Source organism: Canis aureus, unplaced genomic scaffold, assembly GCF_053574225.1.
Source record: "Canis aureus isolate CA01 unplaced genomic scaffold, VMU_Caureus_v.1.0 NW_027326424.1_RagTag, whole genome shotgun sequence".
NCBI classification, from domain to species: domain Eukaryota; kingdom Metazoa; phylum Chordata; class Mammalia; order Carnivora; family Canidae; genus Canis; species Canis aureus.
The window spans coordinates 367,612-439,511 of record NW_027554415.1 but is presented as its reverse complement, the minus strand read 5'-3'; the positions used below and the strand labels follow the sequence as shown (position 1 = coordinate 439,511).

Here is a 71,900-nt window from a genome sequence, read left to right as displayed (position 1 = left end):
CTATTAACTTTGCAACCTAAAGGCGTCTTTGTGTGAAGAAATCGGAACTCCTTCATTCCCATGCCAAGGCAAGGACAAGATGCGCTGAATGAGGGTGGAATTGTAGCCCCTACGCCCACTCTCTGCCACGTGCCTTTATGCAATCCAGTAGTACAACCCCACACCATGATCAGTCTACACTGTGGGATCACTGTGTATAATAGAGGAGTTACTACTTGTAAAACACTTAGAACCATCCTTAGCACATAGTCCGCCCTCAGTAAGTATAGCTGTTCTCTTACCTAGTGCTTCTCACAGTTTATTTCTGAGCCTGGCTTTGCCAGTACTACTGATGACAGCACCATTTTAAAACCCAAAGACAGGGGATCCCTGGGTGGCTCAGCGGTTTAGCGCTGCCTTCAGCCCAGGTTGTCCCAGGATCGAGTCCCACATCAGGCTCCCTACATGGAACCTGCTTCTCCCTCTGCCTGTGTCTCTGCCCCTCTCTGTCTGTGTCTCTCATGAATAAATAAATGAAATCTTAAAAAAATAAATAAAAAAATAAAACCCAAAGACAAGTAGAGAGCTTTTTTTAAATACCTCTCTTTTGGTAATCACCACTTATTTTATTTTTAAAAAAAGCTTTTATTTATTTGAGAGAGAGCATGCGTGAGCGGAGCAGGGTGGGGGAGAGAGGCAGAGAGAGAGGGAGAAGCAGACTCCCTGCCGAACAGAGAGCCCCACGGGGGGATCGATCCTAGGACCCTGGGATCATGACCTGAGCCAAAAGCAGACATTTAGCCAACTGAACCACCCAGGTATCCCAGTCACTATTTTAATTATTTGCAAGGCTATTTATATCACATATAATCCAAATAACTTAATTAAATTCTCTAGGTGTGTGTGCCAATGCACACGTGCACACACACACACACACACACACACTTTTTTGTTGGGGAGGGGGGCAAATTTGAATTGGCCTAATCACTGATCTTAAAACATCTGCTGAATTCCCAGTTTGTCTTCACACCTGGGCCTGGGTAAAGCACTTCCAATGCAAAGTTGAATGGGACACAGAATCAGATCTCTTTCAAGAGAAATAAAATCGGTGGTTACAGTTCAGTGCAATGCATGTTAGGCTCAGAGTGGAAAGGGAGCACAGAGTGGGGGCTGATTAGGAAGCACGTCAGGAAAAGATTTCTGTAAGATGTGATCCTGGGTTTGTTCAAAAAAGTTAGGAAAAAAAAACAAACAAAGGGAAGTTCAGGCCAGTAAAGGCATAGAGATGATAACCAATTCCATTTCACTGGGCCAGAGGCTTTGGTAGTTTTGAGGGGAGTTTTTTCTTCTTTTATTTGAGAATAGTAGACACACCATGCTACATTTGTTTCAGGTGTACAACATCATGATTCAAATCCTCTATCCATGCTATGCTTACACAAGTGTAGCTGCCATCTGTCACCACACGTGCCCTTACAGTATCACTGACTGATTCCTAGCTGTGCTTTATTCTCCTCACTTCTTCATTCCACAACTGGAAGCCTCTGTCTCCCTTTTACCCATTTTGTTCATCCCCCACTGCCTCCCCTCTGGCAACCTCAGTTTGTTTTCTGTGCTTATAGGTCTGATTCTGCTTTTTTGTTTGTTTATTTGAGTATAGAGGAAGATTATTTGAGAAAGGAAGTTAAAGGAGAGTGATCGAAGCCACATTTGACTGAGTATTGAAGGAAGCCAGAGTAAATACTTAGAAGTTGATCCTAGAAGTAAGAGAGGGTCATTTAAATAATTTTTGCTGAGAATTTATCTATCTAAAACTGCATTTGGGGGTATAATTTTATGGCTGAGTTGCACAGGCTCAGTTGGAGCAGAGAAACGATGGCAATGGGCCACTCAAGATATCAGGAACCTGAAGTGAGAGATATTATGAAGGAGGAAGTGGTGTGGTTTGAAGATTTGACTGGATGATAATGGGGCTGGCTGACATTTTATCTGTGCAAGTTAAGCAGAGAAATCATAACCAAGGGATGACATACATTTTTCTTTCTTTTTATGCTGTACGTTTAGGGCCTTTCTTATAAGGAGTTCTTTAATTCTCTTTCAGAAAGCAAACTATATTTCCCAGGCTCTGGTGGTCTAGAAGTAAACTCAGATTTTCTAGATTTAGGCAAAATAACGTAAAGGAAATTTTCCCTATGATAACCTGCATCTTTTCATAATTATCTCCTTATCTATGCCATATGGGATACCTATAGATGTTAGAAACATCAACTTCTCCAGAGAACAGCTTAAGGATTTCTCACAATGAAATGCGTCTGCTAACGGCTTGATAAACCATATTGTGCAAGGTGAACCTCATGCCCTATGGTTCAGGAACATGGCACAAGTCCCCCATCTATACATATAGTCTATAATGTGCCTATCGCTATCTTGTAAAACAAGTATCTACAAATTAAGATTTATGTACTAGTAAACCTGTTCCAGTTTATGATGACTTTCAATGACCTACCTACAGACACCTGTTCTTGTCAGTACAAATTGGGTTGGTTCACTTGTGCCATATGTGTATGCATTTGAAGCCTAGACTCACTGAATTTCATTGGATTAACACCGAAGATGCTGAAAACATGTTTTGTTACTTGATAAATCTCTTGTATTTTTCCCCAGGTTAACTATAATCTTTTTGATATTTTTTATTAGTATTACTTTTGCAATTAGTATTCTAAAATAATAATATGAGGAAAACTGACTATAAAAGCAAAGTTAAAATATGCACTATGCAAGTATTATAGAATTTATAGAATTATTTCTAAGGGTTGATAGTAATGGGATTAAAAACTCAGAATAAGATGCATGTACTTGCCTCTAGCTCATCATCAAGTACTTCTTAAACTTGTGAAGGATAGCATGGGCATTTGAAAAATTCAAGTGCCACCCAGAATGACTGACTATACCTGATTGAGAAAGGTATTTCTTTGATGTATCACTTTTAGAGAAACCAAATTCTTATCATTTCATTTGTGAAAAATATATTTGATGCGGGATGGAAAAATAAGCTATGCCTTCTATGTGGACCATTAACATATGCAGAATAATTTTTTTCTACAATCTGGTCTGCAGACTAATATTGACTATTATGTCATTTTCTCTATTCTCTGGAAAATGAATTAAATTTTAAGAACATGTTTGACTTTTGTTTGTTCTTGAACCTGGAGAATCCCAACCCTCAAGTTGTGAGGCCAGGATAAGCAGCTCAGGAAGGACACTGAGTAATGGCTGAAGGCAAAGGAAGAACAAAAGCCAGAGAGGCAGAGGGCTTCCAAAATTAAGAATTCATCAGTAATGATAAGTGCTGCAGTGAAGTCAGGTAAGAAACTGTTCTCTGGATTTTTCAACAAAGGTGTTATCAGTAAATTTGGCAGGAGTGAATTCTTGGAGTGTCAGGAGTTGGAAGTTAAAGTATGTTGAAATGTGAGAAGGAGGATTATCACTATGTGTTAGTAGGTCATGGCCAAGCAAAGCATTTCTGCCGTAAGGGATAATGGTAGTGATGAGGGTGATGATGACAAGGATGACAATATCTAGCATTTCTGGAGCACTTCCATTACACCAGACACTATAGTAAGCACTTTCCATGTGTTATCTCTTACAACCTTCAATATTCCCATTTTACATAAAAATGAGACATTAATAGGTTAACTCATTCTAGTTTCATCTGTTTCCCCCACTTGCTGACTGCCTTTCTTCCTTCCTGTATTCTTTCCTTTCTTCCTTTTTATCTTCTTTCCTTCCTATTATCTCTAGCAAACATTTGTTTAACTCTTTTTAGTTTCTAGGTATTTTGCTATATGCAAGACCTACAGCAGTGACTAAGACCCTCTTAGCATGCAGAGTAGACATAAGAAGTAATGGCTTCTATTCTTTGCTTCCTGAGCAAAAGCCCTTTCTTGTTTACCTTCAATTTTTCTAACCCTTCATTTTCTCCATATCAAACCACCTCCATTTGCTAGGGGGAGTTTTGCAGAAGCTATTCTTGTTTCTTTGCTCTCCTTGTTACACGCCAGGATTTTGCGTAGTAGCATCTACTCCCTCATGTTTAATTTTCTATGATGGTCATACAGTTAATCTGCAAAGCCACTGTGTTTAATGTACAGGGCCTTGGGGGGGTCTCTGATTAGAACACATCCAGGGTGCCTGGCTCAGTCAGTTAAGCTTCTGACTTCAGCTCAGGTCATGATCTTGGGATCCTGGGATTGAGCCCTACATTGGGCTCTTGCTTGTCCCTCTCCCTGTGCCCCTCCTCCCACTCATGCTCAACTCTCTCTCAAAAAAATAAATAAATAAATGAAATCTTAAACACACTCACACACATCCAGATGGAAGTGGTGAAGACAACACTACTATTTCCCTCTGGACTGGTTTTTCTAACATCCCAGCCCAGAAACTTCAAAAACTTCTTTAAACATTACTACCCTTAATTTGTGAAATCTGTCCTTAAGTCTCCTTACTTTTTTCTATGTATTTCTCCCATATTTGTCTTTTCTATCACAAGCAACCCTCACTAGACATCATCATGTTGCAAACGCCTCGTTGCTGTCCACCCTGCTTTCCGCGTGCAGCCTTCCCGTCCATCCTCATGGTGGCTGCCAGCCACCCTGCTCCGTACTTGTCTTGGGACACAGCCCCTCCCTCCCAAAGTAGACCACAGGGGAAGGGCCTCTGGGGAATTTCATGAAGACTAATCTCTCTTTCTTCAAAGGCCCAAGGGGAGCCCCAGATAACTGTTTTAGAAGCTGTTATTTAATTTAGCCATATTTCTCTGAATATTCTACACCCTATTGACTGCATTCCTGACTTTAAATAGAAACCTTAGAAAGTTCTATCCAAGCACCATTTTTTGTGTGTGGAATTATGGTAGAGCATGCCTGTGTTACCTTTGGAACTCGGCCATCAGCGCACTAAAGACCGCGTTTTCAGGAACTACACAGACAGGAGACTTTGTGACTTTGAATACAGCCTTCATGCAGCAGCTTTGCAGTTTTATGCAAATAATCAAGGAAGACTTCAAATTTGCCTGTTTTGGAAAATATTCCTCCATCACTTAATAAGCAAACTGGTAAATATTTTTAATTACATTTTGGTAAAATATTTCTCCTAAAATTATGTCCATTGATTTCCTCCCACTCAATCAGGTACTAAATCAGAGGCATTTTCTTCAGATTTAATAGAATATACAGTGATTTTAATATATCTATTACAGTTCTCTAGATATGGCAATAAAATTTCAATATTAAAATGCCTTAAGGGGGATCCCTGGGTGGCGCAGCGGTTTGGCGCCTGCCTTTGGCCCAGGGCGCGATCCTGGAGACCCGGGATCGAGTCCCACGTCGGGCTCCCGGTGCATGGAGCCTGCTTCTCCCTCTGCCTGTGTCTCTGCCTCTCTCTCTCTCTCTCTCTCTCTCTCTGTGTGACTATCATAAATAAAAATTTTTTTAAAAAATGCCTTAAGGGGTTTTTTATCATTATTTCTGATATTATATTTTAAAGTCCTATTCCCAGGGTTCCTTAGATGAAGAGAACTTGAAGTTTATCTCAAAATAATGATATATTTTCCATTGTCTCTGTATTTAATGCCTTGATCCTGCTATTTGATTTCAACACTCTATTCATCTTTGGCACTTTCATTCTTGGTTTCTGTAACTTAGCTTTTTACATGCTGGTGTTTGTCAGATAAGAATAGTCTTCTTCCTAGATTTATAGCAAAGAATGAGCAGAGGGTTACAGAGAGAAATTTGTGAGTGAGAAAAGATGATGAATCCATGTAAATCATGTTGACAAAGACCAACAGAATATGGTTCATTCGAGTAAGTTTTTTTCTTCAAAAATTGAGTTTTAAACAAAACTATACCATGAATACTCCACCCACACTGTACTATAAAGTCACATATTTGATTTAAACCAAATGTGTTCACACAAGCACGTCTCTCAGGCAAAATAATTAGACTACTCTGTGAACTTGTGCCAGAGGGATTTCTTTTTTTAAAGAAATAGATCATAGGTGCTTGGGAATCAGATTCAAAACTCACTTTACATTATAATCATTTAATTTTACATTATAATCATTTAAATATTTGTTCTTTTTCATATTATTTTGTTTCAGTGAGATTTTGAAAAGCTTTAAATAAAATTAGGAAAATTCTTTGTTTTAGACTGTACCAACGACATACAATTAATGTACTCTGAACTGGTTAATTCAGAAATTAAAGATACACAAAATATAAAAATGTGAAAGACAGAAACAAAAAAAAAACTGAATAAATCTAATTCTTCTAACCAAGAGGAATAGATGACCCAACATAGAAAAAGTGTCTTAGGATCTAATTATTTTTATATTTAATGTTTCCTCACTCATGCTGATATTCACCCAAATGTAAACCAAGAGGGAAACGAATCCATTCTTAGGATGACATTTATTTATAAAGCCATTTGAAGAGTTAAAAATATTTCTTTAATTACCCATCACAACAAATGCGCCAAACTCCTAGCAAACAGTAAATGCTGAAATATGTGTTGAATGTAAGAAAGATAAGTAGATAAATGGATAGACATTTAACATGAAAGATGGTGGACAGAAAGATGGGTTAAAAGATGGTAGAAGAGACAGAAAAATTGAATGGGGGCTGGCAAGAAGAAAAGTGGACAGAAAAGTTGTTAGAATGAAGAGAGTCAAAGAAAGCAAGAAAGACAAAGGGGGTAAAGGGTAGGTTGCCACACACGCGCACGCGCGTGTGTGTGTGTGTGTGTGCTCTTGCATGCTCCTACACTATGTCATGTGTTGGCAATTTATTTATTTATTTTTTAAAGATTTTATTCACTTATTCATGAGAGACACAGAGAGAGGCAGAGAGAGAGAGGCAGAGACAGGAGAAGCAGGCTCCATGGAAGGTGCCCCATATGGCACTCAATCCTGGGACTCCGGGATCAGGCCCTGAGCCAAAGGCAGCTGCTCAACCACTGAGCCACCCAAGCGTCCCAATGTGTTGGAATTTAAATTACGATATTTGGAACACCAGTATATATAATTAATGACATAAAAATCTCTTTAAATTAGAATTTTCAAAATAACTAGCCATCAGTTCGAAACAACAGACTTCATGAACCAGTACCTTGTTTTCATCTGGATATAATAAATATGCATTTAGTGGAGAATTCTTTTATTTTATTAAAATATTTATTCCACCTCTTTTTATAATAGTAAAAGACAATAAAAGACCAAATATCTTAGAACTGGATATGCTGTAAGTTTGGTATATCCGGGCAGCCCCGGTGGCTCAATGGTTTAGCACCACCTTTGGCCCAGGGTGTGATCCTGGAGACTTGGGATCAAGTCCCACGTTGGGCTCCTTACATAGAGCCTGCTTCTCCCTCTTCCTGTGTCTCTGCCTCTCTCTCTGTGTGTCTCTCATAAATAAATAAAATCTTAAAAAAAAAAAGTTTGGTATATTCACACAATGGGATAATACGCAGCCTTAAAATGAAGTTGTATATAGATCTGGAATGATACACCAAAATATTAACAACAATATTTCTTGGTAATGGTGACTTTCCAAGAAATTTTAATTTCCTTTCTATTTATGTTTTCTGAAATATTTTTGCTGAACGTGTTATTTATGTAATGAAATAATTTTAAGTTGATTTATACATATTCAAGGTAGAGAGGTAAATCAGAGGAGGATTTTGCAAAGAAATGTTAAAGGGCCAGTGAATGTGTCCCTGCTGTTTTTTCAATCACAAAAAGACATCTGGCATAGAAGCACTGACACAACCAATTCAACAGACACTTTTGTTTTATCCTCCTTTGGATGAATTCCTCCTCCCCAGAACGAGGGGAGTGAAGACGTTTTATGCTTTGAGTTTGGGTTATGGGTCTTACATAGGCCTTTCCTACTCAGACTTGCTGGTTGTCAGGTCTTCCATTCAGCCTTTTGTCCTCTCTGCAGAGCAACTGCTGGGTGAATCCAGACCTCACACTGTTCATACTTCAGTGCTTCAAGCTGGTGCTATTTCCAGGGAGAATTTATGGAAACATGCATTTGGTCCTATGTCTGGGGTTTGCCGTAACCAATTATGCTAGGACTTGCTTGAAACAACCAAAGTGCCTGGAATCTATAGTCATTTTCTTGGTTGCAGTGAGGTGTCATCTTGCCAATTGCTGGGTCTGAAGGAGAAGGGGGGAAGCTGAAGGGCAGGCTCAGACTCTTTGTATTGTGTGCCAGTAAGCCTCTCTGGACTACCAAAGCTCCAACAACTGTAGGATTTGCTCTGGGAGTTTCTGAATACTTTGAAAGAATGAGTGTAATTACATGATGACATATCAAAGTGAATGGCAGCTGTGTATAGGGATTGGCTGTCAAGTGGATATTTTAAGTCCTCTGAAAACAGCATTTAGGCAAAATTAGGTGCCCTGGGGAGCAACCTAGTGGATGACCATTGGTGAATAGTAATTCAGTGTTTGCAAAATCCAGAGAAGTCATTATTTCTGCATTCACCAAGATAGCTGTGGCTATTCTAAACACTGATTTGACTTAAATGTATGTCTATGTTTATCCTGTCAGCTTAAAGAAATGTAAAACATTCACCTTTTCAGAATCTAAAGGTCACTCCCTAATGCCATAGGGAATTTGAAAGCATTGAATTGTCTTAAATTTTTTGCTTATTCTTTGAAGGATTAGCTTTAAGATAATTGTATACAGCGTGGCTGAAAAACATTTGCGTAAGAGAAAATATATATGTGAAAATAAAGTGTTCAATTAAGTTTTATGGGATTCATTGCACACTTAATTAAAGTAATCTTTATCTCTACTGCTCACAGTGCTCACTTAACAGGAAAATAGAGGAATATTAAATTAGTGGAATATGTCTCATATCAGTATATTTTACAAAATGTTTAAGTCTGAAGTAATTGAAAATACCTTTGCTCTTAAGAGGTTTTAAATATCCGGCCTCTGCATTTATAATTAATTTAAAGACTTCATTTTTAGAACCCTCGTAGATGTGACTAAAAAGGGAAATGAGCCATAACTGTTAATACTACCCATTGCTCAGGACTCTCTGCTCACCAGAGTTTATGCAAAATGCAACTAGGTAACCACTAGAAGACAAGGTTTCTGCATCTAATTGGTTTTTCCCACTCTGCAGGTTATAATGCAACTCCTAATGAAATGGTTTATATTACTCAAGTTCAAAAATTGCCTTGCAAAAAAAAAATTGCCTTGCCATATCACTAGGATTTTAATTATCAATCTGGTACATATATTTAAAGCCTTACATATTGGTATAAGTGGAAAAGCAGTTTCTTTTTTTACTTATAAAAATACTCTTTTTTATAATTTCATTATGTAAAAAATACATAATTAGCATGCTCTTTTCTCAAACTGGAGATCTCCAATCAATAATTTCAAGTTTAAGAGAGTATTATAACTTTAATTGCTCTTATGTTTGAAATTTACAATTTTTTTCCTCTGAGTACAGAAAACCAGAAAAAAGATTGAATCATTGACCAGAAGTTTCTTTTCTACTTCTCAGAAAAACAAACAGAAAAACACAACACTGACAAATAAACAGATTGTTGCCCAAGAGAGATATAATACATATATATATGTGAATATATACTCTGAACAGATTTACCTTCTACCTTTATTATTATTTAGTTGTTACTCATATGAGATGGAAAATGGAAAAGGAGATATATATACATATATACACACACACACACCTGCACTATATATGCATCTATACACACAAACACATATATGGAAGGCACATATACTTTGGAATAAAAAGGGCATTCATAAAAAAGTGCTTCCCACTCATTTTGACATTAATAGCAATTAGTAACTTTACTTTCTGATAGCCCTTCATGCCTGTTTTGTTGAAAATATTAGTACATCAGGGCATCTGGGTGGCTCAGTTGGTTAAGTGTCTGCCTTTGGCTCAGGTCATGATCTTGGGGTCCTGGAATGAAGCCCCACATTGGGTTTTGTGTTCAGCATGGAGTCTGCTTATCTGTCTCCCTCTCCTTCTGTGCTCTCCCTCTCTTCCTCTCAAATAAATAAATCTTTAAAAAAATAAAATATTAATACATTAGTGATTTTAAGAAGAACATAAGATGTTCGATTCAATTTTGTTCTTTTTTTTAAATTTTTTATTTAAATTCAATTTGTCAGCACACAGTATAACACCCAGTGCTCATCCCATCAAGTGCCTTCCTCAGTGCCTGTCACCCAGTCACCCCATCCCCCTCCCCACCTCCCTTTCCACTACCCTTTGTTTGTTTCCCAGAGTTAGGAGTCTCTCATGGTTTGTCTCCCTCTCTAATTTTTCCCCACTCAGTTTCCTGCCTTTCCCTTGTAGTTCTTTTCACTATTTGTTGTATTCCACATATAACTGAAACCATATAATGATTGTCCTTCTCCAACTGACTTACTTCACTCAGCGTAATACCCTCCAGTTCCATCCACGTCAAAACAAATGGTAAGTATTCATCCTTTCTGATGGCTGAGTAATATCCCATTGTGTATATATATATATACCACAGCTTCTTTATCCATCTCTTTCAATGGACACTGAGGCTCCTCCCACAGTTTGGCTATTGTGGCCATTGCTGCTATAAACATTGGGGTGCAGGTGTCCCGGCGTTTCACTGCATCTGTATCTTTGGGGTAAATCCCCAGCAGTGCAATCGCTGGGTCGTAGGGCAGGTCTATTTTTAACTCTTTGAGGAACCTCCACAGTTTTCCAGAGTCACTACACCAGTTCACATTCCCACCAGCAGTGCAGAGGGTTCCCCTTTCTCCACATCCTCTCCAACATTTGTGGTTTCCTGTCTTGTTAATTTTCCCCATTCTCACTGGTGTGAGGTGGTATCTCATTGTGGTTTTGATTTGTATTTCCCTGATGGCAAGTGATGTGGAGCATTTTCTCATGTGCTTGTGGGCCATGTCTATGTCTTCTTTAGAGAAATGTCTGCTAGTGTCTTCTGCCCATTTCATCACTGGGTTGTTTGTTTCTTGGGTGTTGAGTTTAATAAGTTCTTTATAGATCTTGGATACCAGCCCTTTATCTGATGTCATTTGCGAATATCTTCTTCTATTCTGTCGGTTGTCCTTTAGTTTTGTTGGTTGTTTCCTTTGCTGTGCAGAAAGAAGCCTTTTATCTTGAGGAAGTCCCAATAGTTTATTTTTGCTTTTGTTTCCCTTGTCTTGCAAGAAGTTGCTGTGGCCAAGTAAAAAAAGTTGTTGCGGCCAAGTAAAAAAAGTTGTTGCCTGTATTCTCCTTTAGTATTTTGGTGGATTTTTGATTTAGATCTGTCATCCATTCTGAGTTTATCCTTGTGTCTGGTGTAAGAGAATGGTCTAGTTTCATTCTTCTGCACGTGGCTGTCCAATTTTCACAAAACCATTTGTTGAAGAGATTGTCTTTTTTCCAATGGACAGTCTTTCCTGCTTTGTTGAATATTAGTTGACCATAGAGTTGAGGGCCTATTTCTGGGTTCTCTATTCTGTTCCATTGATCTATGTGTCTGTTTTTGTGCCAGTACCACATTGTCTTGATGAACACAGCTTTGTAGTACAACTTGAAATCTGGCATTGTGATGCCTCCGGCTCTGGTTTTCTTTTTCAACATTCCTCTGGCTATTTGAGGTCTTGTCTGGTTCCATACAGATCTTAAGATTATTTGTTCCAACTCTGTGAAGAAAGTCCATGGTATTTTGATAGAGATTGCACTGAATGTGTAAATTGCCCTGTGTAGCATTGACATTTTCACAATATTTATTCTTCCAATCCATGAGCATGGAATATTTTTCTATCTCTTTATGTCTTCCTCGATTTCTTTCATAAGTGTTCTGTAGTTTTTGGAGTATACTTCCTTAACCTCTTTGATTAGGTTTATTCCTAGGTATCTTATGGTTTGGGGTACATCAATTTTGTTCTTTTAAAACTGTATGTAAACTATAAATTTAACATTGCTGAATATGAAAGTATTTGAAATTATTTGGCTATACTATTCACGGCTTTGGGGATTAATAGATATACTTGTGCAAATCATTATTTTTCAAAGTATGATGTATTGAAAAGAATATTTAGGCTTTAGAGATACAGAAGAGGATTTGAATACCAGCTCTTAATACATTGTTGTGAACCACATTTTTAGTTTACTTTAAGAAAGCGATTATTTTTTCCCTTAGGGTTGTTGGGGGGATTAAATGAGATGGAATATAAAACATCGAGCATAATATCTGATACCTCTGCAGAGTCTGTACAGTGTTGGTCTTTTTTTTCTCTCTCTCCCATTTTTATTATTATTCTTATTAAAAGAACATGTACTATCATGTTTTAAAGGTATCTCATAGTCCAGAAGGCTGCTAAATATTTTCAACGCATATATATCACATAATCCTCGCAACCCAAAAAGTATACATTATGATTGTAATTTTGCAGATAATGAAAGAGACTTAAGAGGTGAAATATCTTGCTCAAAGTTCAATCAGCTACTAAATAGCAGAATCTGTATTTTAACCTAGGAGAATCTGACTTTTAAAAAAAATTTATTTGTTTTCTTTTTTCATGAGAGACACAGAGAGGCAGAGACACAGGCAGAGGGAGGGGCAGGCTCCTTGCAGGGAAGCCTATGTGGGACTCGATCCCAGGACCCCAGGATCATGACCTGAGCCAAAGGCAGATGCTCAACCACTGAGCCACCCAGGTGTCCCTGACTTTTTAATCTGATTCTGGAAACTAGAAAGTTTGATTCCTAAGGCATTCTCTGCGCACCATGCAAGTGAGTAAGTTTAGAGATCTAAGACAGTTTGGGAGGGAAGATTGTGTTAGATACCGTGAGAGCCAACCAATTGCCAGTTGCTTTTAGGAACTGACTAATTGTTTAAACCTATAGAGGGGTAGGGCTACTAGGTTGAAAGGAATTCACTACATCTGAATTCCGCAGATACAGTAAAATGAGACGAAAGAGATGATGCCCACTGCTGTTCATAGGGAGTTCTGGGAGCTTCTCAGAAAGACAATAAGCTTATAATTCTAGAAATGTAATCTCCAAGAAAACTTTTGCATTAACTTGTAGATTATTTCTAAATTTGTATCTCTTGCAAATGTGTTCATGCTCATATTGGTTGATATCTGCTGTAGGACATGGTAAACCATCTCCCTTTTTCAGAGCACTGCAAAAAGGTCATTCAGAAAGCAAATAGCCCATCTTAATGTTTTAAGCATTTGTCTGCATCATCCCCTCTGCCAGACGCCCTGTCCATTTCTTTGTATCTGTGAACTTCTCATCTTTAAAATCCAGTCTGAATATATCATCTTTCTGGAAGATTTCTTTGGCTTGTTTACATCCCTAACCCCATCATATGCTCTGAGACCTCTATAGTTTGTATACCTTTCTTTTGTATTCCTTTCCACAAGTCTTTTTTGTGCTAGCATATAATAGATGTTCAGTAAATGTTTGCTGAATGTTGATTATACAGTGAAATCCCTGAAAATAGCAATACCAGGCATTGTGCTTGGCTCAGACTATATGCTTAGGAATTGCGTGTAAATAAACAAATGAATGCTGATTGTGATAGGCCCTGGAAAATACCACTCTCTCCAGTTTATTGTAGATTGAAGGCTTTGTAAACAGAATTAGAGTTGCCATTTTAAAAGGTTATTTAAGGGGGATAGGGAATAGAATGGCAGTGACCAGAGGGCAAATGGGGAGATGCTGGTGAGGGGTACAAGTTTCAGTTATCCAAGATAAAGAAGTTCTGGAGCTCACATGTACTAGTTAAGAATATTGCATTGTATAGTTGAAATTTGCTAAGAGGATAGATTTTAAGTGTTAACATCATAAAAAAAAAGATGAAAGAAAAAAATGATAACTATGTGGGGTGAGGAATATGTTAATTAGCTTCATTCTAGTGGATATTTATGTATATTTTGTATATACAAAATCATCAAATTATAAACCTTAAATATATATAATTTTTAATTGTCAGTTGTACCCCAATAAAACTGAAAAACAATCTTTGAAAGAGATGAAAAGTGCAATATGTCCCAGGATTAATAAAGCAGCACAAACTTGTAAAAAGCTCCAAGTTGGGTATAAGCTGAGCTGACAACAAATGTCATATCATCAGAAACAATAACAAAGTATCTCTTTATATTATGTATAGGAGGAGACCCAGCACCACTCTGGTAAGGGGTTAAATGGAAAGCAAAAATCTGTGATCCTTGGATTACTGCATCTTTCACTTTAAGAATTGTCTTCCAAGGGGAAATATAGGAAAAAGTATATCATGTAGAAGGAATTGAAACTCAAGTTGTCCAAGTGAGCTTGTCAGTCTCAGGTTTGCAAAGATGGCCTGATAACTTTACTAATATATCCAGTGGGTCTCTTTAAAGGAGTTCAAACTTCCAGACCCATATGCTAGAAGTAATTAAAATAGAGGAAAACATGAGTATATTGCTATTTCCTAAGAGAACAAAATGGGCAGGTTTTATAGATGGCAAGTCTGTAGACTTATTATCAAATTTTAAAGGGATAAAAAAAAACAAGAAGAAAATTTTAAATAGATTATTTTTAAACACTTAGCAAAGAATATGGGGATGCTTAAGAGTCAGAATGACGTCACTAAAAATAAGGAATATCAAACTAACAATTATTTTTTGGTGGGACCACTAGATTATGGTAAGAGAATATTAATAATATGACTTTTATTAAGTTAACAGCTATATGCCAGACACTGTGCTCAGCATAATACCTTTTGATTTTCATTAAGGCAGTGACATAATCGTGTAGGATACCTTTGTGTGAGATAGAGAAACAGGGATTAAATTATAGGCAGATTTAAAACTAGTTGAAAAAATTGATCTAAAGAAACTTTATAGTCTGGAGTGAAATGTTCTTTTGCTATTCCCATTGTCATGTTGCATCAGTGTTAGAAGTAAGGTACACAGAGCAGGGAATCATAACTAATGGGATAAAATGAAAGAATATTTCCTAGCTATTCAGCGTGAAACTAGTAAGAAATCAGTATTTATACAGATCGGTATAAAAAAGCTCTGAAGAGTTTAAAAAAGTTATCTGTTTAATTAATAGACTTTGATTTGGGGAAGAGTTTCAAGTTTGTGGAAAAATTATCAGAATGTGCAGAGAGTTCTATGTACCCACCTCACTGCCCCCGCCAATCCACCCAATTTCTGCTTTTAATAACATCTTGCATTAGTGTGGTACATTTGTTACAATTGATGAACTGATATTGTTACATTATTATTAACAAAATCCCTGGTTTACATTAGGGCTGACTCTTTATGTTGTATAGTTCTGTGGGTTTTGATAAATGCATAATGTCATGTATCCACCATTACAGTATCATACAGATTTATTTCACTGCTCTAAAAAACACCTTGCTCCCTTCTCCCTAGCAACCACTGATCTCTTCACTGTCTCTATAGTTTTGCCTTTTCTAGAATGTCATTATAGCTGGGAGTCATACATTATGTAGCCTTTCCAGGCTGGCTTCTTTCATTTATTGGTATGCATTTACAGTTTCTTTATGCCTTTTTGTGGCTTGATAATTTATTTCTTTTTATTTTTGAATAATGTTCAATTCTAGTTTTTGGCAATTACAAATGCAGCTGCTATAAACACTCGTGTGCAGGTTTTTGTGTAGACATAAGTTTTCAACTCATTTGGATAAATACTTAGGAGAATGATTGCTGGATTGAATAATAGCACTATGTTTAGCTTTGTATGTCACTGTTTTCCGAAGTGTCTGTACAATTTTGCAGCTCTAGCAGCCATGAATGAGTTGCTGCTACTCCACATCCTTACCAGCAGTAGATGTTGTCATTATTCTGATTTTGACCATTGTAATAGGTGTATAGTAGCACTGAGGTCAGGTTTTTTAAATTAGTTTCACTTGTGGAGAAAGGAGGTGACTTGCTTAAGAAATTATTCAAATAGAATATATATATGTATGTATGTATATACATATATATATATGTATGCAGATTCTGTGGATCCTAAAGTGAATATGTAGGGAGAGCTTTATTCACATGCTAAGAACAAATGAAAACAAATACCTTGAGATATGTTAATTGTGCCAGTTGCCTGTTGATGTGAAATAATAGTCACATTATGCCCCATTGGTCAGGGCACATATGGGATGTGGTGAACAGGTCACTTGGAGGTACATGGTACATTAACAGCTTGGACATGTTCATCCAGGATGCAGTATGTTGCCAGTCAAAAATTGGTGAAAAAGAAGAGTAGAAGAAGCAAAAAAGGATTGCATTTTTGTGAATTTCCAGATTAAAAAAAAAAAAAAAGCCTCCCTATTCTCAAATACAAAATGGGGATAATTTTACTAGTCCCCAAAGATTTTTTTTTTGGCAGATAATGTAGGACAGTGTCTATAAGGGGCTTAGCATATTGCCTGACACATGATAAGTGTTAATCGCTGCATTGGATACCCAATGCAGATCCAGAGGTCAGGAGAGAGATCTTGGCTGGGAAGCATGTGAGCGACGCTTGAAGAGAAGTAGTATTTGGGTCAGTTGACTAGCTCACCAGGGACACATACAGAGCAAAAGAGAAGAGGACCAAGACAGTGTCTGAAAAGAACAGGAGGAAGAGTAACAAGCCAAGGGCATTATTGCAAGAAAGAAATGAACAGATACAGAGCTTTTGTGGTTCTTGGCTTCAGGTATATATCTGAAGCCAAGAGCCCAGGCAAACAGTGATTTCTTTGTACAGATTGGCTTCAAAAGCTTTTTCTCCTTTTATTGCTGAAGAAAGAGTCCTCCATTAAAAATAATCGATCATTAGTAATATTGTAAGGCATTAGTGCAGTCTTTCAGCTTCTCCATCTGTGTATTTGCATTGCTCCTGGCACTCCAGTACCTGAGAGCTTATCTGCTGGGCTTGTAAGAACAGGTTTACATGTGTTCATTATGCAAAGAAGATCTCGCAAATTTAGGTCTAGATGTGGCAGGTCAGGAGAACTGTGACATTGTAAGGTTACCCATTCAAACCTAAAGTAACACCTTAGAGAATATCAAAAACAGAGGAAAGAGGTTATAAGCCAGCTTACAGTAAGCATGACATTTTTATTTTATAAGAACAAATAATAATTTTCAAAATTATTTATTTAGTTTTCATATTAAAAACAAATGATTTTTTGAAAGAAACCCAGATATTGATATGCAGTGGATTGAAATGACCTTATTTTCAAAAATTTAAAAATATGCTAATAAACAGCAAACTTTTTGTTTGAATGTTCACATTGGTTTTATATTATTTGAGGGTAAATCTTCAGTAATTTTAGTATTGATTAATAAATCACTTTCAAATTACTAGGCACTTTATACTGTTTTTCTGGTACCTAGTACTCTGACACATGATGTGTTTAACTAAATTTTTCTCCATGTTTCTTAAAGGGATGGTTGCTTTCCTTGTTCTGCATACAGCTTAAGTCTTCAATGAAAGATTAGATCTCCCTTATCAAAATTAATCAGACACTACTGATTTGGTAGTTCCCCCCCCCAAAAAAATGCATTTTTGTAGTTTGACACTGTGGGTTTCATAGTTTCTACTTATTTTAAGGAATATTCAAAATTAGTACACAGGTACTGTACTGCTTTAATCCCAGAGATAAACAAAAAAATTTATAAGCATAATTTTAATACTACTAATGATATCTATATTCATACTGTGTTCTACAGTGTTCAAAACTCTAAAATGTGTGCGACTCTTACTATACAAGTCAGGGCTATCATCCTCAAAATCAGAGAGACAGTGCCACTTCCTGGTTTCAGATGTGGGCATTGGAATCATAGAACTGGATTTACATTATGATTCTTCAACTTAGTTTGTGAGCAACGGGCTTGTGTTGTGTTGAGCATTATCCGTCTAAGTCTCAGTTGCTTCTCATAGAGCTGCTGTTAAGGAGTAAAAAAGACCCTGTGCATTATTCTGCAATCAGCACAGTGCTTGGCACAGACTGATACTAAACAATATTGGTTTTCATGATCGTCCTCAACAACATCAACAGGTTACACAGATACTGTTACATCAGTAACCCTAAATATTAGACCAGATCTAGAACCTTAGAAATGAAGCAAAACTCTTAAGATCCTGTGATAGATGTAACTCTGCATTAATTATGCAAAATATATTTTAAATATTTTTTGAAGTAATCTCTGTGTTCAAAATGGTGCTCAAACTCATGATCCCGAGATCAAGAGTTGCATGTTCTACCACCTAAGCTAGGCAGGCACTCCCAAAATATTTTTAAACTCCCAGATTTTCCAACCACATATCCTAAGGATATATTCATTGGTCTAATAACAGTGCTCTCCAGCAAAAGGCCAAATAATGTGGGGAAATTCTGCAACACATCCCCCTCTTGATGATTCACAATGTGCATTCGTGTATCAGAAGCCCTGATTCAGGAAAGAAACTTTACCATCAGCATCACCAAAAGTACTCCACTCACACAGCACATATTCTATGCCAGATTGTTCTGAACTTTTTCCACAGAAATTCATGTAATCCTCACAACAAGCCTATAAGGCCAGATACGATTTTCATCCCCATTTTACTGAAGATTAGAATCCATAGAGTCAGGATAGGAGCTGCTATCCTAACACTCCACATATTACCTCTGTCATCCTCACATGACTCTTTGGGATTAAGAAGTTCCATGTCCAAGGTCCACGTTTGGAAACTGCTAACTCCTTTGGAAATTGACACTGCATTCCTTTAATACACTTTAATACACTTGTTTGAGTCAGCTCTAAAACGATTCTCTTTTTATTTTTCCTTTGCATTCTAAACATTAAAAGGAACCCTTCATTCTGATGCAATATTAGAAATGTATGTTCTTTAGGCCAGTAAACTCCTTAGATTTCTGAAGACTATGACCAGTGCATGTAGATTCTTGTATAAATGACCTTGGTGTCAACACTTTGCTACTACTACTCACCACCGAAATAATTACTCTCTGTCTTTTGCTTACTTGTCATACTCTGTCACTATGTGAAAATCCTATTACTATTAATCAAAGTACAACAATCAGAGCATGAAGCTCCTGGCCCCTACTCATCTCACTGTTGCCTATGCCAGACCAGGTGGTGAATGGATGAATGAATGAATGAATGAATGAATGAGTGGATGGATGGATGAATGACCACTCAGGGCAGAAAACACAGTAGATGACCTTAGTTCTAGTCCCAGCTGCATCACTAATCACTTTGCCACCTCATGGAAATTACTCCCCTTTCAACTCTACTTGCCATCTGTGCCAGCAAAAGTGATCAAAAGTGCAAGAAAAAAAAAAGGAAGTGGAGAAAATGAGAAATGTTCCTGTCACCTTTAAGTTAATAAAGACCTGTTTTAATCACACAGATACAATCTCTCTAAGAACTTTTCTTTTTAGAGTCATAGAGGCCTCAGCATCCTGTCTGAAAAACACTTTCATCACAATAAAGCATGTGCTTTTTGCATGCTGTATCCAACTTAGTCATCTCATTAATGAAAGGAAAATTAGAGAACATTTATTTGAGTTGGTTAAATTATCTCTAAATGGGGCAACTTCAAGATATGATTAACATTCCATCTTTGAAATTTCTAACTAGACATTCCTTTCCCCCTTATTCTGCCCTGAGGGTACGTAAAGGTTATAAATAAAATAGTATTTCCTAAAATGTTTTGCATTTTAATGAATTCCCAAAATTGAATTACCAAAATGACTTTAGTATTGTTTAAATCATACGAATATTATGCATCTGTATTTTGTATTATTCATGAAAATGCAGTCCTCCTACTAGTACAATCTGGTAACACTGGAGAAGCAAATGATAAGATAGTGTGATATTATGAAGAAAGTCATGAAAAAGTTGAAATTAGGGAATAATGTCACATTCTTACAAAAGAAAAATCTCTGCTAACTTCTATAAAGAATACATTTCCGAATGAATTAGATATGTTCATAATTATTCAAGAAAGGTATGAAATTCATTTTGTGGCAACTACTATAAACATAATTCTCTGATTCAGTATTAGTATGAAAGATAGATTTTAAGTGTGAAGCAAATGTGGTTTTAGATTAAATAAAATCACAAGTGAAAAAGTTACTTTTAATTCTCTTCTGATTATCTGGTTATGCCAGATTTCAAGTTTGAAAATTTTAGCTTGGTGATAATATGCCTATATCATCTTTTAAATACATACAAATGGCTGTTTTTAGCAAATGGATCCCTTCATTTAAATGTACTGTTAGGAATATAAATTACTTAGGCGAAAAAGCTCCCTGAAAGATTTCTGAAGGATGTATATTTGGATACGAAGAGCACGAAGGTCACAAAAATTAGATACTTATTAAATCAATATTTAACACTTGGAACTTTCCCAAGGCACAAGCGAAAAGTAACTAATACAGTGAGGTGCCACTCAGAACTTTCTGAAGACAGTGGGATCTTTTCAAAATTGAATGAAATTGATTGATCTCCATTCTATTTATATTTATTGTTGTTTTCTGTTCACATCGGGGCGTGCTGTTTTTCTTTATATGCAGTGCTGCAATGTTTCTAGTTTATATTTTATAAGCTTCATTGTGCATCAATTCAAGGAAAATCTTAAGTAAGTACAAGCACTGATGGCACACAGAGCCAAAAATCCTGGCAGTGGTGTATTAATGATCACAGTTTGGGAACTGTTCTTTCAAGTTCAAACATGCAGTCTCTTTCCTAACTCCCTGCATATGTCTCCATAGTTTCTTGTCAGCATCACCATTAGCCATGAAGCAGCTTGCCAATGATAGTGCAAAGGTAGTGGGAAGAAGTGCCAGGGTAGAGAATGAAATCACAGAATTGTGAAAAGGGTTAAAAGAGAATTTGTGTCTAATATCTTCCGTTCTCACAGAGTCAAAGGACAGTTTTAAGATTGTATCAGTTTAACCTATAACAGCTGACCCTTGAACAACACAGGATTACAGATGCTGACCCACGCCCTACCCCACACAGTCAAAAATCCATGTATAACTTTAACTCCCCAGAAACTTAACTACTAAGAGTATGCTGTGACCAGAAGCCTCGCCAATAACATAAATAGTCAATTAGCATATTTGTTGTAAATTATTATATGCTGTATTCTCACAATAAAGTAAGCTAGAGAAAAGAAAATGTTATCAAGAAAATCATAAGGAAGAGAAAATATATTTATAGTATCATCCTATATTTATCAGAAAAGATCCATGTATAGTTCAAACTCGTGTTGTTCAAGGGTCCACTATATATTTGCCTACTGAACCACTCACACTGTTAAATGACATGGTAAAAGATTTTATTATACAAGAAACTGTGTGCTATTTCTTAAAGCACTGACTCTTTGATAAAGGTTGTCTTTAGTTATCTTGTCCTAACTTCTCATATGTTTAATCTTAGCATTTATGTGGTTAGCAATTTGTTAATAAGCAAAGGGAAGTGTGCACATTTGTATTTTATTATGCACAGATAAACGTATACAAAATTATATACATACACATACACACATTTAAATTATTGTTTAAAATATGCAGCATGGGGCTAACATAGCATAGTATCTCATTTCAAGGACCAGATTTATGCTAAGACAGAGAAGTTTTTGAAATGTCACGTTGTTTTGGAAAGCTACATCAGACTCTCTCATGACCTATTTGAATGTGGGCCTGCATGATAAGAGTGTTAGCCATGGAATTTAGACTGTTTTATTAAGTTTAGACTTGTTACATCCTTTTTTTTTATTATTTTTTTATTTTTTTAGAGAGTGACAGTAGAGGCAGAGAGAGAGAGAGAGAGACAGAGAATCTAAGTAGGTTCCTCCCCTAGTGCAGAACCCTGAGGTAGGGCTCAGTCTCACAACCCTGAGATCATGACCTGAGCCAAAATCAAGAGTCAGATGCTCAACTGATTGAGCCACTCAGGCGCCCCAAGAGTTGGTACATTTTTCCTCAGAATGGCTCATTTTCCAGATGCCTATTAGTAAATCAGATTTTTTTAACTGCATTCCTTCTCTAACATGTATCAGTGTTATTAACACCAAATACCGTCCTATGTTTAAGTATGTAGATAATGGCTCTCTCTTTCCAGAATCCTTCTGATGACAAATCTGTTGTAACTGATGAACTGTCATCCACACAGGAAAATCAAAATGACAAAATTCTTCTGAGAGCCTGCCAACCATGCTTCCTGTAAAAGGGTCACAGTTAATTGGTTTGACCTGAAGTTAGGTAGAATAGTCACAACTTAGATAGGTTTTGTAACTCTTCTGCTGATAAGTTTATAGTTGCAGCCTGGTTGTTTCATACTTATGAGCATAATTGGGACACCTAAAATAAGATGAAATTGCTGAAGCTATATTTCAAGTGTGAACTCTGGGAAAACTAAAAACTGAGCATTTCTAGTTCATGTGTGAGTATATAATGAGCCTTGCTAAAGTGACATTTCATAAAGAGTGCTGCTTTGGTTGCCCACTTTAAGCATCAGAACTTTACTGCAGGACCCATCTGGCACAGGTCTTAATTGGTAACAAAATCTGGAAGCCTTCTTTCCTTGGTACTTTATGAAAACAACAAAAAGATGAACTGATGAGGTATCTATTTTGCTTTGAGATAACTCATAATTATTTACATCAATAAATTGCTGGTGTGTGGGTCCTGTTCCTTTTCTTGAGGAACTAGTAAAACTCTTAGTCAGCTCAGACTCCTGTGTTCAGTTCAGATTCTCATTTTTATATGTTCATCTAGGATTTGTTGATTCCTTTTGAGAATCCCACATCATATTTATCCCAAATGAAATTAGTCAATTCCCTCATAGAAAATTTTAAACATTTAAAAAATTCAGTGTCAAAAGCATCTGCTTAAGTATGCTTGAGTAAAAATATTTTTACTCCACTCTTCTCCCCAAAAGTCCCTTAAAAATCACCATAAATCAGGGTGCCTGGCTGGCTCAATTGGTAGAGCATGCGACTCTTGATCTTGGGATCATGAGTTCAAGCCCCATGTTGGGTATAGAGATTATACGTAAATAAACTTAAAAAAAAATCACCATACACACACACACACACACACACACGCACACACACACACACACGAAGAAAAAAGTATCATTATCTGAAATAGATATAGAAATTTTCAGTTTTGAAAATTGAGAAAAACATGATTTTTTATTTTTTTGATTTCTTATAGGAAAATAAAATTCTTCTTTTTTATTAAAGATTTATTTATTTATTCATGAGAGACACAGAGAGAGAGACAGAGACATAGGCAGAGGGAGAAGCAGGCTCTCTACAGGGAACCTAATACAGTACTCCATCCCAGGACCTGGGATCACGACCTGAGCCAAAGACAGACACTCAACCACTGAACCACCTACGCATGATATTTTTCAACCCACTACTGAATGTGAGGGCGATCTGTCTGCAACATCTGTTACCCTATTAATCACCAGGGTTGATTAGGCTGATGTGGCTGGCTAGGCAGGTGTCCTGTTCCTCCCTCACTGCTCCATATGCGTCTCTCCAAAGTTCTATCTCCTGGATAGAAGAGAACCATCCTTTGGGCTAAGTGTATACAAGTGGGCTCCCCTGCTAGAACCACCAAACAAGCTCTCAAGGTCCATTTGTAGGAGAAGGCAAAGTAGTCAAGCTTCTAAGACTTCAGACACATCCAAATGAGGTGCTATATGTAGCAGTGTTTCTTTCTTAAAAAAAAAAAAAAAAAAACCTACTACTAACTCAAACTTTTATTCCATACTTATTACATATGATAGCTGGAATGTTTAGTTTTAAATGCATCTCTCTATTTTTGCTTATCTTTACTTCAGTTCTGATTCTTATACTGTCCTTTAAAAATGGGTAGAGATTATTTGCATTCTGAACTTTGCTTTTAGTTGGGACAAAAACATGATTAAAAAAAATCTTTAAAAATACATATTAGAGTTCAAAGAAAAATCAAAAGACCAAGAAAAAAGAAAAAAAGATCATAAACATGATTTTTAAAAGTCAAGAAAACAGAGAAGAAATATTTAGAAAGACTATACAGATGATACATATGAGAGAAACAGATAAACCTCACATTTACATAACCTATTTCTAAAGAGGAAAATGCATTAATGAATAAAATAGTAGAAAACTTTTCCGAAATTATCAAGTTTGAGTTTATAAGTGGATCTGGATCTCAGAAAATATGGGATCTTTAGAAAAACTGATGTAAAATAATTAATGTCAAGATAAATCCTGGTAAATTACTGTAATTTTCAAAAATATACAATCATATATACATCTAAGTTTTTTTAAAACATCAAATTATGTATGAAGAATAGATTCAAGGTGGACCTTATACTTTTTGATAGCAACACCCAGTATCAGAACTTAGATTAGATAATGTCTACTAAATTTTGAGGAAAAGTGAGTTCAATCCAAGAATTTCACGGTCGGTCTAAAGTATTTTGCAAGTATGTGTGAAAAATCTAAGCCAACCAATAGACATTTTCTAGCAAGGAGGTATGTTCCTTCTTTAAAAATCTTACTGGATTTCACAATTCAACCAAGCAAAAGATGAATCCAAACCAAAGGAAGAACTCAGAGTGGAAAACCCATGATTTCATCAATGATAAATGTTGCCTTTATGTGAATTATAGTGAATAAACAGCATATAAACATAATTCTTGATAATTTAAAAATCAAAATTCTGAGTAGAGGAGGGCGGGTGGTCTGATGTGTGATTTCAAGAGGTTCACCAGGGCTTAAACAGTGAATGAATGTGAATAAGGTAGAAACTAGAGACATAAGCAAAGTCAGGACATTCTGGTCTTGAAGCCACAGTAGGACTCCAAATTGGGTTTCTGTATTTTCTGAGAAAACAGAGGCAAGGTCCTGGGCTGAGAATGATGAGGGAAATGATGAGGTCAGAGGTAGGAGAAAAAAGAGGCTTGGAGTACTTGTATGAAGAATAATCAAGAAAGCTTACTAAAGAAAATGAAGAGATGTAGGGCTCATCCAGGTCCTCTCTGGGCTGGTGCTTCTGCATATTGGCGGCCAGTGGCTTCCACCCTCCCCCTCTGGGCACTGAGAATGGCTTCACCTAGAAGAGTAAGCCTTGGCTCTCCTAGGCCCCCCCACACCCCCTGATTGGGGCGCAGCAGCCCACATCTATGACTGACTGGCCTGCCCCAGAGCTTCCATGGAACCTGCAAAAGCCACTTTCCACTTAGAATTAAAACTTTGCTTTTTTCCCCTCCTGCCCCATCCTGCTTTTCTTACGCTCATTTTCCTGTGAGCACTCTCTCAATAAATCCCTGTGCAAGAATTCCTGTCATGGGTGCTTCAAAGAAACCCAATCCATGGCAGAGTTTTCAGGGCAGTTTTGAGAACCAAGTTAATGTTAGATACCAAAAGTTTATAGTGCTCTTGATCTGTACAACCGTGATTTCTCACTGGTGTTAGGGATAGGTCACCAGGGGTAGATCTAAAGACTAGACATTTAGGTTGATCTGTGGTTGTGAATTTTGCCACCTGAGTGAGGTGGAAGGAGCATGGGGTAAAAGCATATTTATGAAAGAGGAGTTTAAGTTATGGGCTTTGAAAGCTAGGCTGGAAAGGAAAGAATGTGCATCCAGGATGGCAATGAAAGCAGGAGGGAAGGTGAAGGAGAGAATGACTGTGGTATCAATAATTTATTAAAGTATATATCTATATACAAATATACATACACTATGTAGTATGCTTTATATACACACTGATGTGTGTATGTATGTGTGTGTGTGTGTGTGTGTGTGTGTGTGTGAACTGAGGGAGAGCCAGGAGAATAGAATAGTAGAAAGATAAAAGTTAAAATTCTAAGAGATAGACACTTTATATAAAGTAAGCTGCTTAAGGAATATTTATGGAACAATTCTCAATTTCTTATTTGGCAGGTTTCATTTGGGATATCAGTAGTCCCTAATACAATATTGCTAATAGATTTATTTTATGAATCTGAATCATTAGGCCAATAAAACATTTATCCTTAAGGAGAAATACACTTAAGTAAGAAGTGTTACTTCCTCTTTATCTGCTGAGCCAGAGCACCAGGAAAAGATTGCTGGATACGAGTTTGGATATCTTTCTTCTTTAGAGCAGGAATTCTCAAAATTGTCCAATGGCCCTTCGGTGAATGTGAGGGGGTTCTATCCTGATGGACCAAAGAGGCATCCAGAATTGGAACTCTTTCTTTTTCCTTTAGTTTTCACTTGTGATTTAAGGCTCTGTGTAGAGAGCCAACTAAATGAATTCTTATAATTACTAAGTTCCTAAGCTAACATTCGCACATTCTTCCAGTTTACTGATGATTTTAATTGAGCGTTCTGACTGCAGCTCAACCCTGGAACAGAAAGGTGTAATTTGAAGTTCCCTAGGAAAACAAAAACTGGGATAGTAAGTAAGCCGCGTTTTTTAAATCCCACTTAAATGGCCTTAGTCGAAAACACTCAGAGGCTCCATTCAAAGTAGACCTCAAGTAAATAGCATTCCATTTTATCTCAAAATAAAAAGAAAATCTCCCTGAAGAATCTTTTCCTCCCACCACTACTCCTTCTACGTGCATCACCTCCTAAACAAAGGAAGAGAGGAACAGCATGTCACACTCCCCACCTGGTCAAACTGAAGGGCAGGACTCTAACTTGGAGATATCCTTGATGTCTCTATTCCAAAGGTGATTCAAATTCACTCAAATAAATTTCTGACAGTATAGCCCCCGTATGCAGATTACTTAAAGACATAGATAGAAGTATCTATGTAATATCTAAAATACTGGGTATTTTAGAAATTCCTATATGGTTATTATGACCGATGAATCAAGATCAGAAGATATCAGGTGATTTTCACCTAGAAAAGAGGAATAAGGACTGAAATGGCTTTAAAAATACAGAATTAGTTATAACAGAAGAATAATCAAAGAATAATAGTGGAATGAGTCTGCTAGATTTCATGCATTCAGCAAATATATATGGGGGGCTTCTTATATTCCAGCACTATTCCAGAGACTAGGGATACAAGAATGAACAACAACAACAAAAAATCAGACTGTGTTCTTAAAGGTGAGAAGAAAGACCAGGTGTGGCAATGTGGAAGCAGGATCTTGGGCTTCAAGTACTGCTTACTACTACTGTTCCAGGCTCGGGATAGAGCCCCACACCTCCAGGACAACCTCCAACCTTTTATTGTCAAATGTAAATCATACCACTACCTTCTGATCTTCATTCATCTGTCATAATAAGCCCACAGAGATTTCTGAAATATTCTCAAAAATGTTCTTGCCAAACACATTTTACAGAGCTCAAGTGACTAATGTATAAAATATATTTTCATTAACATAACTCTGCTTCGTACTTTTCTGAAGCTGAGGAAAGGAAGAATTTATCATGAAGAAGGGAGATACAGGACCACACAAGCACTGCGCAGTAACTGCAAATAGGATGCAAACAGTGTATTGTCCTTAAATGTCAAGTTAAGTGACAGCTAGGCCATATAGTATCCATTTGCCTGGTTTAAAATGTGCTTTCAAGTAAAAGGAGCAAAACAAATTGTATTTCAACTAACTCGCTTTTCCCTGGATGAAAAATAACCCTGCCCTTTTTAATCTCCTATTGTAGACAAGAACAAATAGGTTTGCATCAATAACTTCTGTGTGTTTATTGTGTATATTCAAAAACAGTGAGTACCAAATCAAACAGTTTAATGCTCAATTATGTTAAATAGCCCCCGTCTGGATTTTTTTTCTAAAATAAATTTAAGTAAATATTGATAAACAACACAAAGCATATCAATAATTTGTTGTCTGAGCTTGTTATTTAGGGGATTAAAATCACAGCTGAGAGAGCAAATAAATATTACAAGTTACACTGCATCATATTTGCTAAACTTCCTAAATTATTAGCAAATCCACTGGGTAAATGCAGCGGCAAAGCACAATCTGTTTCCCATGCAAATCTGAAATCCACTTACGAAGCATAACAGGGTGTAGATGGGATTTCAAATATATAATTACAGGAGAGTTATTGATTCACCATTTTCATTTCCAAACAGGTCATTCTAAGGATCACCTTGTAGGTTACCCAAAATGAAATAAGAGAAGAGTATATCAGGGTTTGGTCTTTTTTTAATTCATTATTTCCATGTGTACAGATTTGGAGGTCAATCTAACCAGTCTGTACCAAGATGATTAGTGTGAGCCACATAGAACCTATCCTCGAATGAAGTGCAAATAGGAAGTATATGAAGCAAGTTCAGGAAACTGTCCACCTAGAGAAGTAAAGGTGCTTGTAGCAGAATGAGAGCTGGGGGCTGTGGGGGAGAAGCCGTTTCTATGGGGAAGGGGAACTGGCGATCTGCTTCCTTGAATTGAATTGGGGCTTGAATTGGTTAGGAACTTAAGAAGAACCAGAGGAGAAGCAAAGACTTAGAAAGAAGAGTTTGTGTAACCAAGGATCGCAGGTACATTTGTCTTCCATGGAAGGGGAGGATCCCTTTCCTTTAGCTGAGGATCTTGAGCAGAGGTACTCAGAGGGGCCCCTAAAATTGCAGTGGGGTGGAGGATAGAGGGATTTGCTTAAGGAAATGGGAGGTCAGAGGTTTGCTGCTGAAAAGATGAGAGGAGAGGAGAGAAAGGGAAAGGTTGCAAAAGAAGACTAAAGCTAAGGGGAGGGGCTTTCTGTGATGGGCCAGTCTAATATGCAGTGTTAATTATTTCATTCTTTTGGTTGTCTTCCCATCTCTTGGGATTCTGTATTTCATTTCTTGTAACAAATGTCTTATGTGGGTGGGTTTTTTTTTTTTTCCATTGTGGTATTTTTGTTTTGGTTTAGTTTTGCTTTGCTATTAAGTTTTTTTGTTTATTTGTTTGTTTGTTTGTTTGTTTGGTTTTATTTGGTTTGGTTTTGCTTTGCTACTAGGTTTTTTTTATTTTTTTGGTTTTGTTTTGTTTTGTTATGTTTGGATGGGGTTGTTTGTTTGTTTCCTTGAAATTAAGGAAGAGGGCTGACTTCCATGACTGATTAACTCATATAAAAAAGAACACACACACACACAAAAAAGAGAGAACACAATAGCAGGAAGGTTAAGTAGAGCTATAAACTAATCACAGATCCTCCCTAGTGACAAACCACTCAGGTCACAAAAAACTCTAATTGTGCATAAATCCAAAGTGATTCCACACTAACAATTGCTATTACCATCTGTTAATGGCCAGCAGAGCTGTCTGTGTCTATGGCAATTGAAACTTTTTAATACTTGAAGTGATCCTGTTAATGTAACCTCCTTCTTTATTCCCACTACACCACAAATTCCTATAAATCTTAGGGAAAGAGACGCCTGGGTACCTTAGTGGTTGAGCATCTGCCTTTAGCTCAGGGTGTGATCTCGGGGTTCTGGGATCGAGTCCCACATTGGGCTCCCCACGGGGAGCTTGTTTCTCCCTCTACCTATGTCTCTGCCTCTCTCCGTGTCCGTATTTTATTTTTAAGTAAAATCTTTAAAATAATAAGTCTTAGGGAAAGCATTAGATTCCACATTTTGTGTTGTTGATGGCTCAGTTCCCTTTAAATCTCCTTCTTCAAGTGTGTAGAGAGTGCAACTAGTGTCAAGGTTATACACATAAATTAGTTTGGCTGGAGCAAAGCGTATGTTACACAGAGAAGGAGAGAGCTTACCAAAAAGGTTGGGACCCAATTGTGCAGAATCTTGAATGAATGTTTAAGTCAGGAACGATGTTTCATTCAACTATGAAGCTCCCTTGTAATTCAAAAGGCAAAAGCCATTGGGGGATAGTGGGGAGAGGATGAGGGGGCAAATGAATAAGAATTGATATATCCAACCTAAATATCTCCCTTGGGGCCCATATCTGTCTATCTGTTTATCTATCTATCCATCTCTGCCTACTAGACATTTCCACTTGGATTTCTTACAATTTGACTGTTGAATTCATCATTTTCACTTATATGTAATTCTCCTACATGTCTCCTATTTTGTTTGGTGATACCATCTCTTCCTAGCCAGGAATCTGGGAGTCAACTCTGTCTCTATTCCCTTAAGCCATACAGCAAACTGGTCACTGTGGTGTGTTCATATGGCCTTTGTGATATCACCTCAGTTCATTCTTTCTTTTCCAATCCACCACCTCGCATTTGGTTCTGACCCTCATAGTTTCTTCCCTGGATTACTAGAGTAAAACATGCTAGATGAGTCAGACTGCCTGAGTTTAAACCCCGCACCGCACCTCACACCTCTCCGTCTGCTTCAGTTTCCTCATTCATAAAGTGGGGAAATGAAAGCACCTATCGTGAATGAATGAATGAATTATAGAAGGAACAAAAAATAAATTATGTATGTCTTAATTTTATCTGGTTATGAATACGGGGAGTCAAAGTGCAGGGCAGTGCTAATAGGAATATAATGGGAACAATACCTATATATTCTAGATAAACAGGTTAAATTAATGTAGTAATAATATGTATTTAATTCAACATATCCAAAATGTTATCTCTTTAGCTTATGGCACTAGCCATAGATCAAGTGCTCAATAGCTGGACACAACTAGTGGTTCGCATTACAGGGTAGAGCAGTTCTAGAGATTATTACATTGGACAACAGTAATGTCAAACTAGCAAGAAGAAACCTTAAGAAGTTGCCATGGAAGGCCGCCCATAAAATTATGATTACACAATTAGGCACTTTAAGTACCATATGCACTGACTTTATCTTTCTAGATGAACTATAAGCTTCTTGATGGCAGGGAAAGTCCCTGCTTCCACAGTCGTCAGGATTGAGGGCTCTGCTCAACAGAGCATTCTTGAAACAAGGACTGACTCAGGCAACGCTCAAGCTTTAGCTCCTAAAATGACCAGGACACACCTAAGGAATGAAAAATTCAAGAACATTGTTTTTTTTTTACCCAGTGCTAATGGTCAAATTGCGTCCAGTTGCATGTAGGAGTTAGGAATGGCAGGCTCAGAAATCATTTTGACATAAATCGAGGAACCAGGAATGTATAATTTCTGCCTGAAGCTATTCTCCGGGTTCACCAAGAACGGAGGGTTCAAGGTGGTTATGTTATAAATCTTAAATTCCTCAATGCACTTTTCAGTTAATTCATCTGCAAAGGAAGATGTTTTCATCACTGAGTCGTGAACAGGAAGAGATTAATTTTAAAGGCAAACAAAAGAGAAGAGCCTCAACAGTCCGCTAATGATGCCATTTTCTCATTTCCTGCTTTTGATGTGTTGTGTCCCCGTGAATGATGGGGGTAAACTCCAGCTCTAGAAATTCATGTTTCATGGAGAAAATCTATTTCTGTGCCTTGCAAAGCAGAACTACAGGTGCAGCAAGCGAGTAAACAGTACCAGCTGCTCCTTGGCTCTGGTTTCTTAAAGAGAAATTAAAGACCAACCCCAGGTTTGGAGGTAGTACAAAATCCCGGAGAGGACAGTTGAGGATCTTTCTGACTCTGGCCCCAATTCCAGCACCTTCTCCATACAACAGCGTACCCACAGAGGGCATGCAGCACACCGAGGCTGGACGTCAGAGCTAATTTCTGTCCATATTCTGGTGAGGTTATTTAGTGATAATGTCCCAGCAGGCATTGGTACTTAACCAGGAAACTCATTCTGGGTTCACATATTAAACCTTTATTGTCTGATTTGGGATATGATGTACAGTGTGTTAAAGTATGAACTCGTAAAAAAAAAAAAAAAAAAAAAGTATGAACTCGTCATTTAAAAAAGTGAATTCATATTATAGATTCTAAAACAAAGGAGCCATATTCCTACATTATTTGTGTGTGTGACTAGTTTATTCTTTTAGAAAAGGACCCGTGTATGGTCTATCAGAATGAAGAAATATTAAGTTTTAGATACCAGAGTAACAAGCTTCTTTTTACAAAATGTGGATTTGCTTTTTCACGATGAGTTTATGCTTTTAGAAAAGGATCCCAAGGCATAATCTCACAGAATAAAAAGAAAGAAAGATATGTATATGTCAGATGGTCTCGAACAGTGTCACGTGGCCATCTGTGTGGATTATTCTCACCGATTGATTACCTTGTAGTATCTATTGTATGTCTAGTGCCACCAAGAATCAAGGAAACCAAGTGCCATTGCAAGTGACATAAACAGCAGCCAATAACAAAACTGTTGGTTTTTATATTGCTCCTGAATCATTTCTGACATTTTATTACTTCATTTTGACGTTCTGAAGCTTTTCATGAATTATGAAAAGGAATTTTCATGAGATGGAATTTTCATTAGGTTAGTTATGGTGGAAGCTGAAATGGCCATCTCTAAAATTTTTATTCGCAGACATTCTTCTACCTATTATCAAATTATAAACCTTCACAACTGCTCCTTTTTTAATGTCATAGAAAATGCTGTGGCCCATGATGGGTCACTTGGGAATGGAAAGCAAATGCTAAGAGAACACTCAGTGGGCCTGCCATGCCATTATCTGCTTAAAATGCAGTATGCTCTAGTGACCACTCGTACTAGAGTTTATCCCGATGCATTACCCCAGCTCAGCCCCCTTGTGCTGGTATTGTCACATCACATGCCCATCACCCCCACCTGCTGTCAGGATATGGGTGCGGAGGCTTCATGAAAAGGTGAAGGAGATATCAGGGCACATTTCCTGCCTGTGAGTGGAAGCCAACCTTTATTTTCAAGCTGTGTGTTTTCAGGTAAACAGCCTCTGCCCTGCTTTGTACTGTCGTTTTCTCTTTAGCCTTTGTGATGCCTGGGGAAAAGAAACCGTAGTGAAATACAAGTTCCTTTTGCATGATTTCTTCCCCAAATTCAAGAATGCTTTTATAGGCCAGTTTGTGGGAAATGGAAAGGGCGCGACCCTACATTTTGAAAGGAGTGTGTTGTGCATTCCAAGGAGCACCTGCTCACCTGAAATCGGCCTCGCCTCTGATGGAGGCATTGTGGCAACAGACAGCCAAGAAGCTACTGACAGGCAACCATGACGCTTCCTGGCTTGCTCCACACACTGTGAGCATCTGAATGTTCTCATGGACTCAGAGCAGTAACATTCCTCTCACCACCAGGAGCAGGTTACATTGTTTTCCAGTATTGTAGGAAGTTTTTCTGTGTTCTCCGAGCTCCTGCTCAATCAGACACCTTTGCTGAGTAATCCTGTTGTCTCACTCTGATTCTGCTGTGCCTGTGGTGGAGATCGGCCCTGGAGAGAGCTTCTGGGATCTTCTTTGTATGCCCCTGCCACAGCAATATCATAGCAGACTACAGACAGCTGTTTCCATCCCCTGGCTATGAGCCAGTCCAAATGTGTAGGTCCCATGCATGTCTCAAGTACTTGGTTTGGGGTGTCAAAGGGCATCTGGGTAGCCTCTGAGGACCGGCCAGCTGAGGGCCGTGGCGGGGAGTTGGGAGGTGTGGTGCCTCAGGGGAACCTGGAGGGCTTCTATAGCAGTGTTGCATGTAGACAGGGTCTGTGCGCAGAGAAGTATGAGGTACAGTCCAAACTGTGCTGCCAGACGGGCTCAACAGAAAAATTAAATGGTGAAAGCTAACGATGACAACATTTAAAGTGAGATGAGCAGGAAACTTTTTCGGGTTTTGTTGTTTGTTCTGCAGTTTTTGTGTGTTCGGCTGTACTCATGAAAGCTTGGTTTGGGCTGAGGGAGTCTTAAACTCTTCAAATTTCATAAACCTCTCAGACCAACTTGCCTAGTGATGATTCCAGGTGGAATTGAGAGTTGAAGACCAAGGTCTGTTGCAAGGACTTTTTCCTCATTAAAATGTCCCCTCTTCAGGTTCTCTGTGACTGATTTGGCAGCCTCATCCAGGAACAATCCAAGTGGCTTTCACCTCATTGGTTTTCACTTCATTGCTCTTGGCTTTCTCGGGAATTGTTTAATTGGGTTACTATTGTCTCACTGGCAGAGACCTACAAGGGGGACTCTTTTCTAAAGCAGGGTCTTCCTCTCCAACTCTGAGTGGCCCTAGTAAGGAAATGCAGCCCCTTGACCAGTCCAACCCTTTGTATAAACATACACATGATTCTGGGCCAGTTCCTTTAACTGTATAATTTTTAAAAATAGGAAACCTCTTGGATTAAAAAGACTGATGAGCTTGCCCCAGGATCTCTTCCTGAAAAAATTATCGGGAGACCTACTTACATGAAGGACTTGTTCAAAATGGCATTTCTCTGCTTCCCGTGTCACCTGGCCCTCTGCTTTGAGAATGTGCAAAACTCCTGCGGGAAGTATTATTTACATTCATTCATAGGACTTATCAACTTGGATGTGGTTCCAGACAAGAGAGAAGTAAATGCTATCTTAATAGCAAGAGATCCAGGAAAAAGTCCCCTTTCCAATAGGAACTTTGTATATTTTGCCTTTAGCAAGGAGCTCTTTGTTTTCTGAGCTCCGGATGTTCAATCTGCTGATTGAAGCAAATGCAGCTGAGTCTCCAATGGTGTGTGCAAGTGCTGGATGCTTTATGGCTGAAATAGAAATGTTTCTTGGGGTTCTCTGACCTCGGGCACAACTTTAAAACAAGGTGGTGTTTGCAGCTTCAGTGCCTGCAGGCATGTGGATTCCTGGAGCTTCTGCTTGTGGTTCTCAGCTTGTGAACCCACTTGTGTGTGTTTTGTTTTCTTGGCTTGTAGGGTTTTAAAAGTAGCACAGAATGTACCAGGATAGACTCAGCTGGAGGTGACTAAAAGGAAATCTTGAGGAAACTGGCAGAGAGCTATCCGCTGGTGGGAGATGGGGGCACAACTGAATTGCCTTTCGTCTTCAGTGTAGGAAAGCAGTGTCCTTCCAAGAAGTTAAAAGTGACGTTAACAACTTGAATTTCAGACCAATAGCTCTACTAATAATAACTCAAGGTATGGGGGAATAACTTTCCTTCAACTGTATCTCTGAAAGAAGAACATAATATGAGCATGCATTTATTAGGCATGTATTATAAGCCAGAAACTGTGCTGCGCTTTCCTACCACAGTATCTCATTTGAATTCTCGCAACAGTGCCTAGGTGCCAGAGGCTTTGATTACCCCATTTTTAAGATCAAGAAACAAGCATAGAGAGGTTAAATAAATTATCCAAAATAACACAAAAAGCAAAGTGGCAGAGCTTGAATGAAAACTCAAAACAGATCCCAAAATTCAAGCTCCAAAGCTTTTGATGCACTTAGTGATTGAGTTTAGGTCTTAGGCAAGTCCAAGTTGGGGGATAGGTGGCACAGGAGCACTAGGGAATTGGTTATTCCAGGTCTTGCTACCAGTTGCTGCCTACAAACAGAATTTCTGACCACAATACTCATGAAGAGATAAGAATATTAACAACATATTTGGGGCACCTGGGCGGTTCAGTGAGTTAAGCATCTGCCTTTGGCTTGGGTCATGATCTTAGCATCCTGGGATAGAGCCTGGTATCAGGCTCCTTGCTCAATAGGGAGTCTGCTTCTCCCTTTCCTTGTCCTTTTGCCCTCCCTCCCACCCCTGTGCTTGTGCTAGAGCACTAACTCTCTCAAATAAATAAATAAATAAATAAATAAATAAATAAATAAATATCTTAAAAAATAGAATATTAACATATTTAATCAAAGGTATGCACTTTTCAATCTAAAATACTCAATGCAGGTTAGCTTGGAGAGAATAACATTTTTATACACACACAGACACACAAACACATACATACAAACACTGCAAAAACCTACTGTGACTTCTATTGGGACCTCCTTAGAGTCTGTCATTTATGTCAATATAATTAAATCTTCAAATCATGGGGGAATGGTGTTATGGTGTTATTATGGTGGGCACTGACTGTGTAAAGCTAAGCTTCTTTAAGTTACAGAATAGCAAAAAACAAGTAATCCACAATAGGACAATGTCTCATTCTGGTCTGACAAAGTGGTTTCTCTTGGAAAATAGTGGGGACAAAAAAAAATCTAATTCCAACATGGACCATAATAGTTTAGATGTATTGTTCTACAGAAAAGCAATACTAATTAGATAAATTAACACAATGATTTCATGTGAGTCTCTCTATATTTTCATTTGTGTTTCTGGAATGGGGATGGCTCCATTTGATATTTTTGTTGTTGGGCATGGGGAATTAGCTTTTTTTTCTCATGGCTCTTTTATAGTCCTGGGGAGGAAGACATTTCATTTCCCTAAGCACCAAATTTCAAGTGAGTACAGCAAAGTACACACTATAAAATATGCAATGACTTAATTGATTAGTGAGGTGGTCTTTTCTATTCCTTTGCCAGAGTAAGCTCAGAATAATAAATCTTAGGTAACATAATGCATCAACAGCTCTATCCCATAATAACAAACCCAAACCTTTGTAACTTAGAAAGATGGTGTGAGAGAATAGAGAATATTTGTCTCTTACATTTTATCATCAATCTTTTCATCTTTATTAGAGCCGATGCTGCAGAGTGCATGGTTAAGTGGAAGTACAGATTAACCACGGATCTCCCTGAAGTTAATGAGTTTAATCTACTTTCTGTCAAGCTTGAATCAAGTTGTTAATTAGGAGGCGAATTGGCCAATTTAATTTTCTCATTTTTTTTCAGTTTTCTGCTCTCTAGAATATAAATAATCATAGATTAGGCAAAAGGTCAAGAAGAAAAATAAGGAAAGGGGTTTGAATATTTCAGAGACTATATGCTAAGATGTCGAATGAGTAAAAAAGAAATGATCTTAATTTTTTCAGTGGACATGAAATTTCTCAGGAAGACAAGCCCTCTTAAAAGAGAAACAACAAAATCAAAGCTAAAAATCAGAAGGGTTGAGCTCTAATTTTCCAGAAATTAATTTTCATTATTTTTCATCTTTCATATAATGCCATATTAGATGCTTTACTTTTAGGTTAAATATATTTTTGCAATTTCCCACTTAATCTGTTCCAAATAGTTATAATGTGTAAGTCTGGGTAGCTAATTGCTTTTCTTGATTCCTGTTCAGCTTTTCAAACAATGTTTACAATTAATCATGTTTTTTTTTTTTTTTTTTTTTTGCTGTCACTTGTTTGTTCTACTTCTTTGCTTTTAATGCCCTTTCCTTAGATGTCTCAGCCAAGAGCTGCATCATATTGACACCAACTTAACTCTCATGAATGCAAGCTGGTTTTCCAATCCATTAGTGCCCTCCAGTCACCAGTCAAGTGTTGGACCACTAGAAATGAAGAAGCAGAACTTTAGTTTACATATGTTGACATGAACAACTCAGTTGCACCCGTTTTGAGAGTAACTGCTTAGCTCATGATGAGTGAATAGGTCATCCAACAAGAAACAGAAAACATAGAAATGGGCCCTCTATGGGAGCAGGGTAGCAAGGTGCTGACAGCTTAATGAATGACTTGTCTGTTATGACAGTGGGACACCTTGCAATGCCAAGTGCAAATATTTGAAAGAATATGCAATGCAGGAAATGTATATATGTTCTATATATAGGACACTTAGATTGCTGTATCACTAACAGATGGGCAGAGTTTGAGAAATCTTATTTTATAATGTGCAACATCACCCTTGTCAGATACACTTTGAGATCTAAGGATAAATGGAGCATGACACTCAGAGTAAAATGGGAATTCCACTGTATGTAGTGAGGGACCAGGGGCCTTAGGGATAGATGAGATCAACATAGAATGTTGCCCATATTTTTCACAGCTCTAACTCTGATCTCATTTATAATTTAATCATATGCTAGCTCTATGGCACTATGTTAGATGAAATGGGTAAGGAGATAATTTTGAGAGATGCCTTTAGATAAAATTAAATGAGGAGCCAACTGATTAGAGTAATAAGAGGTTCACTTCCTCTTTCTGAGTGGGAGATTGCCTACAGTAATGCTGAAGAATAATAAAATATCTGAGCTTGTAAAAAACGGCATTATTTTTAAATGGACTCATATTAGAGTTATAACTCAGATGATTTTTAGTTAAATCAGCATAGGTAGATGACTGATAGGTCTTCAAATAGATCTCAAGACACTCATCCACACTTGGCGTGCATTATGGCAAATATATTTGTTACCCATAATAAATAATCACAGAGACAAGGAATTAGATTCACCAGCTACAGAGATTTATGGTCATTTTAGAATCTGGTGGGTTGACAGTGTACGCACGGTAGACTAGCGTGTGTGATGTTTTCTATTTAAGAAGTAAAGGGGGGGATGGGCAGCATTCAAGCACCTGAAACCTGTAGATACCCACACTATTGAAATTTCATTAATGTTAATTCATTAGCCAGATTAAGCCATAGAAAAATCTCCCTCTTGGCTCATCATTACGTGCATTCCCATTCATTATTCATCAGTTTTACTGGCAAATGGCTCAGTACCAGGTGCTTTGCTCCCTGTTCAAGCTAATGGCATACTGCCTTCAGAAATGTACTGTATCAAAGCCCTAAAAGCAAATCTATGGATTGCTGTTCTTAGCTTTTCACTCATTCTCTGGCAACTCTCCCAGCAACAGTGGCTTCTCAGAACCTTGCGAAGACGGCGTTTCTTCCTAGCCACAAAACAATTCTGTAGGAATAAAGGGCCCGAGCCAATAAGAACTCACATGAAGCTGGCAAAATATAGGTCCCCTACAGCTGGTCAGACTGCTTTGTCTGTGTAGCCAGGTCTCAACATCTGGTGTAAACTACTTGGCTAAGGCAGCAGAGCAATATCTGGCTTTCAAATCATCAGAGCACCATCATTTGGCCTAATGAATTGATCCAATTAGATAAAGGATCTCAATGCTATTGAAACACAACTATTATAACTTACTGCAAAATAATATGTCCCCATAGTGCAGGCTAAGTGGTCTGCTAAATGTTTATTTCTCTTAGCCAGTTTTACAATATTTTTTATATATGATTCAGCTGTTTAAAAAAACTGAATATATAACTAAGCGTATAAAAATTATACGTGAAAAATTTGCTCCTACACTTTGTCACTATCTGTGATCCTTCTATTTCCACAGAAACAGCTCTACCACTACACTACATGTGTGCTCTCCCCACTGGAGCCATTCTGGATGCTTCACTCCTGTATCCTTGTGGGTTTACCTTATCAGTCTCTGAACACTGCCAGTTATTTATAACTATTGCCCCCTCAAATGCACCCTTCATTTCCATTCTATATGCTTTCATTCCAGGTCAGGTCTTCATAATCAATGAGTTATCAACATCATATATGGTAGCTTCATTGAATCATGTTTTGAAACCTTGGTTGGAGAAAAATGTGTTGGAAATCCCTTTCCTTTTGCAATTAAGCCAAATGAGAATATAAGCATTATAAATGTAAACTGTCTGAAAGGTGGTGGCATGATGGCACTTCCCTTGATGGAAGCGTGTTGAATCTCAAAATATGGCAGTAGCTTGGCATTAGAAATGGAAGTGTGATGTGGAGATATGTTAGGGACACCTGGAAACAGATTTCCCTACTCAGCATCCTCATCTAGTAATAGTGGCTTGTCTTTGAAAACTTTAGAAAGACTTGTTAAATGTTTCAGCCCAAAAGGAAAGAAAAAAACAAAAAAGCATATGAACAAAGTCAAATGACAGGCAATGAATTTTGTAACATGTATGACAGCAAAAGAGCTAGTGTAAAATACTCAAGCAAGTTGGTCAGGGAAACCAAACATTCTAGTGAAAATGTTGGCAAGGAACAAGAACAGGTAGTTCCTAGAGTAAGGAGAAATTAAATTTAAATATGAAATGTTCAAAATTCAAAATAAAGCTATAATTTTTAAATAAATTAGTTTAGTAGAGACCAGAAAGTGTAATATCAAAGAGAATGAGGGGAACTGCACTGAAATACATATATGGAGGGGGTATAGCTCTTACCCAGTACAATTTGCCAAAAGGTATCAAATTCTACATATTCTGATATTCTGGTATTCTGATAAAGTATTCCATTCTTACGGTCTTGATTATAGATTAGTTGTGTGCAGATAATTAGGTGCAAGAAGGCATCTGTGTCATTACTTAAGAAGGTAAAGCACCCAGAAAGGATGTTTAAGTGCAGTGCAGTAAGAGGGGATTAGTGAACAAATAGTGGTGGTTCCATCCAATGGAGTAATAGGGAGCTACAGCTCGCAGAAAAGCATGAGGAAGGTCTGTATGTATCCATATGGACTGACTTCCAAGACAAAGTGAAAATGCAGAATGAAAGAGTAACTCAAACTGTGTGATAAAGGGAGGTTATACACATTGGTATATGCCATATTATCTGTAGATTTTTTACCTAATGCCTTTATAGTAGTGACTCTGAGGTGGGGAAATAGGAGACAGAAACTCATTGGCAGAAAGAAAACATGATTTGCACTGAAGACTTTTTCTTTTAGAGTTTTTCAATTTTGCATAATCTTTTAAAAATAAAAAAATAAAAGAATAAGTATGTTATGTATATATATTTATTTATATGTAATATTTTCTATATGATGAGTATATATTATATATAATATATCAACTCATATATATGAGTATTTATACTTATATATACATATCACATAAATAAAATATATACATTATACACAACTATCTGGAATAATTCATCTAGAGATTAGGAAGAAAAGAATCTGATCAGAAAAAGGTACAAGATGGTGATGACTAATTTTGGCTAATTTCCTACTTCCTCAAATCCAGTCAGTTGGAAATTTTCACTTAAAAACCAGTCTTTAACTGATAGAAATTTAAGCCAGAGGAGATGATTGGTTTCCTTGGTGGGATGGGAACTTCTCTGCTGGATAGATTTTGCTTCATCTCTGAAAACCCTAAAGTGAACAAGTAAGTGAGGTTTTGATTCTTTGTTTTTACTTTCTGTTATTGATTTTGATGTGTTTCTTCCCTCCAGCTCTTTTCCTGTTTGGAAGGAAGACTTATTTGTCCACTAACCTACTTCTGTTCTATTGGTTTCCTGCTTTGATTCAGTGAGCACGACAATATTGCTTCATTATAAAAAGGGGTCAGATAGAATTGCAAAAAGAGAGGGGTCGCCCCTCATAAATACTACTGTCATTTCATGGTGGCTGCATTCACACAGCATGAGTCAGTTCAGCAAGTTGCCCCTAGAACCTGGATGCCTTACTAGTATAAAATCATACTTTAGGGTGTACTCTTCTGACTTCAGAGCCTGAAGTGCTGTCCCAGAAAGCAATCGGTTCTCCTCTCTGTCTCTCATTCTCTTTCTCTCTTTCTCTCCTTCCTTTTCTCCCTCTTTTTCAAAACTAGTTTGGACCAAATGCACATGACAATTAGAGTCTCCATAGTATCTGGATGTTCAACCAAATGCCTTTCATGGCTCTTGCTATAACCCCTGAGACCATTGTGCTCTGCCTTTATTTATCTCATCCCTCTCTTATACATTTCCTTATTCTGATATGGATAATTCCTGCCACCAGGCTCATTTTCACCTCACCTATCCAACCCACTGTAATTCATCTTCTGACCAATGAATCACACACGTTAGAGTCCCCATTCCATCAATCACCATGGACCTGCATTTTCAAGCTCTCAGAGAAAGAGTTCTCCACCTTTCTGGAACCAAAGTAAGCCAAAGCCTGGCAGGATGGCTTCCCGGTTAGGCTCATCTTCTTTCAGGCCCGGGAAGCACTCTGGCAAATGTCCTAGTCCTCATACCTGCTTCAGTATTTCTTCAGGTCATTATATCTGTAATTATCCCTCTCTCCCATCCTCCATAAACCATTGTTCCTTTCTTCAAGGCAGCTCTACTCACATCTCACTTGAGATCTTGCTCTTTGTTCACTAACTTCTTTAGCTTCCTGCTGAAGAGGTACCCACACAATGAATTGCATCTGGGCCCCTTCTTCTCTATCTTGGAAGGACTGGATTCCCTTCGACAAACCAGACACTTTTGTGTTCCATCCTATTTCTTTCTGAGTTCAAGAAGACCTCAGGGACCTGGTTCCATTACTAAAGTGTCCTATTCCCGATATCTCCTCTTCTGTGGTCCTTTTGTTTCTATTAGCTCGAATAAACAATGGAACAAACCAAACCAAACCAACAACAATAAAATACATGAGGGGAAAAACTTCTTTAACTTTTCAGTCTCCAATTATTTGAACCAGAAATCAAGGATTTTCACTGTTTCCTCTGCCTGTGTATGCACGCCATCAGTTCATTTCCCATTTCTATGAACCAGTACTTCTCAACGTTTAAAGCACTCCTGGGGATTCAGATTTGGCAGGTCTGAGGTGTGGCCACAGTGTCTGCATTTTTAAGAAGCTCCTGCTACTCTGCTGCTCCCTAGATCACTCATGGTATGGAAGACTAAAGATGCTTCCAACACACTTGGTAAGATTTCAGGAACAAATTTTGAAAGAATACACAATTATTTTCCATAATTTTTATCCAATTGCTTGGAGAGAACATTCTAATCTTAACACTGGTAATGCAATCACCATCATTTCACTGATCTAGGTGCTATATTAGGTTTATTTACCTACATTACATCATTGGTCTTTATAATACTCAAAGTAAAGATGAGGAAATTGGAGTTTAGTGATGCTTGGGTGGCTCAGTGGTTGAGAATCTGCCTTTGACTCAGGGTGTGGTCCCGGGGTCCTGGGTTCAAGTTCCACATCAGGCTCCTCACAGGGAGCCTACTTCTCCCTCTGCTTATATAGCTGCCTCTCTGTGTGTGTGTGTCTCTCATGAATAAATAAATAGATTAATTAATTTTTAAAAAAGGAAACCGGAATTTAAAGAGGTTGAATGACTTGCTTGTGTGCCAAACTGACAAGAAAGAAAGAAATGATTCAAATCACCATTGTTAGAATAGTTAGCGTCCATGCCTCTTAAAATATTTTGAATTTATACTCCATTTTCCCTTTTATTTATTTCCTTATATCTTATCCTATTTTTAAAAAAGATTTATTTATTTACTTTAGGAGTAAATAGGGTCAGAGGGAGGGAGAGAGAAAGAAGCCCAAGCAGACTCTGAGAGTCTGAGTGTAGAGCCCAAACCTACAACCTTGAGATTGTGACCAGAGCCAAAAGCTTAACCAACTGAGCCACCCAGATGCCCCCTTTCTTATCCTATTTTGTCCCTCTTCACTAATGACTGGGTGTTAGAAAGTAATTTTTGTCTTTAGAGAAAAGTATTACCTATTTCTCTACAGAATAGAAACACAAGGGATAGAACATTTAACTTGGCAATCCACTTATAAAGAACAGTAAAATGTGGTTCTGAAATCAGACTGATTATGTTTAAAACAAGGCTTTGCCTCCTCATTTGTGACCAAATTATGTAACTTCTCTGTACCTCAATTTTCTTGAAAAGACAGGGAAAGAATAAAATTTTTCTCATAGGTTGTGAGAAAGATGAAATGAAATGAAGCCTCTTATAAAATAAGCTAGCACCTGGCAAATGACTAATGCATGTCAGGAGTTACTCTTCCTATTACCATTACAGTTATTATTACTATTCTTATTATTGTGGATTTTAAAAAAAAAATCTATTCCTGAGATGATGATGGTGATTACCCTACTGAGACTGAAGGAGGTAATTCAGCCAAATGATCTATCATTTTGGTCTGCTAGTTCTGTCCACAGACTGAGTCTGCAGAACTCCCCTGGTGCTTGAAATTCTGCAGACCAATTGCTCCTCCATCTCTTAATCCTCTCCAAGAAGATAGAGCAGTTAATGAATTAGCTTGATCTATCTCCTTAAGCTTTACTGTCATCAGCAAATTACCCTAAAGAATATTATAAATGAACTTTACAAATTAGAAACCATGACCTTAAATTACTTCCTTCCTCCCTCTATTCCCTCTTTTCAAAAACTTGCAAATCTACTACCCATCAACTTAGTTCTGTCGGACAAAATTTAATCAGGCATTTCTTATACAGAATTGTATGCAAAAACTCTTTAATAGGATTTGTAGTTTTGTTTGCTGGGATTACCCAATGACTTCAACTGTAACAATTATTTAAAGAAAAAAATAAACCTTGATCAGAGAATTATTATAGGATTAGAGTCACTGATATCTTGAATCTGTGATTCTTGTTGATTTCATTTGGTAAATTGCCTGAATTGATATAATTGATGGACTAATCTTTATTATGAGGCAGAGATGAGCTCCACTGCTGGCTTGGAGAAAGTTCAGTTTCCTCAGGAAGATCTCCAGTCTGCGTTGGGACTCCCTGCTGGACTGGAGAAGGTTCAACATTTTCAGCAGGGGCTGGAAGTTGTTCTGGAAACTCTTGCTGGATTGCAGAAGGTTTCAAGTGTTCCTGGGACACAGCAGACTGAGCTGAGGCCTCTTGTTGGGGTAGAGAAGTTTCAACTTCATTAGTGGACTCTGGAGTTATAAGTGCCAGATCCACAGGTTTAACAGTGACTCTGGGGGAGAGTAAAAGCTCAGCTTGACTCTGACCTAGAGGAGAAACTGTTACCACATGATGCTCTGGAGAGTGAGCTGGGACCTCCTGCTGGGTTGGGGATGGTTCAACCTCACCAGAAGGTTCTGGATGCTGAGCTGTGGCTTCTTGCTGAGTGGCAGAAGGGTTAACTTCCTCATAGGTGTTTAGATGCTGACTTGGGGCTTTCTGATGGGTTGCAGAAGGTTTAACCTCCCCTAGGGGATTTGGATGTTGAACTGTGGCCTCTGACTGGGCCGGAACGGGTTCAATGCCCTCAAGGGACTCTGGATACGGAGCTGGGGTCTCTGTTTGGTTTGGAGAAGGCTCACCCTCCTCTGGGGTCTGAGGGTGCTGAGTTGGGGACTCCTCCTGGATTAGAGGAGGTTTGATCCTCTTGGAGGCCTGTGGGTGCTGAGCTGGGGCTTCCTGTTGGATTGGAGAAGGTGCAACCTCCTCGGAGGTCTGTGGATGCTGACCCTGGCTTTCCTCCTGAGTTAAAGATTCACTCTTCTCAGGCATCTGTGGAAATTGAGTGGAAGCCTCTTCCTGAGCTGGAGATGGTTCTCCCTCCTCAGAGGCCTGTGGATACTGGGTTGGGGCCTCCTGCTGGGTTGAAGAAGGTTTAGCTTTCTCAGGAGTCTGTGCATGATGACCCTGGCTCTCCTCCTGTATTGAGGAAGGTTCACCCTCCTCAGGGATTTGTGGAAGCTCAGCAGGGGCCTCCTGCTGGGGTGGAGAAGGTTCCTTCTCTTCCTGAGTCCCTGGAAGTTGAGCCAGGGCCTCCTTCTGGGTTGAAGGTGATTCACCCTCCTCAGGGGCCTGTGAATCCTGAGCCAGGGTGTCCTGCTGGGTTGTGGAAGGTTTAACCTCTCCAGGGGTCTGAACAGGGGTCTCCTGCTGTGTTGGAGGTTTCTCCTGTGTGGGAGATTCTGGGGACTCAGTTGGAGTCTCCTGTTGAACTGGCAAACCTTCAATCTCCTCAGGGGACTGTGAAGGCAGAGTTGGGGCTTCATGCTGGGTTACAAAAGCTTCCACATTAAGGGACACAGAGGGCTGAGCAACAGACTGATGCTGAACTGGCAAAGGTCCCACCTCTCTAGTGGGTTCTGGTGTTACAGTAACCTGCACATCTGCAGGTTTAACAGTGATAATGGGCAGGTTTAAATGTTGAACCTGATGGTGACCTGGAGGGGCAACTGTCACCTCATGATGCTCTAGAGGTTGAGCTGGGTGCTCCTGCTGGGTTGGAATAGGTTCCACCTCCCCCAAAGACAGCTCTGGTGGCTGAGCTGGTTGTTCTTGCAGAGTTGCAGAAGATTCTATCTCCCCTGGAGATTGACCTGGGGTCTCTTGCTGGGTTGAAGATTCTGCCTCATTAGGGAGCTCTGCAGGTTCAGATGGGGCCTCCAGTGTGACTAGAGTATGCCCAGCGTCCTCGGGGAGCTCTGCAGGCACAGCTGGGGCCTCCTGTGTGACTAGAGTAGGCCCAGCGTCCTCGGGGAACTCTGCAGGCCATGCTGGGTCCTCCTGTGTGACTAGAGTAGGCACAGCGTCCTCGGGGAGCTCTGCAGGCCCATCTGGGGCCTCCTGTGTGACCAGAGTAGGCCCAGCGTCCTCGGGGAGCTCTGCAGGCCCAGCCGGGAGCTCCTGTGTGACTAGAGTAAGCCCAGCGTCCTCGGGGAACTCTGCAGGCCATGCTGGGGCCTCCTGTGTGACTAGAGTAGGCACAGCCTCCTCGGGGAGCTCTGCAGCCTGTTCTGGGGCCTCCTGAGTGACTAGAGTAGGCCCATGGTCCTCGGGGAGCTCTGCAGGCCCAGCCGGGAGCTCCTGTGTGACTAGAGTAGGCCCAGCATCCTCGGGGAGCTCTGCAGGCCCTGCTGGGGGCTCCTGTGTGACTAGAGTAGGCACAGCCTCCTCGGGGAGCTCTGCAGCCTGTTCTGGGGCATCCTGTGTGACTAGAGTAGGCCCAGCGTCCTCGGGGAGCTCTGCAGGCCCAGCCGGGAGCTCCTGTGTGACTAGAGTAGGCACAGCATCCTCGGGGAGCTCTGCAGGCCCTGCTGGGGGCTCCTGTGTGACTAGAGTAGGCACAGCATCCTCGGGGAGCTCTGCAGGCCCAGCCGGGGCCCTCTGTGTGACTAGTGTAGTCACAGCCTCCTCGGGGAGCTCTGCAGCCTGTTCTGGGGCCTCCTGTGTGACTAAAGTAGGCCCAGCGTCCTCGGAGAGCTCTGCAGGCCCAGCTGGGGCCTCCTGTGTGACTAGGGTAGGCCCAGCGTCCTCGGGGAGCTCTGCAGGCCCAGTTGTGGCCTCCTCCTGGACAAGAGTAGGCCCAGCGTCCTCGGGGAGCTCTGCAGCCTGTTCTGGGGCCTCCTGTGTGACTAAAGTAGGCCCAGCGTCCTCGGGGAGCTCTGCAGGCCCTGCTGGGGCGTCCTGTGTGACTAGAGTAGGCCTAGCATCCTCAGGGAGCTCTGCAGGCCCTGCTGGGGCCTCCTGTGTGACTAGAGTAAGCCCAGCGTCCTCGGGGAGCTCTACAAGCTGAGCTGGGACCTCCTGTGGGACTGGAGAAGGCTCAGCCTTCTCGGGGTGCTGTGGAGGCTGAGTCACAGTTACAGGAAGTGCCAAATCTACAGGTTTAACAGTGACATTGTGTAATTTTGGCCGCTGAGCTTCATTCTGACTCAGAGATGGCACATTTACCTCCTGAGGTGGTACCTCCTCATCTGGTGACTGAGCTTGGGCCTCCTGAGGGGTCGAAGGTTCTACTTCATCACGTGTCTCTGTAGGTTGAGCTGAGGTTTCCTGTTGGACTTCAGGGGTACTTGAAGGTTCAGCTGGGCCTCCGGTGGGCTTACAGAATTTCCAGCTTCCTTAAGGATCTCTGGAGGCTGAGATAGAGCGTCCTGAAGAAGTGGAGGTGTTTCTGTCTCTTCAGGGGACTCTGGATGCTTGGCCTGGGCCTCCACTCCAGGCACAAAAGGTTCAGGTTCCTCTACAGTGGGCTGGAGAGGTCCTGCAGGGGTCTCCTGCAGGAGTGAAGAAATTTCAAGCTCCTCAGGGAGCTCTGGGGGTTGATCTGGTCCCCCTGGGAAATCCATTGGTCGGTTTTCCTCAGGGTATATGATATCCATACCAGAATCTGAATAATCGTCCTGCAGTTGTTCTAGGAGCTCTTTATTTGCAAATTGGTTTGGAGTTCCAATAACAACTTTGGCAAGCCTTCGATGCTGAACTAGATCTTTGTCCAGGTTTGGGGATGAAACAAAAAACTTTCTTTGGTTTAAACCCTGACTATCCAGAGGTGGAGCAAGTATTTCCAATGACTGGTGATCTTCTGGCTCATCTCCAGTTTTCATCTTACTTTTGAGTGGAGGAGGCAGAACTATGGCCTGATTCTCATCACCCAACGCTGGAACCACTTGTAAGAGCCTTTCGTGCAGGGTTGGCTTGTCATTCAGATACTGATCTGTCTCTGGGGGCAGCTCACCATTTGAATCCGTGTCCAGGAATGGAACCAAAGTCTCAGTCAACTGCTTAGGCGGGGCCGATATCTGGGCTGGAGCAGAGGACCTCAAGTTATTAAAGCCCCCCCCCCCCCCCGCCTCTGCGGGGCGGGTAAGTGCCTGGAGCGATTCATGCAGGAGTTCAGAAGAGTGCGAAGACCAGGGTTCCGGGGGTTCCGGGGATCTCCGAGGGCCGGAGGTCCGACGGGCCCACGCCAGAAGCGGAGCTGCCTGGCCCAACAACCACAATGGTTGCCAGGTAAAGAGAAGTAATAAAACACAGAACATGATACTCTGCGGAGCAGAGACCCAAGCCAGTGGGGCGCTCGGTCTCGCCAGAGAAACCGAAATGTTCAGGGAGCCCGGTGACGCCCCCATTGTTAGCAACTGCGCGCCCCTCCCCCGCCTGCGTCCCACCCTTTATTTACCACCTTTGTGAGCTTGGCACAGCTGGGGTGCGGCTGGGCTCCGAAGCCCCTGGTTCAAGCCTCTTCCCCAGAATCCCCAGGCCAAGCCTCCCTTCCCCTGCAAAGGCCACCACTACCTCCCGCCGAGCTACAGGGAAGGATTTGGGCTGCTGGAGTCTGCAAGGACCCAGACTCCAGCCGCTCTGAGGTGTAGGGTCGGGGTGTGGAGCAGTTTCCCCAGGAAGCAGAAGACCTGGCGTCCCGGAGATTCAAAATGCTAGTCCACTTCTGGCGGATCGAACTTGTCCTCTTCAAAGCTTAAATCCGAGACACATTCCTCCTCCCCCTGGCTGTACTGCTTCTAAGAAAAGAGGCTGACCTGAAGAATAAGCACAGGGACAGTGGGGAGGGGAGCACACTTCACGGTTACTCTGAATGTTGCCATTTCCTCTAAGTTCTCCCATCCGAGTACTAACCAGGCCCGACCCTGCTTAGCTTCCGAGATCAGACGAGATCGGGCGCGTTCAGGGTGGTATGGCCGTAGACTCCTCTAAGTTCTCAATACGCATGTCTGAGTTTTAATTCACTACTGTGTTAGGAGGAGGCTACCTACCACTGAATCAGCGATGGCTCCAAACTCCTGTGGGAGGGGCTTGGGGGCATGGGGGGAGGGGAGAGGTGAGCAATTCATTCTGGGAGTGAGAGTCTGAAACCAAGGGACTAGCCCTCCGTTTACATTAGGATGGAAAACTTCCGCGTCCCACCTACACTCAACACACCTGTCAATCTAGAACAAGTAACCTTGAGGTCTACCCTGTGTGCACGCATGGAGAAGGCACTTAAAATGTTGAGGTCAGCATGTTAAACTTTCTGGAAATACTGTAACTAGCGCCCCGTTTACTTCCTTCACTGTCCTTTCTATAATCTCTTTCATTTTAGTCCGTGTTTATGGGCTGGCACAAGCTCTGGAGAACGTAGGTTTTTGTTTTGCTTTGCTTTCAAGGATTTATTTATTCAGAGAGACAGAGGCAGAGACACAGGCTGAGGAAGAAGCAGGCTCCATGCAGGGAGCCCGACGCGGAACTCGATCCGGGTCTCCAGGATCACACCCTGGGCTGCAGGCCGCACTAACCCGCTGCGCCGCCAGGGCTGTTGGAGAGAACGGATTTTATCCTATTCCCAGTGTCTAGCACATACTGTGGTTTTTAAATGGAACTAATTCCATAACTTATTTAGGTCTTATTTAGGAATGGATCTGTTGTTAGAGTCAGGTTTCTGAAATCTATAGCATCAATACTGAATCTCTTTCTCTCACATTTCACAGGAAGCTAGACTTCTTAAAGCGTAAACTTGGATAAGTCTGAAATTTCCTTGACTGGCTTGATTTAAATTGAATTAGAAGAATTTTTGCACAGACAAAACTTCAAATGCTTTTTCAGAAAGTAACCATCTTTTCTTTCTCTACTCTCTTCCCTTCAAAACAAATGTTGCAACTTCGGAGTTAGTTAAATAATCAGAATTCTAGCTCCAAATTAAGTTCTCAATGACATGAAACACATTTTTTGCTCCTTTTATTTTTTTTAACATTCAATATATAGAACATTGGCATTTTATTTTAGAAATTATTTTGTCAACTTAATCCCTAATTCAGCGTTAGGGTTACAGAAAAATTTGTCAGCAAAATATTTCATACAAGATGTGTATGAGATACTGATATCTGGGTAATATACCTTATTTGAAAGACAGTTTTTAAAAAAATATTTTATTTATTCATGAGAGCCACACAGGGATAAGCAGAGACATAGGCAGAGGGAAAAGCAGGCTCCCTGAGGGGAGGGATGTGGGACTCCATCTCATGACCCTGGGATCAGGCCCCAAACCCAAGGCAGATGCTCAACCACTGAGTCACTCAGGTGTCCCAATGCACATAAAGGTTTTCAAATGCTGTAGCATCATCTCACTTAAGGCCATAGTAACTCTGTTCCCAAGTCCCTGAGATTCTGTTTGAGGGGAGCGCTAAAAGGCCGTGTCCTCTTCTATGTCCACAACTATAGGAACACTCTGATGCATTTTGCTCTCCAAATTTCAAAGAAGGTGTCAGAGCCAAGGGCCAAGGCTTCAAGAAAAGCCCTAGAAATTCCCTGCACTCAAAAGCAGTTTCAGAGTTTCACATTTCCCTAAAGATGACAGAACTAACCATAGTCTTCCAAATCCTGTCAGTTGCTTTTAATTATGGTTATAGTGGCTATGGAACACTTTAACTTTAATAGCCAGGTGCTTGAATTAAATCATGTAGCTCCTCTTGGGTTCTGGCATCTGTAATCTCTTCACACTGTCTGTATTCCACAGCTATTTTACCACTTTCTGTAATAAAGTTAACGAGGATCAATTCAGAGTTTTTCTTGTTCTAAAATGTGCTGTACTGGGTCTTATGCTATATGTTAGCAAATTGAACTCCAATAAAAAAAAATAAAAATAAAATTTGCTGTATACAGTAATAGAACCCATCATTAGACATTCTTTTGAAATTTAAAAGCAGAAAATAATAGCATTTTCCTGGAAGTTTTCTCATCTCACACTTCTGTCTTTATCATAACTATTTTTAAAGACTTTATTTGAGAGAGAGAGAGAGAGCGCATAAGCAGGGGGGAGAGACAGAGGGCGAGATAAAAGCAGACTCCCCACTGAACAAGGGAGTCTGACTGTGGGGCTTGATCCCAGGACCCTGGGATCATGACCTGAACCAAAGGCAGACACTTAACTCATTGAGCTACCAAGGCACTCCTCCATCTCAGTTTTTAAAAAGATATGTGTGTGTGTGTGTGTGTTTGTGTGTGTGTGAGAAAGAGAGAGAGAGAGAAAGAGAATGTATGTGAGGGCACTGGTAGAGGGAGGGGCAGAAGGAGAGGGAGAGAATCCCAAGCAGATTCCCTGCTAAGTGTGGAACCCCCAATTCAGGGATCGATCTAGGACCCTGAGATCGTGACCTAAGCCAAAATCAAATGTCCAATGTTGGAGCCATCTAGCCACTCACAAGTCCCTCCATCTCATTTACTGATAAACCAATCACACTTAAAAAAACATTATGCTGGACAATATGCTTTAATATCTGATAGCTCTATTCTCTCTCATTACCCTTCCTTTTTTTTTTTATACTAAAGATTCCTGTATATCCTTAGATTTTTTCCAGAATACATTTAAAAGCAGTTTGTCCAGATCCCCTCCCCAAAGCATATCTTTCCCCCCCACCAAAACATGTCTCTATTTACCTATAATCTATCTACCTACCTATATAGATATGCAGATACAGACAAAAATGTACGTATCTTCAAGAGATTTCTAGATGTTAGCTAATTCAACACCAATCTTGAGGCTGGATTAAGTATCTTTCTAAATCTGTGACCCTGTCTCTCGTAATAACTATTTTTAAGGGTATAGTTCAGTGGCATTAAGTACATTCACATTGTTGTGCAACCATTTCCAGAACATTTTTCTTTTCATGTGCCCAAACTGAGACTCTGTATCCATTCCACAATAACTCCCCATCCCACCCACAGCCCAGCCCCTAGCAACCACCATTCTTCTATTCTGGAAGCCTATTGAGATGATCCCTTCCCTGCTGCTTTCAATCCAGCTGGAGTCCAGTTTTCCTCTCCTTGCAGATACAATATACAATACTTTGGAGAGGGGGCGGGCATGCATCTGAACACTTTATTGGCAGAAACAGGCCTATGTACCTTATAGACAATACAATTTCCCTTAAGGCAAACTAGAGCTACAAGACTTTTTAGCCTAAGGAGTTTTGAATGTGTATTGGATACCACAGCATATTAGGGTGAGGGTTGGCATTTTAGGGCGAGGCCAACAACCCAAAAGTTTAGTTTGGTTCTAAAAGGTTGTCAGTCAGAGTTGACAGCTAATGGAGATTCCATCTGATGACCACCGAAGTCAATCTTCACTGGAAGAGCTGCCCAAGCTGGAAACCTGTGACCAATCCAGGGTCAGGGTGAATTCTTACAAGCAAACAAAGCTTCTAATATTTAGCTAGGATTTCTTAGTCTTTTTTTAAAGATTTTATTTATGAGAGAGAGAGAGAGAGAGAGAGAGAGAGGCAGCAACACAGGTAGAGGGAGAAGCAGTCGCCATTCACGGAGCTCAACCTGGGACTGGATCTCAGGTCTCCAGGATCAGGCTCTGGGTAGAAGGTGGCGCCAAACCGGTGAGCCACCAGGGCTGCCTGGATTTCTTAGTCTTTAACACTCAAGGCTCTGAAGCAGGGGAACAACTTGGGGACCCTCTACTAATTATAAAATTGGCAAGAAAAAAAAAACCCACAAAAACAAAACAAAACAAAACAAAGGGCTCCTGGGTAGCTTAGTCTGTTGAGTCTCTGATTCTTGATTTCGGCTCAGGTCATGATCTCAGGGTTGTGAGACTAAACCCCACATTGGAGTCCATGCTGGACTTGGAGCCTGCTTCATATTAGCTCTCTCTTCCTCTCCCTCTACTCCTCCCCTGCCTCCCTCTCTAAGAAAATAAATAAAATAATAGTAAAAAAATAAAATTTCCTTTGAGCACAGCCTGTAACATTCACAGCACTGTAGGTAGAACTCAACAGGGAATATAATCAACACTATTCAATAGGATGACCACTTTCAAGGTTCACAAAAACATAGTTGATCATTACATCAGAATCATATTTACTCAATATGTCAGTGCCAGAAACAAAAACTGAAACCGAACTGATTCAAGAAACATAGTCTAATAAATTCTCCAAGAGGAAAACAATAATGATAAGAAGTTGACATGTTTTGTCTGCTTACCATGTTCCAGGGATAGTTCTAACCTTTTTATATTCATCATCTCGTTTACTCTTACAATATCCCCCATGATGTAAGGTGAATTACCTTAGTTTGCAGATAAAGAAATAGCAGCCTAGAGAGAATAAATACCTACAAATTGGACTCTAAAACCTAAAATTGCATAAGAAATCTAGAGACAGAGATGGACAACAGATACCCAAAGCTTCTAATCACTATATCACTACTTTGTGTTATGGGCAAGCAATCAAGAAAGAAGATTGGATCAAACACTTCCTATGTGGAGGCAAGTCACTGTATACCTATACACTGGGGACAAAAATATTTGCTGTCATTTGTCTCACACATACAACAAAGAACAAATTTGAGACTGCCACTTTGGAAGCATTTGGTGAATTAAAGAATATGAAGTGTTTTCATCCAACTAACTTTTCAAAATGAGTTTATGAGTTTATTTGCTCAAGGAACATGAAGTATTTTAAGGACAAAAAAAAAAAAAAAAAAAAAACAATGAAGCAAGTCTTACCTAAAACTGCAACCAACAGTTTTTGGAATGCATCAGACATGGCCTTCTTTATAGGAAGCTTCTGGGTTGTTTTCCTTTTCATCAGAAATGATAAAGGCCCTAAATCCAAACAAAACAAATGAACTTAAAATTTATAGCTGAAAGATAACTGATTTTTATTGTTGTATGTTTAAAAGGAAAGTGCATCCATGATTCTTAGATCATTATCCTAGCAACTAAGGGCAGGCATAACACAAGAGTTTGGTGGAATGGCTCTGCTGTAGGTGTATCCTGGAAGGGCACATTCTTACTGCCCTGATCTCTCTCAGAAGTTCCTGAAGTACCAGAAGGGAGGTGCAAGCCAAAAAGGTGGCACAAATCTCACATCACAGATTTCAAATGGACAAGTAGAAACTCTACTTCTACAGACCCTACCTACTCTCCTGTGCATCAAGGGCTGGAATCACACAGTAAGAAACATTTGGTGTTAGTGCACATGACCTGGTCTCTTCCTAAGCATCACCCACCCACCCACCCTGTTAGCCTATTTGCTAACAGCCCTGTCCCTGCCTTAAAACCCTAAGCCGAGGGACACCTGGGTGGCTCAGCGGTTGAGTGTCTGCCTTCAGCCCAGGGCATGATCCTGGGGTCCCCGGGATCGACTCCCACATTGGGCTCCTTGCATGAAGCCTGCTTCTCCCTCTGCCTATGTCTCTGCCCTCTGTATGTGTGTGTCTCTCATGAATATATAAATAAAATCTTCAAAAACAAACAAACAACTCAGAGCTTAAGTGCTATGAACTCTGGGGAAAAAACAGTATCAATCGGAATACCTTTTCTAGGAATCTATATTTGTTTCTTTACACGGCAGCCCTTTTATAGGAGGCAAAGGACTGAACATTTACACAAGAGTTTATTTAAATCTTTAGTTGATAATTTTGCTGGCACAATTGAAGGCTACAAGAGATCTGAATTTGAAGGACTAGGACTATTTTAGCACAAGGCAAATTCTTAACCAAAAATAAGAAAAATATTACTTCCCTCTTCCTAAACTTCTTGGCAGAAAGTCAGCTTTTGAATTTTAAAGCTAAAGGTTCTTTCAGGTATTGCCTATGATTTAAAAAAAAAAAAAGAAAGAAAGAAAAAAAAAAAAAAACGTGCATTGTAGGGCAGAAATACTTCACCCAGCGCTTTAGTAGCTCAGCAAGGGGAAAGACTTGATGATATATCTGAAAAGATGAGTTTTGGAAAGATTCTACCTCCACTCCACTCTACCTCCACCTCTACCTCCACTGTAAACAGACCTTCCTGCAGCTTATCCAAAGGCTCCTGGACCAAGCCAACTCCAAGACTCTTGCACTCATAGGATGGCAACACCACCTCTAAAGCACAGAAGAATTGCAGGCTCTGCTTCTGAAGGGGTTCCGTGGTATCTTCATTTTCCCTTTCTTCAAGGTCAGAAAGATCCTGAAGCTGTTGGGATTTTCCATTAAAGGTCCTTCCTAGGATCTCAAGATGTTTTCTTATTAGAAATAAGAACTAGGATCCCTGGGTGGCGCAGCGGTTTGGCGCCTGCCTTTGGCCCAGGGCGCGATCCTGGAGACCCGGGATCGAATCCCACATCAGGCTCCCGGTGCATGGAGCCTGCTTCTCCCTCTGCCTATGTCTCTGCCTCTCTCTCTCTCTCTCTCTCTCTCTGGGACTATCATAAATAAATAAAAAAAAAAAAAAAATTAAAAAAAAGAAATAAGAACTAAACTCCAGCAAACCTAGCTAACAGTTGAAGTATCCTATAGCTTCAAAATCAAGTAAGACTTGCAAATGAACTATTAGATATAGACAATTGTTTTCTATTCTACACCCTACAAATATTGGTGAAAATTATGGACACCACCACCCAAATCATTGAGAGTATTATTAATTTTAGGTGGCAGGCCAATGTTCAGGTCCGTCCACTTAGAGGACTCTCACATCTCCCCATTCCAGTTCTCTCTTCTCTAATGTCCAAGATTTCGATGTTGAAGTGAGTCTGATTAGTCAAAGAAAATCTATAAAGTTTGCCTTGATGATCCTTTTTGACCATCCATTGAAACCAAAATAATAATTTGCCAATTCTTGGCATTGGGAGCTGTTTAGGGCAAGGGCCTGATGTTGAACTGCTTTATGTTTGGTCCCAAGATGAACCTAAAGACATGAGAGAGAGATCGAAAAATATCACAACCTGCACATAGGCTAGTTTTGGATACACCTGAGAATTATCAATACCTATTTCATGAACTGATTGTGAAGATTAAATAGGCTACAACATTGTAAGCAATGAGCTCATAGTAAGCCCTAAATGAGTGTTATTTATCATTGTTAAGCTACAGTACTTTTCCGCATCATTTCTAGGGCCTCTGATTAATTGGAAGATTTCCGTCACCTCTAGTGGTGAGAGTGATGATGAAAGCAAGGAAGCCCTCCAGAAGCAAATGACAGGGTTGTAGGTGAGCAAAGGAAGTAGATTGTTTTTGTTGTCCCATCCTGTAGCTCCTGTCTGAGAACACAACCTGAAGAGCAGACAAGATGGAGCTAACAGGGACATAGGACCTTAATCTGCAACACTCCTCTCCCCAAGTTACTAACCTGTTAGAACAAGGAATATACATACTTCTATAAATTTTATAAGCAACGAAACAATTAGAGGTTATTTGCATTAAATAGCTCCTTTGAGAATGCAAATGCCTCCAGTGTTAACTCTCTAAATAATTTACATTCTGTGGTGAATTTCTTATATCCACTAGTTTAGTCCTAAATGCCTATGTCAACTTTAGGCAGGATGTAGTATATTAACATATTCATAAATATTTAAATAATTCAAATAAAGTCATAGCACTATTGGTTTTCAATTTTTTTAAAGTTTTATTTATTCATGAGAGACACACAGAGAGAGGTAGAGACATAAGCAGAGGGAGAAGCAGGCTCCCTTGGGGAGCCAGATGCAGCACTGATTCCCACAACCCCAGGATCACGCCCTGAGCTTAACCACTGAGCCACCTAGGTTTCCCAGCACTATTAATTCTTTTTTTTTTTAAGATTTATTTATTTATTAGAGACGCAGAGAGAGAGAGAGAGACAGAGAGAGACAAAGGAAGAAGCAGGCTCCAGGAAGGAAGCTTGACATGGGCAGCACTAAACCACTAAGCCACCAGGGCTGCCCTATTAATTCTTCATTGTTTGTTCCTCCATCCTTCTCTATCACTAGTTCATAAGCTCCATTAGTGCTTGAAGGAAACATCTCTTATTCTTTTCTCATTCCTAGAACCAAGTACATTCTGTTGTTCATTGAAAGAATCAATGAAAGAATGAGTGATAAGAAAATGAAAGTACTTTCTCTAGCTGAAGCTGCCTGCTGGGAAGGAGAAATGAAGACAAACTTTTAAATGTTGAGTGCTGCAGGGGAGGCTAATAGTGAGGCATAGTGGAGCTGTTCTGGACAAGAAGGAAGCTTCAGAAGGGCTCTGAGCCTCCGAGTTGGAGAGATAGCTGTCACCTTGGATAAGCTTGCCAACCAATTTTCTTCATGCTACCGAAAAACGCTCTCAGGTGCCTTAGACCTTTCCTTGATTTATTTGATTTAAGACATTATTCTTTTTTCTGTACTTATAAAAGGCAAAAAACAACAACAAAAAGCCCAACCAGGAACTATGTGTAGTTGCCAAAGTATTAAAGAACACATAAGTAAACTGGCTAACAATTTTGGAAAGCAGGAGTAATAACCCAAGGTTCTGTGTTAAATAAATAAAGAGGGTGCCTGGATGGCTCAGATGGTTGGGCACCTGCCTTCGGCTCAGGTTGTGATCCCAGGTTCTTGGGATCAAGTCCTGCCTGCATCAGGCTCCCTCCTCAGCAGAGAGTCTGCTTCTCCCTCTCATGGTCTCATCCTCTTTCAAATGAATAGGTGAAATTAAAAAAATAAATAAATTCACATAATAGTAAATATAAGCAACACTCTTCTTGTGAAGATTTCCTAAAATAAGAGGCAGCATAAAATGACACGGGATTCATTTTTTTAACGGTTTTATTTCCTTATTCATGAGAGAGAAAGAGAGAAAAACAGAGACACAAGCAGAGGGAGAAGTGGGCTCCATGCAGGGAGCCCGATGTGGGGCTCCAGGATCACGCCCTGGGCTGAAGGCAGGCGCTAAACCGCTGAGCCACCCGGGGATCCCCGACACCGGATTTAACATCAATTGGGGGTTGATCTCTCGCTTCCAGTTTTTGTCATGAACCCTAAGTAAGCCACTTAACTATCCTGAGTTCGAGTTACTTCGTGTAAAAAAAGGAAAAGGAAAACAAGTAAAAGAAAAACACAAAAACGACACAGCCACCCAAGGAAACCAGAGGATCGATGTAGCAATGCACCCGAAAGCATTCTGTAAATCAGGAGAGCTCTATGAATGCTAGTCTGTTGTCACAGAATTCGGCACTTTGTGCCAGCGGAGTTAGGAATTTCCTACTTGACCCACCTTCAGTGGAGAATTCTGAAACAGATGCTTCTCGTGACATGCCCTTTGTGCTCTGTGAGCATCCCTTGCTGAATAAAACTTGATGATGGCACAGAAACCAGGGCGGGCCACTGCCGCGTTTGGGAAGACTCCTACCGAATACAGGAGGCCGAACTGGGAGAATGCTGTGACCAGAGAGCGCTGCGGGCTGGTCCCGCACCAAATACGTACATGAAATTTCACGCCCAGAAACCAAAACTGCCCGTTCCCTTATATTCCCTAAACCCTCTGCACAGGCAACCCAAGCACTTGTCACTTCGCGAACAGGTTTTCCTCTGGAACCCTAAGATTCGAAAAGCATTAGGAGGCAACAGGCGCTGGCTGTGGAGCGCTGCCCCTCAAAAGTCTCTTGGGGCTGAGCGGCCGCCGAGGTCCCCTCTAGAACCAGGGTGCCTCTCAGCGGAGACTACAAAGCGCTGAGGGGTAAGGCCAGTCTCCAGGGCTCCCGGTCACCCGGTCACCGAGGGGGCGGCCTTCTCCCTGCCCCCTCCATCCTGGCTCGGCTCCCGGGCAAGGCCTCGGCCGAGGGTCCGGACTTAGCTCCCACACCAGCAAGGTTTTATCCCTCTCGGTGGGAACCGCAAAAGACACCGACTCCGCCACCCTCGCGTCACTGCTCGCAAGGTGCCCCCGCGCTTCTTCAAGAGAGGCGGGGCCGGGGGCGGGGCCGGCTCGGCGGGAGTGGGGAGAGCCCCGCCCCGCCCCGCCCGCCCTGGCCCCCCACTCTGCGCGGGTCTCTAACTCTACTTCCCCTCCCGCAGCCCCACCGCGCCAGAGTCCTAGAGCTTCCTTCTTCTCTTCGAGTGAATTTTTAGGGTAGAGTCCAAAGGGTGAGCTTCCAGGATCCCAGCGTACGGTCATCTTTATAGCAACTGGCGTCAGCGGCACTGCCAGAGAAGATGTAGAGTCCTAGGCCGTTAGTAGTTACCTACTGACCTTTAAACATGTGCATTTCTCCGGTCGCCTGGCTGGCTCAGTGGTTGGGGGTTTCCTTCCGCGAGGGCTAGGGCGTGATCCCGGGATGCCAGGATCCGTCCCACCTCGGGCTCCCCTGGGGGAGACCCCTTCTCCCTCTGCCTACGTCTCTGCCTCTCTCTGTGTGTTTCTCATGAATCAATAAAATCTTTAAACATTTTTTTAGATTTCTCAACTCCGTGTGGGAAATGATCTCTAAAGATAGAATACTTTGGCTTAATGCTTTCAGGAGGCACGCCTGGGTGGCTCAATGGTTGAGCATCTGCCTTCCGCTCAGGGTGTGATCCTGGGGTGCACGATTGAGTCCCACATCAGGCTCCTTGCAGGGAGCCTGTTTCTCCCTCTGCCTGTCTCTCTGCCCCTCTCTCTCTCTCTCTCTCTCTCTCTCTCTCTCTATATATATATATATATATATATATATATATATATATATAAAACAAAATCTATCCCATTTTATTATCCTAAAAATATGACCTTCATTTTTCATGCTAAAAAATGTTTTATGAAGAGTTGCTGATAGAGGATAGTTTTAATGAGTGCTTTTACCTGAGCTTTAAAATAAAAAGTTGGAATTTTTTTCCAACTTTGTTGATGTTTTACTGGTCTGTGAAATCCAAGTGAAGGCCCAGAAGTAGGGATATCAGTGGCCCAAGTGGGACAGTTTAATCAAACAGTGTTGTTAGCTATGTGCAGGACATTCCTCCAACTGCCCCTTTTCTGTCTTTGCATTGTCCTTATGCACGTTTTACTCCGCATTAGCACCTTCAGATCCCAAATAGAGATGCCTTTATTTTCTTAAACATCTAGATTTTAGCCCATTCTCTGAAAGCACCCCCAAATCATTGGCACCTGGCACCATCTCTTGACCCCAGCCAGCACTACTTTCTCCACCTCAATATACAAGACCCTTAGCCCCAACCATTATCTTCTTCGGAATCTTCTTTTACTCTGAAAGTAGTTGGCTTTGGAGGAATAACCGGGATCCTGATACTGTTTTAACCCAAAAATTGTAGATTTTATTACCCATCTCATTATCCATTGTATTCATTGTATGTATCCACTCAATTATTATACCCATTGGTTGAGTATGTCTCCGCTTCTCTGGGTAGCTTATAAACACCTCAAGAACAATAGTTGTGGTTTATTTTCCTTCTTCTAGTGCCTGCCACACTCTTAGATTAGGTACTGGAATATATCTAGAATTAAAAATGAACAAATCAACACATTCTTTGCACAAGGAATGCTTTAATAATTATCCAAATATAACAACTTCTTCATTGTGGTCCTCTTGGTTTGCAAATGAGAGTCAGAACCAGAGGCCTGGGCCCAGACAGGTACAAGGAGGAAGCCCGAGAAAACCATTTATTCCTGGGGGCTATGGTCAGGTTTATTGGTAAATGGGAAGGAAAGAAAATAACCTGAAGCAGAGGCAAGAGGAAGGAGAAATGAATTCCTGAGTGAGAAGAGGAGCTCTGGAATGACTCTACGGCAGCCCTGTGTCCTGTCTCATCCCGAGAAACATCCTGTCATCCAGTAGGAGAGTGGCCGGCCTGCACAGTGCAACCTCCATGCTACCCTGTGGAAAGAAAACAGATTGGTTCTTGTTTTTACCACTCAGTAAGCTCCTTCTGCACCTACATGACCCAGATCTTAGAGCAGTGCTCAGAATCCCCTTCATTCCTAGCTCTCTGCTTTGTCCCCCCTGGCCCTCTGATTCTTCCCTTAAATTTCCCCTATCTGTGGTCTTTGTCCTCTACTTCCCCCACCCGATATGCTTCCACATTTTCAAATCCTTCTCTTCCTCTGAAGTAGGAGAGCACCATTGTAGAAGGATGAAAGATACTAAATAAATTAAAAGGTAAATAAATAAATAATCAATCTCAGGTGCAACCATTGACTCTTCCTCCAGAACAGGTCAGCCCTCATAGCCATCAGTGTCCCTTGTGTGTGGTGTTTCTAGAGTAGGCAAGGCACTTAACTCCCTCCATCCTCACAGACGCCTGGAGGCCAGTTGTAGTCAACTGGCCAGTTGTATATACAGCCAGTTGTATTCTGTGTATATCTGGTTTGAAGCTCAGAAAAGTAAAGTAAACATCCTAATGTCCACCGTCGTGGACAAATGCTGACAGGGGCATTTACATTTACAGAAAACGTTGCTGCCAATTAGCGAGAGGGGACCCTGTGGCAACCATGAAGGTATAGCTCAATTGCTCCCAGGCCTCCAGCTGATGGAACCAAGCAGGGATCTGCATCCAAACTGAACCAATCAGGTTCTTTATCCCAGGCACTTGGACAGGGACTAAGCCTAGGCAGTCTCTGTTGCTGCTCAGGACATTAGCCCATCCACTTGGGGCAGCCAGAGTCTGTGCTGTGGAATGTGGAGCAGAGAATGCTGCTCTCTACCAAGAAAGTAGTGAAGCAAATGCACCAGGAGGCAGAAACTTGCCAGGAAAAGCTGGCTGACACTTTCCAGCTCTGCTTCCATTACCTTCTGAGGTCTAGCCGCACCTGTGTAAGCTCAGTGAGACACCTTGTGCCCTCAGGATACAGCTCCCTCAACTCACTTGAGTTACTTTGTTACTGCATCCAAAAGAGTTTTATTTATTTATTTTTTAAAGATCTATTTTTTTTAAAGATTTTATTTATTCATGTGAGACACACAGAGAGAGACAGAAACATGGGCAGAGGGAGAAGCAGGCTCCCTGATGTGGGATTCGATCCCAGGCCCTGGGGGATCACCACCTGAGCTGAAGGCAGATGATCAACCACTGAGCCACCCAGGCACCCAAATATTTATTTATTTATTTATTTTGAGAGAGAGAGAGAGAGAGCGAGCACCCTAACGGGGTGAGGGCCAGAGGGAGAGGGGGAAATCCCAAGCAGACTCTGTGCTGGTGTGGAGCCTGACATGGGGCTTGAATCATGAGTGTGAGATCATGACTTGAGTGGAAATCAAGAGTTGGACGCTCAACTGACTCAGCCATCCAGACGCCCCCTCTAAAATAATTTTAGTACATCAGAGAAAGACCCAGATCCTGGGTATTGTAAGTCAGAGTTCCAAGCCCTGCCACTCTCCCACATTTTTCTAGGCTATAAAAGGGTCTAGTCCTTGCCTACTGTGCCTTTCTCTGTCACTACAACCTTCCCAGTGCTCTGGCTGCTAACTTAGTCCCACAGTGTTCTCCTCACCAGTTCTTCATACCCCCTGCTCCAGAGACAATCTTTTTTTGCACAGCTGATGGCTGAGAGAAGATTGAGGCTCAGTACGTCTGGAAGGGAGAGAGAGAGAGAGAGACAGAGAGCGCACCTGTGAGAACAGAGGACTAAGACTGAGGCAAGCTCTCTCTCCCTTGGCTTGTCCCTGCGCTGGCATGTACCCCCCAGGGGCTGAGTATTTCCAGATTAGGCAAAGCCTCCCTCCCAGAGGCCTATTTAGACATCCCCACAATGGGGATAGGGAGTGGCCTGGGTTCTGGCAGGAGGCACAGGACAACTGTTTACCCCCATACTTCCTAGTCAGGGTAGATGGTAGTTCATGCCACGTTTGAGGGTTTCTAGGGAGAGGAGATGTCAAAACAGGCAGCATAGAGACCAAGGTAAATCTTGCCTGATCAGGGAGGCTCTTCAGATGAAGAGTCTCGGGATATGAATCAGAGTATGAAAGAGGAGAGAAGGTCCAAGTCATGGACCTATGGAGCCTCCTGGAGCGGCTCTGAGGTGGGCAGTTTGCACTTGGCCTTTAATCAGACATTGGCCAAAGTTTTTACTTGATGGTTAGAGTGGAGCCTTCAGGGCCACCAGCCTGGAATTCGGCACTGGTTCTATGAGCCTCAGTTTGCTCATCTGAAAAGTGGGCATAATAGTTTCCATCACATGAAACGCTGGGTAAAATGGGCTCTGCAGGTAAAATGGTTAGTATATAACACACTCTCAAGAAATGTTGGCTGCTGCTGTTGCTCCTGCTCTGCTATTAACTATGCAGAGCTTTTCTAGAACCCGTACACCAAAGAATCTGCTAAGTGGATGGGCACTACAGCCACTTGTCAAGTCCTCTGCTCAGCAAAAACATTCCTGGACTCCATGGGCAGTCCCTCTGGGGACATTCCCAGGCCTTGCATAGGAATAGAAGTCCTGTGAGTAGAGCTTTCCCACCCTGGAGCCCTGGCCAGACCTTGACAGTCCTCGTGGCAAATGTTTTCTGAGTGACTCCTGTCATCATTGCACCAGTAATGGCTGTTGATCTGGAAGCTGCCGTCTGCGTTTTCATTTCCCTTCGATATGTTGAATCTGCTTTCCACAAAAGCCAGACATAGCCCTTCAAACAGGGAGAAGAGGGTTTTTAGAAGAGGGTTTTATGTTTTTAAAAGAGTGGGTTTTTTTTGTTTGTTTTTAGGGTTATTGAGCTGAAGGAGGAGGGAGATGGAGAGAGGGAGATCAGGAAGCGGAAGAAAGACAAGAGGATAGGCACTTTTACGGAGGGATATTGAAGGTAGACAGGCATTCAATTTTCAAAGAAGTGAGACTATAAATGGCAAGCAAAGACAATGGGTCTCTTTGGGGCCCTTTACAATTACTGTCAAACAGCCAATCCCTTTGGGCCTGGTACCAGAACTTAGAGGGGATGTGTATCCAAAAAGCCCAGGAAATTATAAATTATAAATGTTAACAAATGGGCCTGGGTGCCTCCTGAATGTCTAGATACTCTGGGGGAACTTGGCTCTCTCAGTTCAAGGGCAATCCAAATGGTCAAAACTCAACGATCCAGCACCTACAAAAAGAGGAAGCAATTCAAAAGCCTCCAAACCCACCTAGCCATCAGCTTCCCCAGGATCCACTCACCTACACTCTTCCCGACATGTAACATCACGTCTAGTACTGTGTTCCCTGTGTTCAGTACTGGGACTAACTTGCAATCAGCTCTGGCTGGGAGGAGCCCCGGGTGAGGGTCGTCTCTAAATGCCAGGAAAACCTTCATGGGCATGGGTCTGTGACCACAGCCAACCCCACATAGTGCAACCCCCTGAGTTTCTACAGATTACAGTCCAAAAGACAGTGATAAGCTTCCAGTGTCCCAGGCTGAATGAGTAGCCATCCCTCACCTTCCAGGTATTTGGATGATAAGGTACCATTGCAGCAGCCAACACAAGTAACATAATATGAATGCTAGAAACACAATCCTTGAGGACAGGTGCAGGAGCGCAGACATTCAGGAAAACCTCTTGAACCACGGGACATAGATCTCTACTCCTCCACACTTACTTACCATCTGAGGCCCTGTAGCAATGGAGCTACTCAGTAACTACCCGGCTCTGAAAAAGCACCTGGATTGGCTGTTGGGGGGCAGCAGGTGGGGCTGGCAAGAGACTGCACTAAGTTTTCAGATCAGATGGGGACCGCATTAAGGGAAGAATGGGCACAGAGCTGAGAGGAAGAGATGGGGGCATGGAGGCCTCATTTTAAGAAGATTGGGTTGGGGTGGTAGGAACTGGGGCGGCAAGAGTCGGGGGCAGTTTAGCAAAGATGAAGTGTTCTCAGGATGGCTGCAGGTGGAAAGAAAGCATGTGGTGGGCTGGGAAGTGAGGGCTTGAGTCGGTGTGGACAAGAAGATGCATCGAAGACTTGGGATAGGGCAGAGATCAGAGCTATCAAGAAGGGGGTGAGCTCAACAGGGCATCCGCTTGGATGGCAGGCATTGAATAAGGGTGGGTGGAGGTGGGTGTTAGGGCTGAGCAGACCTTCCGGGACTGGGATAAGAAAGCTGGGTCAGAAAAGGGGAAAGCCATAGCGGTGGGGCTCAGGGGAGGTTGGCGTGGAGCACCGGGATTGCCACAGGGGTTGAGGGGTGAGGATGTGATGCCTCAGAGGGCGGAGGAGGGATGTGTCTGCGCTCGGGGTTGGAACTGGACTCCCAGGGGGTCAAGAGTGTGGCTGCATTTACGCGACGCCAGGGGCGAGGGGGTGGGGGTACGTGCTGGGCTCGGGTCCCCGTCGGGAGAAGATGGAGGGGGCGGTCAGCAGGGGCTGTGCCGGCTGAAGGCTCGGCTCCGAGGGGGTAGGGCGCGGGCTTACAACGGGGAAGGCAAAGGGTTCTGAAGCAGGACAGCGCAAAGGCGACCAGGGGTCGGGACCACGGAACGCGCCCGCCGCCCGTTCGCATCTCGACCCCGCCCCCCTCCCCCCTCCTCCCCCTGACCCCGGACTCACCAGAGCGAGCGGGGAGGGGGCGGGGTCGCTCCTGGCCGCTGCAGCCTCTCAGCCTCCGACCCGACGCTCCGGCCTCTCCGCCACCGACGCCCGGAAACTGCGCTCGAGGCGCCTGACGCCAACCCGGCGGTTGGGCGCTCGGCCCCGCCCCCGGCCCGCGGAGCCAATGGCGGGGCGGGAGGAGCCGCGGGGCGGGGCCAACGTTCCCGAAGCCGAGTTCCCCAACGGCCAGCGGGTGAGCGGTCTGGGAGGCTTGGACTCCACTAAGGGGAGAGGGAGATCCGCCTGCAGAGGTGAGGCCACTAAGCGAGGTCACCGACCTAAGAGGAGCTTGGCCCAAGGCCCGCCTCTAGCAGTGTCTGCGTCAGACTAGATCCCGGCTTCTGGGTCCGTGATCTCGCCTGGCCGCAGCGCCATGCGTGTAACGTTGGCCTCCTGAGGGGTAGGTTCCCACTGGTAAAATCAGACCAGTGACGTCTACGCTATTTTTGCCTCCCTGAGGGCATGGGCGCTGGTGGTGCTTGCAGCCCGGGGGCTCTGAGGGAAAAAAGTATACGTGTTTTGACCCTATCTTGAACCAACAGGGCGTCTTCAGCTCACCGCTCCCTCCTCCTCGGGACTTTCTCAGGTACCTGCCCATCAGCCCCTGAGGCACAAACCTGGAGGATCTGGTTCTTCTCATCTAGCCAGGTACTTGTGTGTCTGCTTTCCTCGGTAGAGTTGACATTTCTTTTGCAGGTGGACTCAGAACAAAAGGTCCAAAGTGTGTGAGAGGGGGGATGTCTGCTTTGGTCACTTCTCACCTGCAGGCTTTGGTCCAGCGGGGAGCGTAGGCCTGAGTGTGGGGACAGTGCCCAGAGGCAGAGGTACTACTAACTGCATGTCCAGGGGGACTTTGGGAGTATTTATACGGCTGGCCTGGGAACAGGGCAGCTCTTGGAAGCAAGCTCCACTGACCTGGGCCAGGGGTTCTGTGACCGTTTCTGGGAAGGTTCGGGTTCAGTGCCCGTTGCCGTTTATAAAAAAAAATGGCTGGTGGAGATGTGGCACCTGAGTGTGTGGGGGCTGCTTCTCTGGTAATAATCTCTCCGGGAGTGAGAACCACTTCTCGGTTTCAGACTAGATGAGGCTGAGTGCATTCAGTATGGGTAATAGTTGAGGACGGGGAGCCTCGGTGTCCATCGGAAGATGAATGGAAAGAAGAGGTGGTTCATGTATACAACGGAATATTCCTCAGCCATTAGAAATGACAAATACACCCACCATTTGCTTCGACGTGGATGGAACTGGAGGGTATTATGCTGAGTGAAGTAAGTCAATCAGAGAAGGAAAGGGAGGTGGGCGGGGGGTGGGGGTGACTGGATGATGGGCACTGAGGGGGGCACTTGATGGGAGGAGCACTGGGTGTTATTCTGTATGTTGGCAAATTGAACTCCAATAAAAAAATTTAAAAAAAAAATAAAATAAAATAAAAAAATAGTTGACGTGTGGGTAGCCCGGTTGGCTCAGCGGTTTAGCGCCGCCTTCAGCCCAGGGCCAGATCCTGGAGACCCGTGAATAGGTCCCCATCAGGCTCCCTGCATGGAGCTTGTTTCTCCCTCTGCCCGTGTCTCTCATGAATAAATAAATAAAATATTTAAAAAAATAGTTGAGGAGGAAGTTAGGAATAAAGAGATAGAGGCAAAGTATTTTCTGGGTGTTGAACAAGGTGGAAAGTAAGGGATTTACTAGGGAAATCCCATTTCCTAGGCAAAAGGATAGTGTTTCTGGTAATAATTAGCACATCAATACCATCAGTGTCTTGACTCAAGCATGCCCTCCCCCAAATGGAGCAAGCAAGCAATATTCCTCAGTTCTTCCAGTTTTAGTATGTGTGCTGCCGAAGTGAGCACTATTCCTCAGTTCTTCCAATGAATTTTTGCACAGCCACTGTCTGCAAAAGCTGTGGGAACCCCACATAGTAATCTTTTGTCTGGTTTTTCAGGAGCCCAGCCCTTGTCTCTTGGTCTTCTCTTACTTCTCAGGCCTCTCAGCCCCGCTGCTTGTCTTCCTCTCTTCATCTTGCTCTGGTGCACATTTTTACCATTCATGGGCCATGAGTCCACGAGGTAGTTTCCAGCCAGAAAAAAAAATTCACACTGCTCTATCATTTGAACAGTAATAAAGTCACATGCAAAGAGAAGAGAGCTTGAAGGTTATCCTGGAAGAGGCAGCTTTTATCTGAGTCTTGCAGGTGGATAGAGGAAGGGGCATTGCAGGTGAAGAGACTGGCAGAGAAGTGGCTGGTGGGTAGGAGTGCAGGCTGAGCTCAGGGGAGGTCCCCAAGAGTGGAGAGGAAGTTGGACTTAAGAACAGAGTAAGGGGATGGGGCTAGGATGGGAGGGGAGATAAAGACAGATTGGATGAGGGGGGAAAGGAAGGATGCAGACACAGCTGGAGGCCTGTGCAGGAAGGGCTCAAACACTAGCAAACTCAGCTCACAGGCCACTGGTCTGTCAGCTTAGATTTCAAGAACTCCACAGACTTATTTAAAAAGCCAGGTAGGAGAACTGCAGGTATCTGAATTCCCTGCAGACAGGTCCAAGGTGTAGATTCCTGAACCCCATCCCTTCCCTGGAGAGTCACTCTGGGATGGGGTCCAAGAATTTAGGCCTAACCACCTCTGCTGTCCTCTGCCCTCAGCACCAGCGGATCCAAAGCATAAGAAAACATAAGAACCTTTGTCTTATTTTAGGAGCTGAGGGGTAAGGGATTATTAACATTTGGGCAAAAGAGAAGCTTCTATTGTTTGCTAGATAGGAATTGTGATTGGTCCTTGTCAACCACTGGGAAGGTAGGTTGCCATTGTTATCTTCAATAGCACAGATAAGAAAACAGGCTTCAGAGAGAGGCTAAGTAACTTGGGGTCCCAGGGCCTCAGAACTAATAAATAAATGGTAGAGGGAGGACTCTCACCCAACTCTAATTCTAATTAGAGAGTTAACATAGTTCAGTGGCAGAGCAAGTGGGCTTGGTAGGCGGTAATGCTTAGGTTTGAACACCAGCTCTACCCCATACTGTTTACAGGACCTTCCCTACACTAGTGTGGGCGTTCAGGACAACCAAGCAATGTGAAGCTATGGTTTTCACGGGCCCCTTGAGATATAGCCCTGAAGATTGGCAATTAGAAAACAGAAGTAAAGGCACAACACACTATGGCCTCCTAGCCTCAGGCAGAGGGGCCAGAGGGTGTGACTTCAGGTAAGTTCCCAAAACTATCTGAGCCTCAGTTCCTCATCTGTAAATTGGGGAAAATATCAGTTGACCTGAGGATTAAGATAATATCCTTAGGAGAGTTTCTGGCCTGCTGGAAACACTTGAAGATGACTAGCTATAGGGCACCTGGGTGGCTCAGTTGGTTAAGCCTCTGCCTTGGGCTCATGTCATGATCCCAGGGTTCTGGGGTCCAGCCCACAACAGGCTCCCTACTGAGTGGGGAGTCTGTTGCCCCTCCCCTGTGCCCCCACCCTCGCTCGTGCCCTCACTTGCTCTCTCAAATGGATAAATATTTTTTTTTAATGATTTTGTTTGTTCATGAGAGACACACACACACACACACACACACACACACACACAGATGCAGAGAGACACAGGTAGAGGGAGAAGCAGTCTCCATGCAGGGAGCCTGATTTGGGACTCGATCCCGGGACTCCAGGATCACGCCCTGGGCTGAAGGCGGCGCTAAATCGCTGAGCCAACTGGGCAGTCCTGGATGAATAAAATCTTAAATAAAAAAAAAAAAGACTAGCTATATTATTATTATAGTTTGGGCTAATTCTCACCTTCCCAATCCAGTCAGATCTGTTTTTAACTGCTTTCTGAACACTGGAGTGGGAGCTTTTTTTTTTTTTTTTTTTTTTCCATTTTTTGAGAGGCTTTCTTATTTGAACCCCAGATATATCCTTACTTGGCAGCTGACTAAAGTCATCAAACAAGGACTAATGCAACCATTTCTCTCAAAAGTGGAATAGCTAATGTTCCCCCTGGATTCTGTTGTAGGAAGTTGGTTCTTCCCACTCTTTTAAAATATGGCAATTAGAATTAGGTGCCCTATAGCTAGTCATCTTCACTGCCCTAAAATATATTTTCCACCCACATGCCCATGTCTGGAATTCAGTGGTGATGGTGGCATTCTTTAGGATTTATCCTGGCTCTCTTTCTAATTATTAATTTGTCAATTATACCTCAATAAAGCTGGACAAAAATAATGAATTTTTAAAATTCCCCAATAGTTATTATTATTATATATAGTTTACAGTTCAAATAGTATGACATCAAATGGTGAGGAAACATAATGACCCACAGCAGTTTCTTCCCCTTGACCATCCCCACCTTCCCTCCTGAGCCAGCTCACTGGGCATGCTTACTTCTAGCTGAATCTTCTGGTGCTTATCTCCCCACCTATCTTGGTAATTCTAGCTTTGGATTTATCCATTTTAGACACTGTCTGTGGACTTCCTATTATCACAGGCAAGGAGTTAGTTCTTTAACACCCCTGTCCGTTCTTGGGGTTTAGTTATGCCACTCTTTCCTGATAATTGATAGTGTTTACAGAATTGTGATTATGTAACTATTGTTCGCCTCCAAGATACAGCTCCAAGCAACCCAAAAAGATGACTTTTGAGGATGGGCTTTCTCTACTTTGGTGTAGAGTTAGAATGATGAATGACCATGTTTGCAGTCTTGGAGTCTGCGTCCTTCAGAGCCTGAAGCCAAAGGAAAGCACAGTTGAGGGATAGATGGGGAGAAGATGACTTGTTTGAACCCTAGATGCAGGCAGCTTTAAGTACTTAGGCTTCCTGGTTATATAAGCTAATTCACTGTATGACATTTTTGGTTCAAACATATTTTAGTTGGATTTCTTTCACTTGGAGCGTACAGAGCAGTGACTGATACATATGGTCTTCATAAATTTGGGCAAGTTATACAAAACGTCTATGTATGTATATATTTACGTATGTATATGTGTATATGTATATGTATGTGTATATGTATGTGTATGTGTATATGTATATGTATATGTATATGTATCCTGACCAGCACAGCTCACGACACTAGGTTCCCTCTCCCTCTGCTTTTATCAGCCAGAGCCTGAGGTAGCTTGACATTGAATAGTACCATTTAGGGACTGGAGGAAGCAACTTACCATGAGTCACTGCCCTAAAATATATTTTCCACCCACATGCCCATGTCTGGAATTCAGTGGTGATGGTGGCATTCTTTAGGATTTATCCTGGCTCTCTTCAAGTGGTTCTCCTTTGCAGTGAGAAGTCTGCAGGGAAAGGCAGCATTAAGGTAGAGCATCTTGGGCCAGTTCTGCTTTTGCCCTGAGATCTAGCAAAACAGATGATGAGGGGGCCAGGGACCTTGTGGAGCCATGGGAGCTCTGATGGTCAATTTCACTGTTCTTCAAATTGTCCCAAGCCCATGCAGATCCCCCACTAGAGTCGTGCCTTTTGACAGCCTCCCTCTGAAGATATTTCAGGCAATCAGAATCTTTCCAGTTTCAAAAGACCTATAGAGAAAGAAATTTCACTACCCTGTTGTTTAAGATCCATTCATTCATTTATTTATTTATGTATTTTGAGAGAGAATGTCAGGGGAGGGGTAGAGGGACAGAGAAAATCCTCAAGGAAACTCCCCACTCAGTGCAGAGCTCCACACAGGCTGATCCCAGGCCCTGAGATCATGACCTAAGGTAAGATCGCTCAACCAACTGAGCCACCCAGGCTCCCCTCACTACCCTGTTTTGATGTTTAACTTGTAGAAGCCCTTACTTCTGGAGGTCCCTGTAGGAGGCAGTGGATACAGTTTTTGGTGTAGACAGGATCTAGGTACAAATTCCTGCTCCTAATGGCACAGTCCCTATGCAGGCTATGGGGCAAACTCATAGTACTATGTGTTGACCTTTAGGAGGTCAGTCTGTATTTCATAAGGAAATCATATGTGGAGAATGAAGAAATGGTCTAAAATTCATCCAGTAAGATCCCTGAGGCATCACGTGGGCAGGGTCCGCTACTAGGCATTGGGGAGAGGAAGATGGGATTCTTGCCTCGTCAGGGTTCCTGACCTAACAGATAACTGCGGTGGGGCCTTCACATTGATGGGTGCTATCTTTCACTCTGTTGCATTTACAGGGACACCTAGAAGAGCGGGGCCTTGGTGTGTAGTCTCTAAACCAGGACTCGGTCACATCCTGAGTAGACAGGATTATTGGCCCTCCCTGCACCCACACTCTTGCTGTGTCTCTCTGTGGGCAGAGTGTACTTTCCTGTCCCCTGGCTCGGGGATTGGCCATGTGACTTACTTGGACCCATGGACTAGGCAGAAATGAAAGTATGACAGTTCTGTGTCTAGGCTTGGAGAGGCCCAATGAAGTTTCTGGTTGGCCTCATATGCTTCCCTCGGGTTGCCGCTGCCTCTTCAGCCTGGGCCCCAGAGCCCACCCAGGTGGAAAAGA

General features: G+C 41.5%; 2 protein-coding genes and 1 long non-coding RNA gene across 3 annotated transcripts; 1 reads left to right on the top strand and 2 right to left on the bottom strand.

Moving 5' to 3' along the window:
• Positions 1–35,642: 35,642 nt before the first annotated feature.
• LOC144309495 (uncharacterized) lies at positions 35,643–42,116 on the top strand. Its single transcript, XR_013375467.1, has 2 exons — positions 35,643–39,109; positions 40,738–42,116. It is a non-coding gene; the product is annotated as an uncharacterized LOC144309495 (long non-coding RNA).
• Positions 42,117–52,987: 10,871 nt separating this feature from the next.
• On the bottom strand, positions 52,988–59,083 carry LOC144309486 (RAD52 motif-containing protein 1-like). The gene is made up of 5 exons (XM_077890577.1): positions 58,746–59,083; positions 58,184–58,370; positions 55,737–55,859; positions 54,980–55,148; positions 52,988–53,795 (listed from the first exon to the last, which is right to left on the bottom strand). The coding sequence occupies exons 1-5, from the start codon at positions 59,081–59,083 to the stop codon at positions 53,614–53,616; spliced, it is 999 nt and encodes a 332-aa protein (XP_077746703.1). The 3' UTR covers positions 52,988–53,613.
• A 1,339-nt stretch (positions 59,084–60,422) lies between these two features.
• On the bottom strand, positions 60,423–66,083 carry LOC144309485 (uncharacterized). Its single transcript, XM_077890576.1, has 6 exons — positions 66,002–66,083; positions 65,856–65,938; positions 65,402–65,750; positions 63,369–63,512; positions 62,387–62,466; positions 60,423–60,773 (listed from the first exon to the last, which is right to left on the bottom strand). Exons 1-6 carry the CDS (start codon positions 66,081–66,083, stop codon positions 60,681–60,683), a joined length of 831 nt encoding a protein of 276 aa, XP_077746702.1. The 3' UTR covers positions 60,423–60,680.
• Positions 66,084–71,900: the final 5,817 nt, after the last annotated feature.

Coding starts and splice junctions, on each gene's coding strand:
- LOC144309486 (XM_077890577.1), bottom strand. CDS start 59,083: ATGACCGTACGCTGGGATCCTGGAAGCTCACCCTTTGGACTCTACCCT. Junction 58,371..58,745: donor GAGCTAAGTCCGGACCCTCG/GCCGAGGCCTTG, acceptor GTGCGGGACCAG/CCCGCAGCGCTCTCTGGTCA. Junction 55,149..55,736: donor GGTCAAAAAGGATCATCAAG/GCAAACTTTATA, acceptor AAATCCCAACAG/CTTCAGGATCTTTCTGACCT.
- LOC144309485 (XM_077890576.1), bottom strand. CDS start 66,083: ATGAGAAGAACCAGATCCTCCAGGTTTGTGCCTCAGGGGCTGATGGGC. Junction 65,939..66,001: donor GTCCCGAGGAGGAGGGAGCG/GTGAGCTGAAGA, acceptor TTTTTCCCTCAG/AGCCCCCGGGCTGCAAGCAC. Junction 63,513..65,401: donor CCCCCTCCCCGCTCGCTCTG/GTGAGTCCGGGG, acceptor CCCTGTTTGAAG/GGCTATGTCTGGCTTTTGTG.